Here is a 72,089-nt window from a genome sequence, read left to right as displayed (position 1 = left end):
AAAATTGTACTGTGACTTTGGGATATCTTTTATAAGTATGTATTCTTCATAAAATCTATGACTTCATTAGTATAGGTAGCTCCTGTCAAGCAACTTCCCATACCAATATAAATTAACAACTTTTTGTGTGATATAGAGTCATAGAGAGTTACTTAAGGCAATGAGACTGACTCTGGGAAAGTCATACAAAAAGTATTTTGAGGAGAGTTGAGTCCAAATCTTCCTTACTCTGAAGTTTCCTCTCCACTATGACATTCTTCCTCTCAATAAAAATTTATAGTAAAATACAAATTTTTATAAAACAGGACTAATTTGGGGCAGAGCCAAGCTGGCGGAGAAGATACACACTACTCTGTGAACGTCCTTACTCCCTCACAAGCAATTAGATAAATCAGCCTCAGAAATAGCACTGGACTGATAGAATCCACAAGGACTGGAAGCACGACTTACCAGCTGAAGAGAATCTGGAGTTTCAACAGAAAAGGTCATTTGCCAGGGGAGGAAGAAGAGAGGCCAGCACAGATGGTTCGGTGCTGGCACACTGCACCAATCACGCTGGGGAGGGCTCTGGGATCAGAGAAGCCACTGAGATAGAAGAATCTGGCACAGGTTGTTAGCTCTTCTCTGCTTACAAAACAGCAGTTCAGAAGAGAAATCTAAGCCACTTTAAAAAGCCAGATTGGATCTTCCCCAATCCCGGAGGTGACTCAGCAGATCTCGGCACTGTGGGTGTGGCCCCTAGCTTTCACCTGTGAGTAGTTAAGAGATTGAGAAGTGGGCGGATACAGCCCAAGGAAACACATACTGCCTGGCTCAGCTGGAGGATGTGGAAATCAGCCCCAGGGAAGTCCCAGAGAAGCTGAATCTTTGAACTAGGGACCACGGTTTCAGGGCAGACACTTCCAGTTTGAGTGCAGGGGCTTTTCACGTCACCTGCTGCTGACATCTACGCCCCACCGGGACGCACAGGCTGGGCTTTGTGTCGCCTTTGCTGTTCAGTCTCAAACCTCAGGAAAGCTGCTAGAACACAGCGCCCTCAAAGCACAGCAGTGCTAGTCACCTGTGAGGCACTTCCAGGGAGGGGGAGAGGAACTCTTTCTCAGAGCTCTCTCTTAGCTCAGGCGCAGGAGCCGCTGCATCCATCCAGTCTGGGAGGAAGCTGGTAAAGAAATAAATAAATAATTTCCTACCCCAGGGACAGACCCCAAAAGATTTTTTAAGTATGAGTAAGAAGCCAAAAAGAACCATTGACTCATTCTACACAGAGAAAGAGCGGGTATCCAACCCCGAGGAAGTTATCAGCAGAGAGTCAGCAGATAACGAACTAAAGGGGAACAATACCTGCCCCCCATCACATAACTCTCTCCTTCAAGAGACTATTAAAAAGCTAAGAGAGTTTGAAGAAAAATGGGGAAAGGAAAGGGAAGCTATGATAGAGAATAACAACGTTCTGAAATTGGAGTTGGAAAAAATAAAAATTCACAGGAGATGCAGGGAAACAAAATTTGTGAGTTAGAAAAGGTTAAAAAATCACAGGAAAGTAGGATTTCTGAATTGGAAAAGATAAAAACGTCTCGAGAAAATAGAATTTCTGAATTAGAAAAAGAAAATAATTCTCAAAAAAAATTAGGGAAATGGAAAAAAATTCAATAGAGCAAAATAATTCATTTAAAAACGAAATTGGGCATTTACAAAAAGAACTAAAAACTATGAAAGAAGAATATAACTCCTTAAAATTCAGGATGGAAGAAATAGAAATGAATGATTCACAGAGAACCCAAGAAACAAAACAAAAAAATGAAAAGCTGGAGAATAACGTCAAATACTTACTGGGAAAATCTATAGACCTGGAAAATAGATCTAGGAGAGATAATCTACAGATAATTAGACTTCCCAAAAACTACGACCAAAAAAAGAGCCTAGATTCTATTTTACAGGAACTTATCAAAGAGAACTGTCCAGAGATAATAGAAACAGAAGAGAAAGTAGATGTGGAAAGAATTCATCGAACTCCTTCTGAAATAGACCCTAAAAAAAGAACACTATGGAATATTGTGGCTAAGCTGCAGAATTACCACACAAAGGAGAAAATCTTGCAAGCAGCTAGAAAAAAACAATTTAAATACCAAGGTGCCACAATAAGGGTCACTTAATATCTGGCTGCCTCCACATTAAAAGATAGAAGGGCGTAGAACCTGATATTCCATAAGGCAAAAGATCAAGGACTGCAACCAAGAATGAACTACCCAGCTAAGTTTAGCATCTTTTTCCATGGAAGAAGATGGTCATTCAATGAAATAGAGGAATTCTATATGTTTCTAAGAAAAAAAACAGACTTAAACAAAAAATTTGATCTACATCCACAAGACTGAAGAGAAACAGAAAAAGGTACACAGAACCCTTGAGAACTGTAACTCTGTTGTGGGTATATAAAAAGTACTCATGGATAATTTGATTTTACTGATATAAAAGAAAAAAAGGGGGGGTGTAGTAAAGGGAAGGAGGTCGTTTCAGAAAAAGGGGAAGGAATGATAAAAAGAGGGAAACTACCTCCCAGGAAGAGACATAGAAAATACACCATATCTGAGGGAATTTAGTGAGGGGGAGAATCATTGTGTGAATCTTACTCTTATCAGAAGAGGCTCAAAGAGTAAATAATTGACATATTTGTTTTTCAGAGAATTCTCTCTCACCTCACTAAAAGGGGGAGAGGAAAAGGGAAAAGGAAAAGGAGAATATGTGAAGGGACTTGGAGGGAGGGGGGAAGGATACTAAAAAAAGGGAGGGCTGCACGTCACAAGGAAGGTCTATAAATTAAATATCAGGGAAGGGGAACAGGGGGGTCAAGGGAAAAAGCATAATATGGGGATAATATGATGGCAGGAAATACAGAATTAGTAACTTTAACTGTAAATGTAAATGGGATGAACGCTCCCATCAAATGGAGACGGATAGCAGATTGGATCAAAAATCAGAACCCTACAATATGTTGTCTACAGGAAACACACTTAAAGCAGGGAGATACATACAGAGTAAAGGTAAAAGGTTGGAGCAGAGCCTATTATGCTTCAGGTAAAGCCAAAAAAGCAGGGGTAGCTATCCTTATCTCAGATCAAGCAAAAGCAGAAGTTGATTTAGTTAAAAAAGATAAGGAAGGAAACTATATCCTGCTGAAAGGTAGCATAGCATAAATAATGAAGCCATATCGATACTAAACATATATGCACCAAGTGATATAGCATCTAACTTTCTAAAGGAAAAGTTAAGAGAATTGCAAGAAGAAATAGACAGTAAAACTATAATAGTGGGAGATCTCAACCTTGCACTCTCAGATTTAGACAAATCAAACCACAAAACAAATAAGAAAGAAATTTAAAAAGTAAATAGAACATTAGAAAAACTAGGTATGATAGACCTTTGGAGAAAACTGAATGGCAATAGAAAGGAATATACTTTCTTCTAAGCAGTTCATGGATCCTATACAAAAATTGACCATATATTAGGACATAAAGATCTCAAAATTAAATGTCGGAAGGCAGAAATAATAAATGCCTTCTTCTCAGATCACAATGCAATAAAAGCTACATTCAGTAAAAAGTTAGGGGTAAATAGACCAAAAAGTAATTGGAAAATGAACAATCTCATCTTAAAGAATGACTGGGTGAAACAGCAAATTATAGAAACAATTAATAATTTCACCCAAGATAATGACAATGATGAGACATCATACCAAAATCTGTGGGATGCAGCTAAAGCGGTAATAAGGTGAAATTTTATATCTTTAGAGGCTTATTTGAAGAAAATAGAGAAAGAGAAGATTAACGAATTGGGCTTGCAACTTAAAAAGCTAGAAAAAGACCAAATTAAAATCCCCCAACAAAAAATTAAACTTGAAATACAAAAATTAAAAGGAGAAATCAAAAATATTGAAAGTAAAAAAACTATTGAATTAATAAATAAACCAAGAGTTGGTTTTATGAAAAAGCCAATAAAATAGATAAACCTTTGGTAAATTTAATCAGAAAAAAGAAAGAGGAAAATCAAATTGTTAGTCTTACAAATGAAAAGGGGGATCTTTCCACCAATGAAGAGGAAATTAGAGAAATAATAAGGAGTTACTTTGCCCAACTTTATGCCAATAAATTTGATAACTTAAGTGAAATGGATGACTTCCTCCAAAAATATAGGCTCCCTAGATTAACAGAGGAGGAGATAAATTGCTTAAATAGTCCCATTTCAGAAAAAGAAATAGAACAAGCTATTAATCAACTCCCCAGGAAAAAATCCCCAGGACCAGATGGATTTACATGTGAATTCTACCAAACATTTAAAGAACAATTAGCCCCACTGTTATGTAAATTATTTGAAAAAATAGGGATTGAAGGAGTCCTACCAAACTCCTTTTATGACACAGACATGGTACTGATACCTAAACCAGGTAGATCGAAAACTGAGAAAGAAAATTATAGCCCAATTTCCTTAATGAATATTGATGCTAAAATCTTAAAAAAGATATTAGCAAAAAGACTTCAGAAAATCATCTCCAGGATAATACACTATGATCAAGTAGGATTTATTCCAGGAATGCAGGGTTGGTTTAATATTAGGAAAACTATTAATATAATTGACAATATTAATAATCAAATTAATAAAAACCATGTGATCATCTCAATAGATGCAGAAAAAGCATTTGACAAAATCCAACATCCATTCCTACTAAAAACTCTTGAGAGTATAGGAATAAATGGACTATTCCTTAGAATAATCAGGAGCATATATTTAAGACCATCAGTAAGCATAATATGCAATAGAAATAAACTGCAACCTTTCCCAGTAAGATCAGGAGTGAAACAAGGTTGCCCACTATCACCATTACTATTCAATATAGTACTAGAAACCCTAGCCTGGGCAATAAGAGCCGAGAAAGAGATTCAAGGAATTAGAGTAGGAAATGAGGAAATCAAACTATCACTCTTTGAAGATGACATGATGGTATACTTAGAGAACCCCAAAGACTCTGCTAAAAAGCTATTAGAAATAATTCAAAATTTTAGCAAAGTGGCAGGATACAAAATAAATCCACATAAATCCTCAGCATTTTTATATATCACCAACAAAATGCAACAGCAAGAGATACAAAGAGAAATTCCATTCCAAACAAATGTTGAGAGTATAAAGTATTTGGGAATCCATCTTCCAAAGAAAAGTCAGGAATTATATGAGAAAAATTACAAAACACTTGCCACAAAAATAAAGTCAGATTTAAATAATTGGAAAGACATTCAGTGCTCTTGGATAGGCCGAGTGAATATAATAAAGATGACAATACTCCCCATACTAATCTATTTATTTAGTGCTGTACCAATCAGACTCCCCAGAAACTATTTTAATGACCTAGAAAAAATAACAACAAAATTCATATGGAAGAATAAAAGGTCGAGAATTGCAAGGGAACTAATGAAAAAAAAAGTCAGAGGAAGGTGGTCTAAGTGTACCTGATCTAAAGCTATATTATATAGCAGCAGTCACCAAAGCCATTTGGTATTGGCTAAGAAATAGACCAGTAGATCACTGGAACAGATTAGATACAAAGGACAAAAAAGGGTACATCTATAACAACCTAATCTTTGACAAACCCAAAGATACCAACATTAGGGATAAAAATTCATTATTTGGAAAAAACTGTTGGGAAAACTGAAAATTAATATGGCAGAAATTAGATATGGATCCACACTTAACACCATATACCAAGATAAGCTCAAAATGGGTCCACGATTTAGGCATAAAGAATGAGATAATAAATAGATTAGAAGAACAGAGGATAGTCTACCTCTCAGACTTGTGGAGGAGGAAGGAATTTATGACCAGAGGAGAACTAGAGATCATTATTGATCACAAAATAGAAGATTTTGATTACATCAAACTAAAAAGTTTCTGTACAAACAATACTAATGCAAACAAGATTAGAAGGGAAGTAACAAATTGGGAAAATATTTTTAAAAGTAAAGGTTCTGACAAAGGTCTCATTTCCAAAATATATGGGGAACTGACCCTAATTTATAAGAAACCGAACCATTCTCCAATTGATAAATGGTCAAAGGATATGAACAGACAATTCTCAGATGATGAAATTGAAACTATATCCACTCATATGAAAGAGTGTTCCAAATCACTACTGATCAGAGAAATGCAAATTAAGACAACTCTGAGATACCACTACACACCTGTCAGATTGGCTAAGATGACAGGAACAAATAATGATGAATGTTGGAGGGGATGTGGGAAAACTGGGACACTAATACATTGCTGGTGGAGTTGTGAAAGAATCCAGCCATTCTGGAGAGCAATTTGGAACTATGCCCAAAAAGTTATCAAACTGTGCATACCCTTTGACCCAGTAGTACTACTACTGGGCTTATATCCCAAAGAAATACTAAAGAGTGGAAAGAGACCTGTGTGTGCCAAAATGTTTATAGCAGCTCTATTTGTTGTAGCTAGAAACTGGAAGATGAATGGATGCCCATCAGTTGGAGAATGGTTGGGTAAATTATGGTGTATGAAGGTTATGGAATATTATTGCTCTGTAAGAAATGACCAGCAGGAGGAATACAGAGAGGCTTGGAGAGACTTACATCAACTGATGCTGAGTGAAATGAGCAGAACCAGAAGATCACTATACAGTTCAACAACAATACTGTATGAGGATATATTCTGATGGAAGTGGAAATCTTCAACATAAAGAAGATCCAACTCACTTCCAGTTGATCAATGATGGACAGAGGTAGCTACTCCCAGAGAAGGAAAACTGGGAAGTGAATGTAAATTGTTAGCACTAATATCTGTCTGCCCAGATTACATGTACCTTTGGAATCTAATGCTTATTGTGCAACAAGAAAATGGTATTTATGGGGCAGCTAGGTGGCGCAGTGGATAGAACACCAGCCTTGAATTCAGGAGGACTGGAGTTCAAATCTAGTCTTAGACACTTAACATTTCCTAGCTGTGTGACCCTGGGCAAGTCACTTAACCCCAGCCTCAAAAAAAAAAAAAAAAAAAAAAAAATGGTATTTACACACATGTATTGTTTCTAGGTTATATTGTAACACATGTAGAATGTATGGGATTGCCTGTCATTGGGGAGGGAGGGAGTAAAGGGAGGGGGGGATAATTTGGAAAAATGAATACAAGGGATAATACTATAAAAAATATATAATAAAAAATAAGTTGTAACAGAATAAGTGGGGGTGCATAAAGTTATTAAGATACTTAAAAGAGAAGTTACTCTCTCAACTTTCTTAATTTCCTAAGGTTTTGTATTGAAGAATACCAAATCCTTGCTATTTATTTCCTCCTCAGTCTGAGTTGCTATATATGATGTCAACTTTAATGAAATCAGAGTATGCACTTTTTAATAATGTTGCTAAGTATAGGAAGATTTTGAATAAAATAAAAAACTTTTTGAGACTGAAAAAAAACAGGACTAATTTTACTATTTACTTGTACTTGAATTTCAGAGGTATGTTGTTTTCATTTCTATTTAATCATCAGTTGCTAATGGGCTGACAGTTGTAGCAACAAGAAAAAGCAAAATGTGTGTTTTGAGAGCAAATACTCTAAATTATAAGATCTTGGTTTCTCACCACTGTGCTCCTTATTACCTGGACAACAAGTCCTTTATAAGTCCCAACAAGTTATCATATCTTGGTTTCCTCATTCATAAAACAAGGAAGTTTAGACCAGATTGCTAAGCTTCTTTCCAGACCTAAATCCTATAATATCGCCCATTAAGGAAAATGTTATTTCTAGCTATGTACACTATTATCCCTTCTATGACTTGGCAAATAAAACCAGTATGGCTTTCAGCCCAGAAATTATATCGGCATTTGCTCTCCAAGAATGTTTTTCCCAAAATTAATATATATATATATATATATATATATATATATATATATATATATATATATATATATAGCTGGTAAGCCTTATAACAGGTTTCCCAAAATCTGACTTTCTAAGGAGGAAGGAATCTTTTAGTCCAAATATCTCATTTATATATTAAAAAACTGAGTCATTAGAGATTGTACATTCCTTGAGTTCAAGGACTTTTTTTTTTGCTTCTTTTTTTGTTATTCTAGTGCATAACACAACACCTGGTCATTAATATTGATTGATTGATTGATTGATTGACTGACTGAATCCACATACAGAAAATGTCTTGCTTTGGTTTGCTCAATGAGTTGACATGTTATCTAGTACAATGGAAAGAATGATGGCTCTGAAGTAAAAGAACCTGGATCAGATTCTACATTTAGTTCTTCCAATATGTGTGACCATCAGCAAATTATTTAGCTTTTCTAGGCCTTAACTTCCTCATCTTTAGATTAAGGGAGATGGAGTTCTAATAAGTGGCCTCTCAAGTTCCTTCCAATCTATATCTATGATTTCTTGAGTTAATAATAGAACAGAATTCAATAATGCTCTGATCTCCTGTCCAGGATTTTTTCCCTCACTACACCATGTTTTGCAAGAAGCTATTTGCCTCTAACTACAGAATGTCAATATCAGATGACAAATAGAAGGCAAAGAACATCTATTCCTGAGCCCAGGAGCCCAGGGCAAAGGAGCTTGCTGCAGGGGAGAAGATGAGGGCAGGTAGGGCTTAATGACTGTAATAATTCATCTTCCCTTAAAGAAGAAGCTAGGGAAGAAAAAAGAATCACCATAGCTTGATTGTCCAATCCCAACTTACTCTCAGATTCCTTCTCCCTCATCTATTTTAACAGCAGCACAATTTGGAGGGATTTATAACAGCTATAAACTGCTGTCTTTGAATTACAGCTTGGCCTATTGGTTTACAAGAGGTGAGGGGAAAATGTTTCCTTATCTGAACTGTCAGCTTTTCTTAAGTTTTCTCTTTAAATACACAAACACACCACACACACACACACACACACACACACAGAGAGAGAGAGAGAGAGAGAGAGAGAGAAACATACAGGTATGTTATTACTATATATATATATAAAAAGTCACTTGAAAAATAATACCAAGATTCACTATGATCTATTCACTTTTTGAGAAATTAACAACCAAAATAAACAATTCTATCCAAAGCATAAAGGGACTGATAGAGGGAAATGACTTGTTACTTTATTATTGCTAAGAAGGTTTGCTCAGTTAAAGTCAGAAAAGCCTGAGTTTGAATCCAGTCCTTGTTAGTTATCACAATAGTTTCTGCAACTGTGACCCACTAGTATTTAATTTTAATTGCTCTTACCCCTGAAGTAAGACAATAATTTCTGCCATTAGTCCAAATGTAACTTCAGATACTATACAGTATCCCTGTAATTGTGGGATACAGGGGCAAAAGGAAATGGATTCATAGCCAAAGGATATAGTTCAAATCTATCTTTGCCCACAACTTCTGTGATCATGGACAAATCATTTAATATCTCCAGGAGTTCAGTTTCTTTAATTGCAAAATAAAAAGAGAATTGACTAAAATACATATAATTATCTAATGCTATGATCCTATGGCTCGTTTTTTTTTTTTTAGCCCAAGAATACCTTAGCATGTAATCATTACTAAGATAAGATCCTGCATCACCACCAGTTAGCCAACTTGTTGTTTCCCCTCAAGCAAATAATGCTCTCTGAGATCCCAAAGCACACCACCAATCAGCATCCTGGAAACCAGCAAAAAAGAGTACCTCTTTAATATATATTAATGGTGAGACTTCTATAATTCAGAAAAAGAAACTTAAGAAGCCATCTTGAAAGAAACCCAAGAACATTACATTCTCACAACCTGGACATATATTTAGAGGGTCACAGCATGATCTTCAAGAGAATGTGAATTATTTTCTCTGATAAAACTCTTTAAGACACAGATCCTTATGAATAGGCCTCCTTTTTTAAAATTACAGCTTTTTATTGATAGAGCATATGCATGGCTAATTTTTACAACATTGTCCCTTGCACTCACTTCTGTTCCAACTTTTCCCTTCCCTCCCTCCAACCCCTCCCCTAGATGGCAGGCAGTCTTATACACGTTAAACATGTTAAAGTATATTTTAGATACAATATATATGTGTGGATCCGAACAGTTCTCTTGTTGTACAAGAAAAGTTGTATTTTGAAGGTAAAAATAACCTGAGAAGAAAAACAAAAATGCAGGTAGTCCACATTCATTTCCCAGTATTTCTTTTTTCTGGATGTAGCTGATTTTGTCCATCATTGATTAATTGGAACTGAATCGGATCTTCTCTTTGTCAAAGATAGCCACTTCCACCAGAATTAATCCTCATATAGTGTTGTTGTTGAAGAGTATAATGATCTCCTGATTCTGCTCATTTCACTTAGCATCAGTTCATGTAAGAATCTCCAAGCTTCTCTGTATTCTTCCTGTTGGTCATTTCTTATAGAACAATAATATTCCATAACATTCATATACCACAATTTACCCAACCATTTTCCAACTGATGGGCATCCATTCAATTTCCAGTTTCTTGCCACTACAAAAAGGACTGCCCAAATATTTTGGCACATATATGTCCCTTTCCCTTCTTTAATATTTCTTTGGGATAAAAGCCCAGTAGTAGTACTGCTGGATCAAAGGGTATGCACAGTTTGATAACTTTTTGGGGCATATCCAGATTGTTCTCCAGAATGCTTGGATTCTTTCACAACTCCACAATAATGTATCAGTGTCCCAGTTTTCCCACAGCCCCTTCAACACTCATCATTATTTTTTCCTGTCATCTTAGCCAATCTGACAGGTGTGTAGTGGTATCTCAGAATTGTCTTAATTTGCATTTCTCTGATCAATAGTGTTTTGGAACACCCTTTCATATGAGTGGAAATAGTTTCAATTTCATCATCTGAGAATTGTCTGTTCATATCATTTGACCATTTATCAATTGGAGAATGGCTTGATTTCTTAGAAATTAGAGTTAATTCTCTACATATTTTAGAAATAAGGCCTTTATCAGAACCATTAACTGTAAAAATGTTTTCCCAGTTTATTGCTTCCCTTCTAATTGTGTTTGCATTAGTTTTATTTGTACAAAAGCTTTTTAATTTGATATAATCAAAATTCTCTATTTCACTCATAATCACTCATCTTGGTTAAGGAAAAAAAATATAGTAAGAAATGGATAGGAGAAAATTATCAGGTCTCTTTATGTTCAAAGCCCTCAAACTCACAAAACAGTCATCATTCCAGTTGATAAAGTGAACAATACAATTTTAATGACTACAAAATATGGATGGGCATTCTTCTGCAGTCTGTATAAACTTATGTAAAGAGAAAGGTGGGAATACTGGGGAAGACCTCTAAGAAAGAGTTAGGTGTAATGAGCCAGAACTCTGGAGAAATATTCTTGAGGCAAGGATTCTTATAACAAGGTGTTAACTCAGTGGAATTGATAATACAATGGTTATCCAGTTTAGCATAGTGATTAATAGTTCTCTAATTTAGTATGGTTCCCTAGTGATATAATGATTGGTTTATACTCAGTATGATGAATTGATTTAATTGTAACAGAATATATAAAATGGGGACAAACTCAGCCACACAAGGAAAAGACTTGACCAGCCTCATAGTGGCTCTCCTGCTTTCATCACTTCTCCACTAAGACCAAGTACTTAAGCTAGTCCGGAGATGCTCCAGAGAGTTAATCTGGATCTGGACAGTATATTTTAATCCACCCCTGTGTGGAGACTCTCAAAAGCAATGGTATGTTTTGTCACCCCAGCTTGGGAGCTCTAGAAAGCAGGACATTACATTGACATGTCCAGACTGCTGACTGGCTGATTGCTGAGACTGCTGACACAGACTGGGAGACTGAAGGAGACTTTGATTTTTATTCCTGACTATTCTCTTCATGATTATTCTGCTGAAACCAAGGCTGACCCCAAGACCTCTAGAAAGCTAACCAGAACATTACAGTTAGAAGGCAAAGCATTCCAGGAAAAATAAATAAGCAGTAGAAACCAGTCAGAAAATGGAGTGTTATATAAGAGAAGCAACAATATCAGTGATACTAAATCATAGAGTCCATAGATAGTTGTAAAATACAAGAAGATTAGAAAGGTCATAAAATTCCAGATTGTGAAGAGACAAACAAAAGAATTTATATTTGATTCTGGCAATAATGGGGAGCCAACAAGCCAATGAGCTTAATGAATAATATAGTTAGCCAGGCACTTTAAGAACATCACATTTACAAATAAGTTGAAAATGGACTGGAATAGGGAAGAGACTTGAGTCAGAGAGATCAACCAGAAAGTCATTACAATAGTCTGTCTTTGAGATGATGAGGGCCTTAAAAAGATTGACAAATTTTCAATTGATCAGGCATAAAATAAATATTTTTAGTAATACAATCATAGAAAGGGATATATAATTAACTATAAAGGAAATAGTTATGGGTGAGAAGGGGGAACTCCTGGTCAGCAAAATTCTATTCAACAATTAGTATCAATAATTACACAAATGTTTTTTTTTCTCAAAAATTAAGAAAACATGCTACAATAAGTGCTCAGTGAACCTTTGATTTATGGATGGATGAATGGAAGGAAGAATATGTTTTTAAGTGCCCTGACTGAAATTCTTCCTCACAGGGGATTATATCTATATCCATTCATTTGTGCCTTTCTTTTACCTTCTCATTATCACAAATTCAGAAAAATTAACTAGGTAGAATATAATCAAATGCTGATTGTTAGCATGGAATCTGGCTCTTTGCTGTTGTATCCACAATCTACTATGTTATATTAGATATAATTATGACAGGCTAGTCAAACCTTAACTCCATTCTAGGCAATGTTGTTTTATAGCTCTTATTCTCTTTTCTCTCTCTCTCTCTTGGTCATTGGTAGGAAGATTCTTGCCAGAGTTCTCCATAATAGGCTGACCTTACACTTAGAAGAAGATCATATACCTGAAAGTTAGCATGGCTTCAGAAGGAGCAGAGAAACATTTGATATGATGTTTGCTCCCCAACGACTCCAAGAAAAATTTCAGGAACAGAACAGAGGTCTGTATACAACTGTAGATTTGACCAAGGCCTTTGATACTGTCAGTCATGAGGTCTTATGGAAAATTATCTCAAAATTTGATTGCCCAGAGAAGTTCATCAATATAGAACATCAATTTCAGGATGGCATGCTTGCCTAAATTCTGGATAACTGGCAATACTCCCATGCTCTAGTCACCAGTAGAGTTAAACAAGATTGTGTGCTTGCTTCCATGCTTTTTAGCATGATGTTTTCACCAATGTTGTCAAATGCCTTCAGTGGAAGACATGAAATCAAAGTTAGCTTCTGCACTGATTGCAGATCTTTCAACATTAAAAACCTTTAAGCCAAAACTAATGTGGAGGGAATGTTTGGAGCATGATATTTTTATTAGCAAATGATTATGCACTTAACACAGCCTCCAAAACTGAGATGCAACAAAGTATGGATCTATACCTTGCTGCTTGTGCTAATTTTGACCTAACAGTTAACAGCAAGAAAATGCAGGTCCTAAGAAGCAAAGAAGACCACGATGGTGGAGAAGACAAACACAATCTGTTTTTAGTCTCCTCAGGGTTTGAACTCTTTTTTTTCTCTTTCAGTATAGAAGCTATCAATGGTTAGAGCCCATTTTAACTTTTTACTCATTCTGACAAAAAAAAAAACAAAAACAAAAACAAAACAAAAAAGCCTCAAAAACAATAACTAAGCTCTCCCTTACACTCAAATGACTTTTTTTTCTGAAACGGCCTTGGAATTAGTGCTTGACTTTCAAAACCCACGAATATTGGGAGTATAATACATTATCAACAGAAGATAATCTCTAAATTCACCAAAAAAGGTCTGTTTTTGCTCGTGGGAGAGGATGGTTAGGCCAGGTGCAGCATCAGGCAACTTGTCGGTGAAAGCACAGAAGGCAGCTCAGGCTGAGGAGAATGGAGTGGGGTGCAAGGTTGGGGGGGGGGGGTCTCAGCCAATGAAAAATTTGCTGGGAGAACTTTACACAGAGTCAGCTACTTTGCTTTGCCAGCAAGCCTGTAGAAAAGCAGAGAAGTTATAAACATGGGGGTAAAAACTATAACCCCAAAACACTAGAGTCTCTCTGGACCTGGCCACACCCACCATGCACCAGGAGGGACTCAGCATGATCTCAGCACAGCCACTAATCCCAGCAAAGCCATTGTTGTCCCACTACTGCTTTCCTGTTACTTCCTGTTGTTTGTGGAGGAAGCTTGGTAACACCACACTCCCCTCAAAACCTCAGTTATTGTTTTTGAGGTTTTTTTGTTTTGTTTTGTTTTGTTTTGTTTTGTTTTGTTTTGTTTTTTGTCAGAATGAGTAAAAAGTTAAAACGGGCTCTAACCATAGATAGCTTCCATACTGAAAGAGAGCAGAGTTCAAACCCTGAGGAGACTAAAAACAGATTGTCTCTAAATGAAGCCCCATATGGTGACATAACCTGGTCTCCATCACACAAGGCACTCATAGAAAAACTTAAAAAGGCTCTTAAAAGAGAGTTAGAAGAAAAATGGAGAAAGGAAAGGGAAGATTTGCAAGAGGGTCTGAATAAGTCATGTTACTCATTAAAATTTAGAGTGGATAAAGAAATCAACTCCCTGAAAAACAGAATTAGTTAATTGAAAAAGAAAATAGGTCTGTAAAAAATAAAATTGGCAAAGTGGAAAAAAATTTCCATAGAACAAAACCACTCATTTAAAAACTCAATTGGACAATTACAAAAAGAGATTTAAAATTAAATGAAGAAAATAATTCATTAAAAGTCAGAATTGAACAAAAGGAAATTAATGACGAGGAGACAATAAGAATGAGTCAAGTAAAACAAAAAAAATGAAAAAGTAGAAAAAATTGTTCAATACCTACAACAGACCTGGAAAATAGATCTAGGAGAGATAATTTGAAGATTATTGGACTTCCTGAAAATCATGGTGAAAAAAAGAGCCTACATACTATTTTTTAGGAAATCATCAAAGAGAACAGCCCAGATGTTATACAAACAGAGTAAAATAGACATTGAAAGAATTCATCGATCACCTACTGAAAGAGATTCCAAAATCAAAACTCCAAAAATATTGTGGCTAAATTCCAGAACTATCAGACCAAGGAAAAAATACTACAAACAGCTAAGAAAAAAAATTCAAATACGGAGAAGCCACAATAAGGATTTATTTAAGATATAGCAATGTCCATATTAAATGATCAAAAGGCCTGGGATCTGAAAGGCTAAGGAACTTGGTATGCAGCAAAGAATTACTTATCCAGACAAACTGAGCATTTTCTTCAGGGAAGAAGATGGACATTCAAAGAAATAGGTGAATCCCATCTATTTCTGACCAAAAAACTGGAACTAAACAAAAAGTTTGACCTCCCAATATAGGACCCAAGAGAAACATAAAAAGGTAAAAAGAAATCTTGTGAACTATATTTTTATTATGAATATACATTAAGAATACATATGTAATTTGGTTTTACATTATAATATAAAAAGAAGTTAGAGGTGGAAAGGAAAATGTACCAGAAAAAGGGAAAAGTGGAGATATTACATCTCACAAAGAGGCAAAAGAAACCTATTATGTTTGAGGGAAAGAAGGAAGGGGGATAAACATAGTGTGAATCTTACTCTCATCAGAACTGTCTCAAAGAGAAAATATTGGATATATTCGATTTACAGAGAAACCTCTCCCACCACATTGAAAAATGTGAGGGGAAAAGTGAAAAGGGAAAGAGTAAAATAAATAAAAGGGAATACAAGAATTGTAAGGGAAAGGATTAAGTAAAGAGGAAGGACTCTAAGGTGGGAAGAGGGATCCTAAAGAGGGAGGGCTATGTGGCACAAAGGGTGCTCACAAGTTTAATACTGGGAGAGGGTAAGGGGGAAAGAAAAGAGAAAAGCATAATCTGGGGTTAGCAAGATTGCAGGAAATACAGACTTAGTAATCTTAACCAAAAATGAGGGGTAAACTCCCTCAAAAATAGAAGCAGAATGTAGACTGATTAGAAGTCAGAATCCTGCAATATGTTGTTTACACAAAACACACTTTGGGTGATACATACAGAGTAAAGGTAAAAGGCTGGAGCATAATCTACTATGCTTCAGTTGAAGTCAAAAAAGCAGGGGAAGCCATCCTGATCTCAGATGAAACGAAAGCAAAACTTGATCTAATTAAAAGAGATAAGGAAGGGCACTATACCTTGCTAAAAGTTAGCATAGAAAATGAAGCAATATCAATATTAAACATATATGCACCAAGTGGTGTACTATCTAAATTCTTAAAGAAGAACTTAAGAGAGCTGCAAGAAGAAATATACAGCAAAACTATAATAGTGGGAGACTTTCACTCTCAGAAATAGAAATCAAATCACAAAATAAACAGAAAGAAGTTAAAGAGGTAAATAGAACACTGGAAAAGTTAGGTGTGATAGGTCTTTGGAGAAAAATAAATGGAGATAGAAAGGAGTATACTTTCTTTTCAGCAATTCATAGAACCTATACAAAAATTAACCATGTATTAGGACATAAAGACCTCAAATTCAAATGCAGAAAGGCAAAAATAGTAAATGCATCCTATTCAGATCATGATGAAATAAAAATTACATTCAATAAAAGTCCAGGAGAAAATAGACCAAAAATATGGAAACTAAATAACCTCATCCTAAAGAATGATTGGGTAAAATAGCAAATCATAGACACAATTAATAATTTCACCCAAGAGAATGACAATAATGAGATATTACACCAAAATGTGTGGGATGCAGTCAAAGTGATAATAAGGGGAAATTTTACATTTCTAAAGGCCTACTTGCATAAAATATAGAAAGATAAAATCAATGACTTAGGCTTGCAACTAAAATAGCTAGAAAAAGAGCAAATTAAAAACCCCCAAACACTAAACTTGAAATTCTAAAAATAAAAGAAGAGATTAATAAAATTGAAAGTAAAAAAAAATATTGAATTAATAAATAAAACTAAGAGTTGGTTCTATGAAAAAAACAACAAAATAGACACACACTTAGTAAATCTGATTTAAAAAAGGAAAGAAGAAAATCAAATTGTTTGTCTTAAAATCAAAAGGGAGAATTTGCCACTAATGAAGAGGAAATTAGAACAATAATTAGGAGATACTTTGCTCAACTTTATTTCAATAAATTCTATAACTTAAATGAAATGGAAGAATGCCTTCAAAAATATAGCTTGTCCCGATTACCAGAGGAAGAAGTAAATAGACTAAACAGTCCCATTTTAGATAAAAAAAAAAAAAAATAGAACAAGCTATTAACTAACTCCCTAAGAAAAAATCCTCAGGACCAGATGGATTTACAAATGAATTCTACCAAACATTTAAAGAACAATTAACTAAAATGCTATATAAACTATTTGAAAAAATAGGGATTGAAGGAGTCCTAACAAATTCCTTTTATGACACAGACATGGTACTGATACCTAAACCAGGTAAGTTGAAAATAGAGAAAGAAAACTATAGACCAATCTCCCTAATGAACATTGATACAAACATCTTAAATAAAATATTAGCAAGAAAATTACAGAAAATCATCCCCAAGATAATACATTATAACCAAGTAGTATTTACACCAGGAATGCAGGGTTGGTTCAATATTAGGAAAATTATAAGTATAATTGACTATATCAATAACCAAATTAACAAAAACCATATGATCATCTCAATAGATGCAGAAAAACCGTTTGATAAAATCCAACACCCATTCCTAATTAAAAACACTTGAGACTATAGGAATTAATGGACTTTTCCTTAAAATAGTCAGGAGCATTTATTTTAAAATGTCAGTAAGAATCATATGTAATGGGGAAAAACTGAACCTTTCTCAGTAAGATTAGGAGAGAAACAAGGTTGCCCCCATCACCATTATTAGTCAATATTGTGTTAGAAATGCTAGCCTTGGCAATAAGAGTCAAAGAAGAGATTAAAGAAATTAGAGTAGGTAATGAGGAAACCAAACTATCACTCTTGGCAGATGATATGATGGCATACTTAGAGAACCCCAGAGATTCTACTAAAAAGCTATTAGAAATAATTTATAACTTTAGCAAAGTTGCAGGATACAAAATAAAACCACATAAATCCTCAACATTTTTATACATCACCAACAAAATCCAACAGCAAAAAACACAAAGAGAAATTCCATTCAAAATAACTGTCAATTGCATAAAATATTTGGGAATCTATCCACCAAAGGAAAGTCAAGAATTGTATGAGCAAAATTATAAAACACTTTCCACACAAATAAAGTCAGATTTTGCAGAAAAAGCATTTGATAAAATCCAACATCCATTCCTACTAAAAACGCTTGAGAGTATAGGAATAAATGGACTATTCCTTAAAATAATAAGGAGCATATATTTAAAACCTTCAGTAAACATCATATGTAATGGTGATAAACTAGAACCTTTCCCTGTAAGATCAGGAGTGAAACAAGGTTGCCCACTATCACCATTACTATTCAATATAGTACTAGAAACTCTAGCCTTGGCAATAAGAGCCGAGAAAGAGATCCAAGGAATTAGAGTAGGAAATGAAGAAATCAAATTGTCACTTTTCGCAGCGTAACCTTCTGAATCCAATTCTTCCTGTGCAACAAAAAATTTGTCTGGACACATATATTGTATCTGGGATATACTATAACATATTTAACATGTATGGGACTGCCTGCTATCTAGAGGAGGGGATGGAGGGAAGGAGGGGAAAATTCGGAACAGAAGTGAGTGCAAGGGATAATGTTGTAAAAAAAAATTTACCCATGCATATATACTGTCAAAAAAATTTATAATTATAAAATTAATTTTAAAAATACTATACATAGATGCACCAAGTGGTATAATGCCCAAATTCCTAGAGGAGAAATTAAAAGAGCTTCAAGAAAAAATAGACAGCAAAACTATATTGCTGGGTGATTTCAGTCTTGCTCTATCAGAAATTGATAAATTGAATGACAAAATAAATAAGAAAGATGTTAAGGAGTTAAATAGAATTTTAGAAAAGTTAGGTATGATAGCCTTTTGGAAAAAATTTAATGCATACAAAAAGGAATATACTTTTTTCCTGATGGCATATGAAATCTACACAAAAATTGACCATGTATTAGGTCATAAAATCCTCAAAATCAAATGAAGAAAGGGAAAATAGTCAATGTATCTTTTTCAGATCATTCATGATGCAATAAAAATTACATATAATAAAGGACTGGCATAAAAGAGATCAAAAATTAATTGGAAACTAAATAATCTAATCCTATAAAATGAGTGGGTAAAACAATAAATCATACCATCAATAATTTCCTCCAAAAGAATGACAATAATGAGGCAATTTTCTGAAATTTATGGAATATAGTCAAAGCAGGTCTTAGGGGTAATTTTATATCTCTAGAAGTTTTCTTGAAAAAAATAGAGAGAGAAGCTTATGCTTTTCCCCTTTCCTTCCCTCTCACCCCCTACCCAGTATTAAACTTGTGAACACCACTTGCTTTTCACAGCCCTCCCTTTTTAGGATCCCTCCCCCACCTTAAAGTTCCTCCCCTTATTTTACCCCTTTTCCTCACAATTTCTGTATTCCCTTCCCCTTAGCTTACTCCTTCCCTTTCACTTTTCAATGAAGTGGAAGAAGTTTCACCATAAATCGAATATGTCTATTGATACACACTATGTTCATCTCCCTCCTTTCTTTCTCTCAGATATAATAGGTTGCCTCTTCATGAGATGTAGTACCACCACGTTACACTTTTTTATGATATAATTTCCTTTCCACCTCTAGTTTCTAGAACAAATTATACATATGTTCTTTACATATTTTATGGCAGAAGTATAGTTCTCAAGATTTCTTTTTACCTTTTTAGAAATCTCTTGAGTTCTGTATTTGAAGATCAAACCTTTTATGTAGGTCTGGTTTTTTCATCAAAAATAGATGGAATTCATTTATTTCGTTAAATGTCCATCTTCTTCCCTGGAAAATGATGCTCATTCTGGCTGGGTAAGTTATTCTTGGCTGCATACCAAGTTCCTTAGCCTTTCGGAATATCATGTTCCAGGCCCAGCATTCTTTTAATGTGGACGCTGCTAGATCCTGGGTTATCCTTATTGTGGATCCTCCATATCTGAATTGCTTTTTTCTAGCAGCTTCCAATATCTTTTCCTTTGTCTGATGGTTCTTGAACTTGGCCACTATATTTCTTGGCGTTTTGATTTTAGGGTCCCTTTTCAGTAGGTGATTGATGAATTTTTTTCAATGTCTATTTTATCCTCTGTTTCCAAAACGTCTGGGCAGTTCTCTTTGATAATTTCCTCGAAAATGGTGTCCAAGCTCTTTTTTTCCTCACATTTTTCAGGGAGTCTGATTATTCTCAAATTGTCTCTCCTGGATCTGTTTTCCAGGTCTGTTATCTTTCTAATAAGGTACTTAACATTCTTTTCAATTGTTTCATTTCTCTGGTTTTGCTTGACTACCTCTTGGTTTCTCCTTGAGTCATTCATTTCTACTTGTTCGAGTCTAATTTTCAATGATGTATTTTCTTCACTCACTTTTTTTATATCTCTTTGTAATTGTCCAATTGAGTTTTTATCTTCTATGGAATTTTTTTCCATTTTATCCATTTTATTTTTTAGAGAGCTGTTTTCTTTTTCCAGCTCACTAATCCTGTTTTCCTTGGAGTTGTTTACCTTTTCCAGCTCACTAATCTTGTTTCTCAATGACTTGATTTCTTTATCCACTCTGTCTTTAAATGCATGGGATGACTTCTCCAGGCTCTCTTGCCAAGCTTCCCTTTCCTTTTCCCATTTCTATTCCAGCTCTCTTGTGAGAGCCTTTTTGATTTCCTCTATGAGATTCTTTTGTATTGAGGAGCAGCTCATATCCCCCTTAGGGGATTCCTCTGAGGACAGTCTGTTTTTAGTCTCCTCAGTGTTTGAAGTCTGCTCTCTCTCCATACAAAAGCTGTCAATGGTTAGAGCTCTTTTGAATTTTTTTGTTCATTTTGTCAGAGTAGGAATCGAAGCAAACAAATTGACAAGAGAAACAATTGGTCTGTTTTGTGGGGGATGGGGCTGGATAGTATTAATGGGCTTCCTCTACAGACTGGGGGTAGGGCAGCAGAGAGCCACTAACAGAACAGCGATGACTGTACTGAGTCTGCGCTCTGAGGCTCTGAGAACACGCTGAGTCAGTCCAGGTGGGGGTTGGGGGTGGCCGGGTTCTGAGAGAAGATGGCTTTCCGGGGTTTTAATCTTCACCTCCTGTGTTTACACCCTCTCCGCTGATCCTAGCTTGCTGCCAAGACGGAGTATCCACACTGGGGAAAAAGTCTTTTCGCAGAAACGGCAGAGAGTGTACCCCTCCCCCTCTGGTCTGAGCTATGTGAGCTGCCTGTCTTGCTCTGGCTGCCTGCCTTCAATCTGCTCCCTGTCTGATTGACCCTCCCCCAAGCAAACACAGACCTTTTCTGGTGACTTTCAAGGATGTCTTCTCTTGGTGATTATTTGTGGGTTTCTTTCTGGGTCAAGCATTAAATCTGAGGCTTGTCATGAAGTAACTTCTGAGAGAAAATGAGGAGCTCAAGCAGCTGTCTGCCTCCACGCCGCCATCTTGGCCGGAAGTCCTCTCTACATATTTCCATAATTATCATGGTGTACAAGAAAAATCAGATCAAAAAGGAAAAAAATTAGAAAGAAAAAATGCAAGCAAACAACAACAAAAAGAGTGAAAATAGTATGTTATAATCTACAACTCAGTCCTACAACTCTTTGGTTGCAGATGGCTCTCTTCATCACAAGATCACTGGAATGATCTGAATCACCTTGATGTTGAGAATGACATCCATCAGAATTGATCATTATATAATCTTGCTGTTGCTATGTACAATGTTCTCCTGGTTCTACTCACTTAACTTATAATAAGTGCATGTAGGTTCCTCCAGGCCTCTCTGAAATCATCCTAATGATAATTTTAATAGAACAATAATATTCCATAACATTCATATTCCATAATTTATTTATCCATTCTCCAACAATTTTATATTCCATTGAGAATATTTCCAAATTGCTCTCCAGAATGGTTGGATCAGTTCACAACTCCACCAACAATGTATTACTTCCCCAGTTTTCCTACATCCTCTCCAACATTCTTCATATGTTTTCCTATCATTTTAGCCAATTTAAGAGGTGTGTAGTGATACCTCAGAATTGTCTTAATTAATGTAAAAATCTTAAATAAAATAATAGTAAAGAAATTATATCAAGTCATCCCTAAAAGAATACACTATGATCAAGTAGGATTTATACCAGGAATGTAGGGCTGGTTCATTATTAAGAAAAATTTTATCATAATTGACTATATTAATAATCAAACTAACATAAATCATATGATTAAATCAAGAGAGGCAGAAAAGGCATTTGAAAAAGTACAATGTATATTCTTATTTAAAAAACACTAAATAGCATAGGGATAAATGGAGTTTTCCTTAAAATGGTCAGTAGCATCTATCTAAAATCATCAGCAAGTATCATATGTAATGGGGATAAACTAGAAGCATTTCCAATAAGATCAGGGGTAAGACAAGACTGCCCACTTTCACCATTACTATTCGATATTGTATTTAAAAAGTTAGCTTTAAGAGGAGAAGAGAAGAAAAAGAAATTGAAGGAATTAGAGTAGGTAATGAAACAAAATTATCACAGAAAAGGAATACAAAATAAAGTAGAACAAAAGAACATTATCATGTGACCAACAGAAGATCAGAGAGGATTCAAAACATATAATAAACAACCAGATCAAAAAAGTGTGTGTGTGTGTGTGTGTGTGTGTGTGTGTATGTGTATGTATGTATGGAGAGAGGGGGAGAGAGAGAGAGAGAGAGAGAGAGAGAGAGAGAGAGAGAGAAAGGAACAGAGAGACAGAGAGAAATAGAGAGACAGAGAGAAACACACACATACACAGAGAGAGAGAGAGAGAGAGAGAGAGAGAGAGAGAGAGAGAGAGAGAGAGAGAGAGAAGAAATTATATTCATGAATGTTCATTATTTCTTTACTTCCTTGTAAGTTATTCTTTGGTTCTTTGCTACACATCTTAATAACTTTATTTTTTCCCCTTTCATCTCCCCATCACTCTCAAGAAAGCTACAGTCATGAAAGATATATTTATGTATACATATGTAGTTATATACATACATACAAACATTTACACACATGCACACCCAGATACACATGTCTTTTCTATCCCTGCTGACTCTTTGCTTAAATTCTGCTCCATAACTTGTCTTACTATTATTTAACCTCCTCCCAACCAAGGATCCCTTCTTTATCTTCTTCCCTAAGTCTTTGCTTCCCCTTCCACCCATCTCTCCCTCATTATTTCTTAATAGATTTTAGAGCGTACTAAACCTTTCATGGCATTCAATGTTGCCTATTGAACTCACTCCCCATATGAGTAGGTTTTTCAGAATGAAACTCCCATCTCTAACGCTTCTGTGCCAATTCTTCCTCTGCACCTCATTTGTATAACATGATTATTATTTTTACCTTAGTACTGCCAGTCTTTCTTTTGAGCTACCCTGTTTTGATGTGAATTTTAAACATATAGTATATATTTCCTATGTAAAAAACAAACAAACAATTTTCGATGCTTAAACAGTTTGTCCATGTTGAGTCCCTTAAAATTGATCTTTTATATTGGCTCTTATATATTAAATTTTCTGTTAAGTTCAGATTTGGTGATAGAGAATCCTGAAAATCTGTAAATTCGTTAAATATATATATATGAATCCAGGACCTACTGTCCTTTACTATAGCTGCTGATAAGTCTTGTACAATTCTAATTACAGCTCCTGTGTAATTGAATTGTTTTTTTCTTGTTTCTTGAAAAATTTTCTCTTTGATCTGGGGGTTTCACAATTTGGCATTAATATTCCTGTGTATTTTCCACAAAAGATCTCATTGAGGTAGTGATCAGTAGATTTTCTTTTCTATTTCTACATTCCCCTCATATTCTATCACTCCAGGACAATTTTCTTGGATTATTTCCTGCATTATTTTGCCAAGATTCTCTTTTTGATCACAACTTCTGGAATCCAAATATTCTTATATTTTCTATTCTAGATCTGTTCTCCAGATGTGTCATTTTTCTTATAAGATGTTTCACATTATGTTCTATTTTCTCATTCTTTATAATCTGCTTTATTATTTCTTGGTTTCTCATAGCTTTTGCTTGCCCTAGTTCTAATTTTCAAAGAATTATTTTCATCTTCTGAAGATGAGCCTTGGTCTTCCTTGTTCCCATAGTATGCTTCAATGGTTGTTTTTTTTTTTTTTGTTTTTGTTTTTTTTTTTTGCTAGTTCATTTTTTTTCAATAAGAAATATTAGTGTAAGCACCTCTGATCCTGGTGTGGGCAAATGGTGCCTCAAGATTCTCTTCAGTTCTTTCCTCTGACCAGGAACCCCAAAGAGCTCTACAATCCTGCAAATGTTCACAGTCGGTAGCATCCCTGCCCACTGCCTCTTCACTCACCAGGTACTGGTTCCTTAAAATCCAGGGCTTTGCCTCAGCAGCACAGCTGGACATGGCATTACCAATCAGCTGAGATTCACTCTGTCTTCCTGGACTCAAACCCACTTGACAAACAGTCCATGAAGTGAAAGTCTCTATTCTTATAGAGGCTCCAACCACACCTAGTTAGTATCCCCACTTGGTGTTTAAATGGAGCAAACCAGAAGATATTTGCACTTCACATTGGCCAATCCTGGCCAGGGATCTTTCTTCAGGTCTTGTTGGATTGTACCAGGAGGACACCTGCCCCAAATTTCTTGATTTTTCACCAGTCTATGTAGGCCCTGAAGTGCATGAATTTGTGGAGGAAATATGGAGACTTGAAATTTACCAACCTATGCCACCCATCTTCCCAGAATCTTCCCCCAAAATTATCATTATGATATTATTATTATATACTTAGAGAATCTAGAGAATCAACTAAAAAAATACTGTACATAATTAATAACTTTAGCCAAGTTGCAGAATACAAAATAAATCCACATAAATTATTGACATTTCTGTATGTTATTAACAAAGTCGCAGCAAGAGATTCAAAGAGAAATTCCATTTAAAATAACTACAGATAATATAAAATATTGACAAAACAACAACAGGAACTATAAGAACACAATTACAAAACACTTTCAAAATAAATAGAGATCTAAACAATTGGAAAAACATCAAATGATCATGGATAGTCTGAGCTAATATAATAAAAATATTTACATATTCAATGTTATACCAAAAAAACTGTCAAGAAATTACTTTATAGAACTAGAGAAAATAATAGCAATATCTATCTGGTAGAATAAAAGGGCAAGAATTTCTAGGGAGTTAATGGGGGAAAAAATGCAATTGAAGGTGGCCTAGCTGTATCAGATCTAAAACTATATTTTAAAGCAGTCCTTATAAAAACGATTTGGTACTGGCTAAAAAATAAAGAACTTGATCAATGGAATAAGACACAATATAGTCAATGACTGTAGTAATCTAATGTTTGATAAATCCAAAGACTCCAACTTCTATGATAAGAACTCACTATTTGACAAAAATTTCTGGGAAAATTGGAAAATAGTTATGTCAGAAATGAGGCATTGACTAACACCTTACAACCTATATCAAGAAAAGGTTGAATGGGTTCATAATTTAGACATAAAGAGTGGCAATATAAAAAAATTAGGAAAACAAGAGATAGTCTACTTCTCAGATCTATGTTGAAGGAAGGAATTTATGGTCATAAAAGAACTAGAGAATTTTATGAAAGGTGAAATGGATGATTTTGATTATATTGAATTAAAAAGGTTTTGCATTAACAAAATCAATGCAACCAAGATTTGAAGAGAAGTAGAAAACTGTTTAAAAATAAAAAAAAATGTTTTACATCCATGGATTCTGATAAAGGCCTCATTTCTAAAACCTATAGAGAATTGACTCAAATTTATAAGAATACAAGCCATTCTCCAATTGATGTGTTCAAAAGATATAAATAGATAAGTTTCAGATGAAGAAATTTTCAGTCATATAAAAAATGTTCTAAATCACTGTTGATTAGAGAAATGCAAATTAAGACAGCTACCTCATGGGTTGAATATGTCTGAGTTCATGATTTGATTATCCTCTAACCAGCAGGTGCAGGTTTGTCTTTGCATTGTGCTTTTCCAAGAAGAAAATAATCATAGCTAACTTAGTTTCTGGAGAGCTAAAGAAAACCATTTTCCAGATAGCTAATAAATCTAGAGTTTAGGACATTCATCATGAAAACTGAGAGGATATCAAGTTCAACCTGATCCCTTTCAACTTTTTTTTTTTTTTTTTTTTTTTTTGCTGAGACAATTGGGGTAATTTGCCCAGGGTCACACAGATAGGAAATGTTAAGTGTCTGAGAGTAGATTTGAATTGAGTTTCTCCTGACTTCAGACCTGATGTTTCATCTCCCCATCAAATTAAGCCTGTATAAAAGAATTATACAGTGGTCCTCAAACTTTTTAAATAGGGGGCCAGTTCACTGTCCCTCAGACTATTGGAGGGCTGGACTATAGTAAAAACAAAATCTCACACTTTGTCTCCATCCCTCAGCCCATTTGCCATAACCCTGCAGGCCTTAGCGGGCCACATCTGGCCCACGGGCCATAGTTTGAAAACCCCTGACCTATGGGGTAATATTAGGTGATCACTAAAACTAGAAAGTCCATTTCTCAATATGAGAAGTTGATCATCTGTGCTCAAGGAAAAAAACAGAAAGGCAGAGAAAAAGGAAGCCAAGGATTCAAGGTACAGACTCAAACATACCTTGGTGAGCATGTGTTACTACTGTCATATGCTTATGTGACAATCTGCCATTTTACTGAAGAATGTGCAGATCAAAGTGGGACAAGAAGGGCAGGAAAGCTCTAGAAAAATATATGTGGGACTGGTAAGTTCCTAGACACCTCAGAATCATATTTGAGGGTCTCCAGTCTCCTAGAAGCTCCCTTTTGTTTGAATCTTTTCCTGCAAGCTCCTGATCTATAAGGAAGCTTTTTTTTAAAGAAAATAAACCCAATTCCACCTAATTAAAGTACAATAACTAGCATTGGTATAATTCTTTAATGTTTTCAAAGTTTCCAAATCTTATTTAATCTTTACAGTTGAGGTAGAAGCCATTACTGTTCTCTTTTTAGAGAGAAGGAAACTGATATAAATCCACATAGCCAGTAAGATACTCAGGGAGCAGTATAACTCAAGGCTTCCTGATTCTATATTTAGCAATCAACCATATGACTACCTACTTCCATAGTTTCCAATCTGACTGAGCACTTAACTTCATCTGAAGCTTCTGCCTAGGGGCATGATCCAATGTTAAGGCAGGTTAACAGTCCCCAGCTAGGGCCCCCTCAGCCTCTAAGCAAACAATCAATAGTCTTTGGTAAGGTCGCTTAGGAGCCCAGGAAAAGTTTTAATCACAAAAATCCCAGCATCACCTAATTAAGGTTTAAACTCATTCTAGACAACAGCCTTCCCCTTGCCAAACAATCTGCCAGGTGCAGGGAGAAATGACTTGAGAGGATGCTAGAACTGGGAAGGTGGTGTGACTTATGAAATCACCTCAGCAAGAATTAATGGTCTGTAATACACAAAAGCACCTGCCTTTGTGTACCCAGGGCCGACATATCACAGTGTGTGCCCACAATCAGACTGGGCTCTTTGTTATGTGAAGAGCTGATTCAAAGGAGAGCATGCCAGAAACAGCTGCCAAATGCAAACGGTTTCCAAGACAATCGCCTTTCCTCAGCATCTCTCAGCCTCACTAAAACATCAACCACCCCCAAAATAAAACTTCCCTAGTTAGGTTTCTTAAGCATGTTGTTTCGTCATATTTGGTGCCTAAGCCGATCAACCTATCAAAAAACATTTTTTAAACCACCTAAGTGCCAGAAACATTGCAAGCCACTGAGGATTCAAAGGCAAAAATTAGATAATACCTGCCCTCAAGAACTTTTACTCTTAGATTTCCAATAAAGCACAGAGTAGTGAGGGGAAAACTGGAATAGAGTTTGGGAGATCAGAGCTCACATCTTATCTCCACCATTAACCTGCTGAATCCTCCTGACACTTAGCTTCGATTGCATCATTTTCAATGACTGTCTCCTTTGCATAGAATAGTCTTCCTCTTCATCTCTATTCTTGGCTTCCCTGATTTTCTTCAAGTTGCAGCTAAAATCCCATTTTATGCAAGATATCTTTCCTGATTCATCATAATACTAATGACTTCCTCCTGAGATGATCTCCAATGTACCTTTTATATATCTGGTTTTACATATTTATATGTTATCTTCCTTTTTAGCTTCTTTAAGGCAGGGATTATTTTTGCCTTTATTTGTAATTACTTAGGACAGTGCCTATCTGGTATTAGATGTTGCTATTCAGTCATGTCTGACTCATGACCTATTTGGACTTTTCTTGGAAATAGTACTTAAGTGCTTTGCCATTTCCTTCTGCAGTTTATTTTACAGATGAGGAAACTGAGGCAAACAGGTTTAAGTGACTTATCCAGTGTCACACAGCTAGTATATATCTGAGGCCAGATTTAAACTCAGGAAGATAAACCTTCCTGACTCAAGACTTAGAGTTCATTCCACTACTGCTTAATAAATGTTTGTTACCCTGATTTGATGAAAGGAAGCCAGAAGTAGATGCTTTCTAATATCTAGAACTTTATATCAATTTTTCACCTAAGTTCATGTCTGGGTGTCAATAGTTTTTATACATTCACCAAAATGCTGCTGAGTATCTGATTTGAAGTCAAGTCCACACAAAACTATATGCTCAATCTGGATTATGTTACTGTGTTGTATGTATGTATAGTCATTGTGAAAGGAAACACTCACTGATTGATTCACAAATGAACTTTCTAACATTTCTGAAGGACACAAATACCTATGAACTAGAGGATGGGAACAAAGGTGAAAAGTGAAAACTTTTCAATTTGTAAACTTCTAGGTTCATCAGAATAATAGAATGTTATAACTAGAACTGGATATAGAAATCACCTACTCCAGCTTTTTATGGCCAGTATATATCACTAGAACTGGCTAGTTATAAATAAGAGTCAGAACTGGTTTTTCCCAAGGAAAACTAGTATTAAGAGCAGGAAGATATTTTTCAAAAAAGCTATTCTATCTTCAGATTTCTTTGAAAGTTATATTAGAGAAGAAGCCTAAGGTCATAGGATCTAGATCTGAAAGAGACTTTAAAGATCAACTATCAAAATTCTTGATTTTTTTCATGTGAAAGTTATGTGATTTTATTACATTCACATGGGTAGAAAGATTTGAGAGTAAAACCAGAAAGCTCTGATTCTAATCCAGTATTTTCTCTTCTTTCTCCATATGAAGACCAAATTTTGTGTGTCTGTGTGTCTGTGTGTGTGTGTGTAAGAGAGAGACAGAGACAGAGACAGAGATAGACAGAGAGATAGAGTGTCTGTGTGTGTTACCAAACAGTTAAATAATGATACCTTATGAATGAAATTTGAATTTAATCAGTAAATTATAACCACCTAGATCAGGCCACAATCATTAGTTGAGCACCTATAGGACAATAAATATACTAAGCACTGGAGATACCAAAAAAAAAAAAATGTAAAAAGTTCACAGTCTAATGGGGGTGACAACAAATAAATAATTGTGTACATATAAGCCAGGGAAAATATAAATGGAAGGTTGTCTCAGAAGCAAGGCTTTAGCTGTAGAAAAAACAAGGAAAGACCTCTCTAGTAGATTGTGCCATTGAAACTGAGTCTTGAAGCCAGGTGAGAGAGATTAGGAATCAAAGCATCACTGGTATGGGGAAAGTGACAAGGAATACAATAAAGAATTGAGTGTCATATAAAAGGAATAGTAAGCAAGCCAGTGATTCTGTATCATAGAGTAGTCAGAAGATAATAAAGTAAAAAGAAGACCTGAAAGGTAGAAGGGATCAGATTGTGAAGACCTTTAAAAATTAAAATGGGAGGAGAGGCAGAGTCCAGATGAAAGAGAGAAGCAGGAATTGCCTGAGTTCTCCCCAATTTCTCTAGGAAACAATGCTAAATTAAGTTTCTAAACAGGTTCTTGAGTGACAGAACCCCCCCAAAAAATTTAAAGTGTAACAATTTTCTAGCTTATGATATCTTGGAAGGACTTTAGGAAAGGTCTGTCTCATTTGGCAAAAGGGGAATATGATCCTGAACAAGCATAGTTTAGGGAATCTAGAAGGAGACTCTTAGCCAAAGTCCAGACCAGAATGGCAGCCTCTCCATTCTTACTCAATGGGCCAGATATGAGATCTCCAACTCAAGTATAGAGGCAAACTGCAAGCCCTAACCTCCTGCACAGCAGACTAGGTCAACTCAGTATAATAGAAAAGCAAGCATCACCTCCAGCCATAGTGCAGAAAAGACAGTGATTGACTCCTTTCTCCCTGCAAAAGAACCTTAGGACAATCTCCTCTGTGCTCTAGGAGCAGAGCTCAGATTTTTAAAATGAGGAAAAAAGTAAAAAGGGCCCAAAATATAGAAAGCTACTATGATGACAAGGAAGATCAGAGCTTAAATGCAAAAAAGGTTATCATTGGCAAAAAAAAAAAAAAATAAAAAAAAAAAATAAATAAATTGCCTGTATGTGAAGCCTCAAAGGAAAATATGAATTGGTTTCAAGCTCAAAAGGTTCTCTTGGAAGAGCTCAAAAAGAATTTTAAAAATCAACTAAGAGACGTAGAAAAAGGGGGTGGAGCCAAGATGAGGGAGAACATTCACATTTTTCTGTGACAGCCTCACCTACTCTCAAACTAACAGCAGATTAAGCCTCTAAACTGGTTTTGGAGTCAGAGTCCACAAATATTTGGACTACAACACCTACCCAGAAGAAGATACCTCAAAAGAACTTCAAAACAGGTCTATTTCAAAAAGGCAGGGGGTCAGTCTGCTGAGCCCAGACCACAGCACAGAGAGACAAGGCAAGGAGCTAGGGTGGGAGTCAGAGTGTTGCAGCTTCCACACATCTGGCAATCTTCTGTGAGCTTCTTAGACTACTTTGTCCTGACTGCAAGTAAATGTTTGACAGATTTGCTACAAAAGGCAAATTGTAAATCTCTGAGCCCCAGAAGAATACAGGACTTATCCATGATTACCCAGCACTGGAAATCAATCAGCAGAACTGCCCTAGGACAGATTAAAGCAGCTATCACTCCTTTGCATTAAACAGGCCTCAAGCCTTAAAAATAAATAAAAAAAACAAAAAGAACTCTCACCATAGACAGCTTTTACAGAGAGAGAATAAACCTCATATCCCGAGGTTCCTAAAAGCAAAATAACTCCAGATAAAGCCCCCAAAACAGATATGAGCTATTTCAAATTGTTTCACTGTTCTCTCTCCTATATGTTCTAACAAACTACATGGCTTTCACTAAGGACCTGCAATGTTGCATCAAAATTTTCAGATTCAGGGAGTGAGGAAAGGTAGAGATTCAAAGACTGTCAGCAATTCCATTTCAAAATGTCAGTTAAATCTTAGAATGTTAAGAGATGAAAGGGACTTAAGAATTTCATATATCAGAATATAGAACATAAACTGTTAGGGCTAGAAGGAATAAAAGATAATATATAGATCACCAAGTTAATAATATTACAGCAACTTTTTAGTTTTGAAGTATAAATAGTTTTTAATAAGAAAAAAGGTATTTCCTTGAAAACAAGCTTCCCTTCATTCCCCCCCAAAATATTTTTTTTTATAAAATCTAAGTGGTCTATACTTGGTGGTATATAAAATCTAAGTAGTCTATAAGAGAATGCCAAAGAAATTGACAAGAAAAAGATAACACTGATAATGTTAGGGAAACCTCTTTATTTGAGTGATAAGAAAAATTAAAAAGGCATTCTTTTTACAAGATAATTTTCTATAATTATTTTTCACATATTCATATATTTTTTATCTGAGAAAAGGTTTCATTTCTGAAGTACAATTTATATTCAGGAATAGTGGCTGCCAGATTCCCATAAATATGTAGGCAGCTCAGGTGGGTAGAATGGGGAAGCTTTTAGTCTTCACCTTTTCACTGCCATTCTATGATCTATGGTATGGTCCATAAGTTAGTTTTATGTATCAAAGTATTAGGGTTGGCTCTACATGTCATTCCACCAAAAATGGGCACATTCTGGGGCTGGCCTAGGCACTACCATCAGCCATGCATAATTCGATTGCTAAGCAACACTTAGCAACATAAATTGCATATGCCATTATTTATGTCACCTAATCTATATGCTCTTTCCCTCCAAACTCCAAGTTGCACAAATAAAATAATACTGCCCTGTCCTTTGTTGTCAGATACAGAAAAGTTCCTTTCTCTACCTTGGCTTTTGATTCCCTAGATCTTTCTTATTAGAACAAAGCATTTTAACAGACCAATGCATTTACACTTGCAACTCTGGTTATTTGAAAATGGCTGTTTTCCTCCTTTGGGAATTTGTAGGATTACAAAGCACTTTCCTTATGACAACCCTAATGATGTCAATGGTACAAGTATTATTTTCCCCATTTTACAGAAAAGAAAAGTGAGCCTCAAAGAAATGAAATTACTTACTCAGTAACCCAACTAGAAAGTATCAAAACTGAGAAATGATTATGGGTCTCCTGGATCTAAGAGCTTTTTTCTGCTCTGCTAGCAGCTTTATTTGATTTCACAATATAGTGAGTACTTGAATGCAAACCACCAGGACAACATAATGGATTTCATTTTGAGAGGTATGATGGGAGAAATAAGAAAGAAAAATACCCACAGTTTCTGCTCTGGTCACACCATTTTCAAAGTCTGTATTCAGTTCTGGGTGAGATATCTTAAGTTAAACATTGAAGGATAAGGCAAGAGAGATGATTGAGAAAGGAAAAAAATCTTGTCTTATGAAGGGAATTGGAGGTGGTTTTTTTTTTGTTTGTTTTTGTTTTTGTTTTGTAGAGAAAAAACGACTTGGGGTGGAGTTTGCTTACTTGAAAAATTGGGAAAGTTGTCATGAAAAGGAAGGCTATAAATACATTTTGTTTGTCTGGCAGAGGTAAAACGTGGATCAGTGGATGGAAGTTATTACATATTCAATTAAATTGAGAAGACATTCCTAATAACTATACCTATCTGAAAATAAAATGGTTTGCTTAGGGAACTGGAAACAATTAATTGTAGGAAGAATTACCTACCTAGTGGTAATATACAGGAATCAAAGTCAGGCCAACAGAGGAAAAGGAAAAATATGGGACTGGAAGTCCAAATACCTGGATTTAATTCCCACCATAAGAAAAAGAAAAGAAAAAAAAAAAAAAAACTAGTTCAACAAAGCCATTTATTAAGCTCCTGCAATGTACAAGGCTCTGTGATAGGCAATGTATTACAAAGATAAAAATCAGTCCTACCTCAAGGAATTTACAATCTACTAGGCTAAAACTTCATGTATATGAAAAAATTTATACTAAGTAATGTCTATGGGGAAGCACTAGTCTCTGCAGGAGTGAGGAGGATTGAGAAAGGCTTCTTGTAGGAGGTGACCCTTCATTTGAACTTAAAAAAGAAGGTTAGAATTCGAAGTAGAAGTAAACTTTGCTGGATGACCTATCCCCTGTGATCACCTATATTTCTACTGTATCACGATTTAGAGGACAATGTTTTTCTTCTCAGAATATTCAATTTCCTCATCTTCAGAAAGAACCACAGATCTATTTTTAAACACTAATGGTACAATTTAATATTTTCTTCATTTTCATCACTGTATAATATGAATTTACTTTCCAACATCCTGCCAAGGGTCAAGCTCCCCCTCTTCTGTCTCAGATCTCCTTTGTCCCTTTGAAATACTCCTATTTCCTTTAGGACTTCTTCATTATATCATATTACCCAGAGAACAGAGAGGTATTCCTGAAATCCCTTAACCTTCTCCAAAGAGTGGATCAATCTACACTTGAAACACAGAAAACAGCTATTTGACTGGGACATAAAGTGAAACTTTGAAAACTCAATTCAAGGCAATTCAGTAAGCAATAACAAGTACCTACTATGTGCATAGATACTATGCTACATAATGGGGATGGAAAAAGAAGCAAAAGCAGTTCTTAACTTTAAGGAGCTTATAATAAAGTTTATAATAAAATGAAGGGGGAGAACACACAAATAACTATGTACAAGATGTAGATAGGAGAATTTTTAGAAAATCTCAATTTTCCCTACTGTCTATAATAGTTGAGATATTCAGACTACTTTTAAAATTAGTCTTGAAGAGTGATGTGACTTAGTGAAAAAGTCAATAATATAAGTAATACAGAAAGCTATATAGTATATTGGAAAGAACATTAAATTTGGAACTAGAAGATCTGGATTCAAATACTGCCTCTGTCATTTAGGAAAATCATTTGATTACTCTAGTCCTCCATTTCCTCAGCTATAATTTAGAGTTGACCTAAATGATCTCTAAGATATTTTAAGGATTATTTTACAAATACAGAATTTGGTACTAACATCAGTTAATAAATAAGCATTATTCAAGTGCCTAGTAGGTGCCACAGTGGATAGAATACTGGACTTGTAATTAGGAAAATTCATCTTCATAAATTCAAATCTGGTCTCAGATACGTGTGTTTCGTTGTGTGGTGCTGTGTGACCCTCTGCAAGTCACTCAACCCTGTTGGCCTGTGTTCCTCATGCACAAAATGATCTAGAGAAAAAAAAAAAAAGGAAAGATTGCTTTCTCAAGAAAATCCCAAAATGGAATTACAGAAAGTTAGACACAACTGAAAAACAGCAACAACAAAATGTGTCAGATACTGTGTGCTAAGTACTCAAGAAACTAAATGGGAGGAGGACAAAAAGCATCCCTCTTCTCAAGGAACTCATAGTCTACTGAAAAAGACAACATATAAATAATTATATATAACTAATATACATACATATATATATATTTGGTGTCTATTGAAACACCTAACTCTCACCTGTGGTTCCAAGAAGCTATAGCATGCACAGTGACCACATGCCAGTATGTTTAAACTAGGTTGAGCTAACCAAGGGTCTCAAATCCTATGGTGAGTGTGGGAGAGTGTGCCCCAAGCACTTAAAGACTTCCTCTACTGGAATGGCCAGATGAGAACAAGTTGTTTCAACTGCCATGAAAGCAGGTGAAGCAGGTATTATGAAGCCCTTTAGCTTGGCTAGACATTGAAGACTCAAAAGTCATCTACTACATCTTGAATCACCATCAATCATCTTGACTCTGTCCACTGGACAGTGGTGGTTTTGGGAGAGTAAGGCTGATGACTGTGCAATACTGCCTCGCTTAAATCCAATTTACATCAAAAGACACCACCCAATGTACACAGGGACTACTTGTGCCCAACCTGTGGCAGAGCTCTTCTAGCTCATATTGGTCTGATCAGACACAGTTGGACAAATTATGACTCTAACATAATGATAGTTTTGGTCCTCTTTGAGAATAAAGGACACCAAATAATCAACTAATCAACTAACAAATCAAATATGTGTGTATGTATGCATGTGTGTGTGATTATATATATATTACCTTGAAGATAATCAACAGAGGAAAGGCACTAGCATTAAGGAAGAATGGGAAAGCATTCTTGTAGAAAATGATGTTTTAACTGGATCTTATTAGAGAACAAGGAAAGACAGAAAACAGAGATGAAAAAAAGATAGTGAAAAATTTCCTCAGTCAGGATGGAAGACTGCCAGTTTTGCTAAATCAGAGTTTGTGATAGGGAACAAAGTATAAGAAGACTGGAAAGGTGGGAAAGAACCAGCTCATGAAATGCTGAAACAAAAAGAAAGAGAAACTTATATTAATATTTGATCCTGAAGATCATATCCACTAAAATGTGTTAAATTGGGTCAGAGCTGGGATTTAAGAAGATGAATTTGACAGTTAAGTGAGGGACTGACAGAAATGGGAGACATTGGAACAACAGAGACTAACCAGCAGCTTATTGCAATAATTCAGGTATGACCAATAGAGGCCTTACTCTAAGGTAACAGTGTCAGAGGAAAGAAGGGAATACATGAGAGATTTTAGAAGGTAGAATCTACAGGACTTGGCAACATATTAAATATGGAGAGAGGGGGAAATGAGGACTCAATAAATTATTTGCCTAATGTTTCCCAGATAACTTGTATCAGTCAGAGCTAGATACTTTGTCTTGCTAAACTCCTTCACTGAAAATATGAATATTTACTTTATTACATAAGGAATATAAGTGTTGAAGTGAGACCTCAAGATGAACAGATATTGCAACCTTGACTGTGTATGAAAACTAGGTTCACAAACAGTTCCTATCCTAATATGTTTTAGGTAGCGTTATGTGTGCCAGCTGGGCATGTGACCAGGAACCTGATTCCAACTGTGGCATTTAATAATACGCTAGCAGAAATGAGCCATGCATTCCTTAAAGATTGCATTATTTTTTTTCTGAAATTAGTGATTATGAGATTAGTGTTTTCAGCCTTCTGTTGAAAAGATTAGAGTCAAGCTGACATTTCCTCCTCATCCTCTTGCCACTAACGAACTCAACCCACTGGAAATAAAACTCGGAGCTTCCTTCCTGAATGTCCTCTCCTTGTCCTCTCTCCAATGTCCTATCTTTGTCATCAGTAAGATGATCTTAATGACTTAATCTAGCAATACAAGGATCCCCACTGAAACTGTTTTTCCTCCTCCAATATGTTAGTAAATTCCTGCTTCTTTCCTCTATTGATCATAAATCCATTCTCTTCAATATTTCCTGGTTCTCTTCAATTTTGCTTTCCAGCACCCACCCCCAACTCCTTATTCTCCCTTTTTTTATTTCAGTTTGATTCCAAATACTTTGACTAAGAATATTTGCCTCTCTGGATTCTATTAAAACAGTACTTGTCATTGATTACTGTGTCACTTTCTTGATTTTTTTTAAATAAAAAAGATTGATATTTGCATAGTATTTGACATATTTCATTTGAGCTGCATAGAAACCCTGTGAAATAGGTGCAAAGAATTAAATTCTCCCCATTTCACATATGAGGAGTTGAAGCCCAAAGAAGTTAAATTACTTTCTTCAGTTTATACAGATTATAAGTCCAAGGCTGTGTTTGAACCCAGGTCTTCATCACACAAAGTCCAATAATATAACTAATATATCATAATGCTTTTCTATAAACTGTCTTTATACTTGCTAATAAACTTCTGTTCTGTGAATTCTCTCATCATTATGTTTTATTGACCAAAGACAGAAGGCAGTGTGGCACTGTGAAAAGAACACTGGTTCTGCAGTCAGAGAACTCACATTCAGATCCCATCTCTAATGCTTACTGTGACTGTACTTAAATATTTTAGCCATTTGGGGAGGTAATTCTTCTTCTATTAAAAAATATTTTTGACCTGCTGAATTCTGATGTCCCTTCTACTAATAAATCCATGATCCTATAATTTAGAAGTATTCAATGGCATTGAACTTATTGCTGGGAAATATGAGTTCCAGTCCTACTTTAATTACCAAGTTGTTTTATGGTCTTGAAAAAAAATAACTACTTCTTCATACATCTTTAAAATTCATTCATGTAAGAAATGTTTTAAGTACTTGCCTTGAATAAGGATTTAACTGTGCAATCACTAAGGTATTTTGCCACTTCTAACATTCTGTGGTTCAACTCAAAATACAATCACCACATTTTTATTAAAACTTTTTATGTACTGTTTGTTCCCGGGGAAGCTTTATTTGCCTCATCTATAAAATGGGGATAATAACTGCACTTGCTCTACCTCCCAGGGTTGTTTGGAGGATCAAATGAGATTATAATCATAAAACACTTAACTCAATGCCCAGCACACAATAAGGGTTAGATAGAAGTTAACAGTTATTAATATTATTAGCTGCCTTCAGGCCAGCTCCTTTCTGTGATTGTGCCTACTACTATAAAGAAGTTGACATTGAGTAAGAAATATAATGATTCTCCTCTCCCAATGTGTACTCACATCATCCAGGTTCTAATTTTGTCACAGCAAGAACACTGGCATCAGTGGGGTAGAAAAAAGTCTGTAAAAGTGAATAGAATCAGGAGACTGAAGCCATATAAAGAGATATAAATCTATAGAAAGTCAGAGTAGATGATAATTCAGGGTAGACAAATAGAACTTATTCCAGGAATTGGACCAGAAACTTGAGGCAAAAAATTCATAGATTTAAAGATGAATGAATTTGAGTCATATAACCCTTATTTTACACATGAAGAAACTGAGGTCCACAGAGATTTAATGATCTGTATAAAATCTAAATTTTCTGCACAAAACATAACTTGAAGAATAAAATATTTATGTAATATTTCCTACAAAAGTCTTCCCCATGTACACTCAATACACATATATCCTGTGTAATTTGAAGTGCTAAAGATGGGAGTGGGAAGTAGAGAGTTGTTGAATAACCTCAGGGAATTATAATAAACAAGTTGTTATTGTTATTGTGGTTGTGGTTGAAGTTACCTAAGCATAAGCTGTAAAACTGAGAGAATTAAAAGAAATGATTGATTTTTTTTTTCTCACTCTCTCTCTGACGATACCAAATTTCAAACTTGCAATGTGTGCTTTTTCTTTGGCTTCCTATAGAACCTTCCATTCTAGCCAGAGGGGACAGATGAAATAGAGTACAATATTTTTTCTCCACTCTTCCCCATCCCTTGATTTTTTGAAAATGGAATACTGAAAGTGCCCCTTCCAAAGAATGGTGTTTCTATTAGAAAAAAAAAAAAAAAACCCTTCAGAGGAGAAGACCCTCCACTTAGGAGTTTTATAAGGACAGTGTCCTTTATTTTCATTGTCACAAAAATTTAGTTTGCTCTAAACATTAAGTATGGACAAATCAAAAAACCTGGATTCAGATTCCACTTGTGATATTCATTCCATATTTCCTTGAACAAGTAGTGTAATCTTGCTGGTTGTCAGTTGCCCCCCATCTGTAAAACAAGATTAGATTGGTTAGCCTCTGAAGTCCTGTGTGGAGTAAGATATGGTGAAGAATTTACAAATTAAGCACATATTGATCAGAGACTGCTAGCTAACATAAAATCAGGCCTATAGGCCCCAGTCACACACACACAGTAGGCTGCATTCCACTGACCAATCACAACCTATGGAGGGTGGGATTTTGGAGGTTCTTTGTCTGAAATGTATAAAAGTTGTAAACATCTTCAAGGGAGTGGCTTTCTTCTGCTGTGAATCTGGCCCACAGACCAGGATGGGGTCCGTTTCTCGAGATTTTAATAAATAATTCTGCTTTTCTATGAGTGATCTCTGAGTAATCATTTTGGGATAGGATTTTCTATCCCTCACAGTTTAGGGGCTCGGTCCGAGATGAGTCTTTGGGGGAAATGGCTGCACATCTCGAACTGGGATAGGCGCAGCCACTGAGTTTCTTTTCGTGTTCTCTGGCTCCCTCTCTTTCTGACAAAAGACTGGAGGCAGAGATACTCAGTGAAAAGCAGAATTGAAGACAAAAAGGAGAAATAGAGTCCTGATGGGCCGGCAGCTATAATCTGAAAGGAAAAACATGTGTTTCTCCAGGTGAGCTTGGAAGTCTGGAGATCTATTGGCTGGGTCGAGGGAGACCCGAGGGATTAGCCCTCCTAAAATTGTTTTGTTGGACTGCTATTGATCCCAATGAAAGGACTTTCTAAGAAAGGCTCTTAGGCTGTCTCTCTGAGGTGACTACTCAGCGTGAGGGTAACAAATGACCTCCGCTGACAATTTGGTTTGAGACCAAGTTGTAAAAATGGGATAGAAGCAGTCCAAAGAATTTGTCAAGATGGTAGCTAGGTATAAAAAGAAATGTAAAAGGTGAAAATAAGAGCTCTATTTGTGTCTGTATATCTATGTTTGTCTGCTTTGTATTGTTTTTGTCCTGTGTTAAAAGTTAGCGGGTTTGTAAGTGATAAGAGTTCAGTCTCTGTGTTTCAGGCTTAGAGAAATAGCAGGCTGAATTGCTGGGAGTTGGGATTCAGTCAGAGTAGTAATTCTTTCATAGTGGCTCAGAATGCATTGGTCTTAAATCATGGAATATCTAGGCATTCTCTGGGAAGGCAGAGAGATGTACTAAATAGGCTTGGAAGTTTAGAGAAACTCCGTTTGGATTCTGGGAGAGAAGAATGTTCAAAGTGAAACATTCTCTCCAGGGGCAGGGGTCCTGGGAAAAGCCCCTGGTCTGTTTTGCTGATTTAAAAGCCCTGTAAAGTTGTAAGAACAATGATTAAGAAATTTGGGAATTGGTTATTTGAAAATTTGCTCGTGATTTTAAATCTTTTTAACCTGATGTACTAATTTTTAAATAAATGGAACTTGGCTATTTTAAAGTGATGGGAGAGTTTTTCCCTTAAAGCAGTTTTCAGAGCCTGCTAAAGTAGAGGGCAATAAAACCTTATCTGATCGAAATGCTGGCAGAAGAGGTCATAAAAGCTGCCAGAGAGAGAGCTGCTAATACTGTCAGAAGAACACTCAGACAAAAGAAAAAGAATGAAAACTTTTAAAAGCAGCTGTATTAGTTTGATTCAGTATGTTACCTTCTGAAACATGTTGGGTAATTCGTTAACATTATTATGTTTATGGCGTTATCTAGATATTCACTGTATTATGAATTTAAAAGTTCTGAAGGGAACTGGAGAGGAGAATGCAGGAGATTTATAAAGGATTGATTTATTGGAGTAAATTGGGAACTTGAATGATATCAAGAAGGAATCAGTTGGAAAAAGAAAGGAAATTAACTGATTGCCTAAATCTTGAGAAGAATTCCTTTGTAGGAAATTGAGTGGGGGGGAGGGCAGCAGTGCCTTTGTTTCTGTTCCCACCAAACTGCTGAATTTGGGTGAGGGGGACAGGCTGCTCTCACAAGATGTTAATTGACTGAATATTTGTTTCTTTGAAACATAATGGTTTTTTTTGTTGTTGTTGTTTAAAGAATATGATCAGAAATGCGATGTTTTTAAGAACTTTTCAGGTTCTTTTATGTGAAAATAGGAAGTTTTAATTAATTGTATTGATGCCAATTATTTAAAGGGACTCCAAGTATAATAGTTTTTTGCCTTTGTCCTTTTGAAAATGTTTTTGTTATGGCAATATGTAGTTTGGGATTTTTCTATATATTGGGCATTTTAAAAGCAAAAAGATTGGTATAATGTTCAACTTATGAAACATCTACTTGAGTATGTAAGAATTGTGTGAACATTCTGGAATAGATTTGTGTCCTACACCAGGTTCAATCAATTCTGAATCAAAGGGGCGGGGAGGTGGCTAACTGATTCAAGGATTTTAAAATATGAAGCAATATAATTGGAAAGAGACCATAACTTTAATCCAGCCATGTTCTTATCTGCTTCCCCTGGGGAACATGTGTCCCTTGAACATGATTGTCCAAATGTAATTGATTACCAAATTAAGATTAGGGAAGATTTGTAGGAGGTCCCTTTTTTGAAAGTTCATAGATGGTTCCTCACGAATAGTTAATGGGAAAAGGAAAAATGGATATGCTATTGTTAATGGGGAAGATTTGACTCTGGTTCAAGCTGGATTCTTGCCAAAAGAGTGGTCAGCTCAAAATTTGTGAATTATATGCAGTAAATCAAGCCCTAAAATTGCTTGGAGGATGGATTCAAAATATGCTTGGGGAATTGTTCCTATATTTGGGAAAATATGGGAGGAAAGGGGAATAGTAAATAGCAAAGGAAAGGGATTGGCACACTTATGTTGCCTAAGAATATTGCAGTGATTCATGTGCAGGGGCACCAAAGAAGAGATTCATTTGAGATAAGGAAAAACTGCTTTGCAGATGAGGAAGTGAAATGGCCTGGAGATGAGGAATCTGTAAGTATGGAGGAGATGATGGTGCTAATTCTGGCATTTCTGCCTCAATGTCTCCACCTTCCCTTACCCCAGAAGAGAAGCAGGAAACCCAAAGCCTTGGTGCTCAGGAGGATAAAGAGGGCACTGGCTCCTCCCTGACGGCAAAGAGGTACTGACCACAGCAAGTATGAGACATGTACTCCAACATTTACATCAGGGCAGTCACTGGGGAGTCCAAAGCCTGTGTGATGTGGTGCTAAGTTTGTGGCACTGGCTTATACACAATAGCAGGCAACTGGTCAGCCGGTGTCCTGTTTGTCAAAGGATGAATAGGGCAGCCCAATGACAAGTCCAAAAAGGAGGAAGGCCCCCTGGTATTAGGCCTTTCCAAAAGCACACAGGTGAACTTTACCGAGCTGCCATCAGTGGGGTGTCTCAAATATCTGCTGGTCGTAGTGGACCATCTGACCTTATGGGTGGAGGCCTTTCCCCTTGCTTGGGCAACTGCCTCAGCAGTTGTAAAAGTACTCCTTGAGTATGAGATGGTGGAGCAGGTAGATTCAGACCAAGGCACCCATTTCATGGCTAAGATCCTCCAATCTGTGGCCCAAGCTCTAAAAATATCATGGGACTTATATACCCCATGACATCTGCCCTCATCAGATAAAGTGGAAAGGATGGATAAGGAAATTAAACAGCAACTGACTAAATTGGAATTAGAGACACAATTGCCCTGGACCAAGTGCCTTCCCCTTGCCTTATTAAAAATTAGAACAAAACCCCGAAGGGAAGTGGGATTATCACCTTATGAGTTATTGTATGGTCATCCTTAGCTAAAAGGGATTCAAAATTCCTCCTTGGATCCAATGTTTGAGATCAAGGATTTGTTTTTAGGTAAAATATGTCATGTCTTTATTGCAACATCTGAAAACTTTACACCTAAAAGGGCTTATTGCTCAGACTCCTCCCTTAGGATTCACAGTGCATGAGTTCTAGCTTGGAGACAGGGTCCTGGTTTGGACATGGAAGGAGGACAAGCTGACCCTGAGCTGGAAAGGACTGTTACAGATCCTGTTGACTTCAGATACGGCAATATGCACCAAAAAGAAAGGTTGGACACATCACACTCGAGTCAAAGGTCCCGTGGATGTGCCAAAGAAGTGGGCAGTAGGGACTGATCCAGGAACATTGGAAGGGTGGCTGAACAAAGACTAATGAATTGTGCATGTAAAATCTTTTTGACTTGTCTCATTTGGGGAACTGCCTTAGAACTTTTTCTTCTTTGTACTAGATATTACAATTTGTTGAACTGTATTGTTAAGAATTAGGGATATTATATACTAGTAAGGAGAATAGGGTGTGAACCAAACTTAAAGGGTTGGAGACTGTGCCTTGTATATGCATGTATGATTTCATGTGAGTACTGGTACCTCGAGAGCAGTGGGATATGAAAATACCTTTCAAACCCTGATCCAATCAATAGCCACTAGCTTTAAAATTGACTGGCTGTTGGATATGTGGGGGACTTGATCAACTTACACAGTGGCCCTGGGTTTATGTTCCCCTCTCTCTGGCCTGGAGCTTGAGCAACAGGTGAGTAATACACAATGGAACAGGTTTCTAGTCAGCAGAAGAGAAGCATCACTGGACCCTGACCAGTAGAGTTTTAGGGAGATATTGCCTACATCAGACTGGTACAGGACCATGAATGGGAGAAAGTGAATGTACATGGGCATTTACCTGCAGGTCAGAGAAGGGAGTTATCATACACTACAGTAGGTATGTGAATAAATGGAATCAAACCAGTATAATTTGTTATGATGAATAATAATTCATTGTATCCAAAGTTCTAATAGTAGTGAGGACCTGCCTGTTTAATCCCTGATTGAGAGGGACCCCAGATATGGACATGTATAACCTTGAATAGCATAGCACCAGGTTCAACTTACACTTCAATGGAATGAAAGTGGGAGAATAGAGAAGGCACTGTCAGGAAAATGTTTAATAGTTTCTGGAGCCGTCAGGATCTAACTGGGGAAAATGGTAGCATCTGCCAATGGGTAGTTGAAAGTCATCTTTGGAGATGTAATTCTAATACGGGGTGGGGGGGACCTGAGATGTGAGGTATTTTCCACCTTCAAATGGACCCTTCATATTTTAGTATATAAATAATCCTGCCCTGAAGGGGCATTATTGGATCTGTGGTCAGACAGCTTATACCCATTTACCCAAAAATGGGGCTGGGGTTTGTTATATAGGTATAATTGGACCTAAATTTTTCTTTCTCTCATCAAGCATTGGCAGATAATTGTGGATACAGTTATACAAAGATTTGGAAAGGGAAACACGAAGTATGGACTGCTCCCTAACCTGCATTGATTTTTCTTTGACCCAAACAAATGATGCCAATGGGTGGGGAGATGCCTGGCCTCCAGAGAGAATCATAAAAGAATACGGACTGGCAACATGGGCCCAGGATGGTAGTTGGGGGATATTGAACAGTGATATATGTGTTAAATCGGTTGATTAGGCTACAGGCAGTTCTTGAAGGTAATAATTAACCAAACTGCTCAAGCCCTTGATCTATTAGTTGATCAGGCCACCTAAACAAGGGAAGCTGTTTTATAACATAGATTAATTTTAGATTATTTGCTAGCAGAGGAAGGAGGGGTGTGTGGGAATGTGGGAAATTAAACTTGTCCACTTGTTGCATGCAAATCGATGACAATAGACAAGCGGTAAAAGAAATTACAAAAGGCATTTGCAGAATAGTTCATGTGCCTGTACAGGTGTGTAAATCCCCTTTTCCAATAGCTGGTGGTCTTGGTTTGATGGTAGCTTTTATGGTATAGATTAATTGCTATCAATGGTATTATATTGTTATCATTATGTTTACCCTGTACGATTACACTAATAACCAAAATATTATTGCATCCAGAGGATGCTGTTAAAATGATGATTCTCCAGAAAAGAAGCTGGAGGGTGTTAGAAGAGAATAATTCTGATAGTGAACTTGATAAACAATGTGTAAGCTTGTTAACTGATTTTGAGCAATGTGTAAGTTCTTCATAGAGCATGTGATAAAAATCACATATATTAGGAGTGAGGAGCTGTGTGGAGTAAGATATGGTGAAGAACTTACAGATTAAGCACATATTGATCAGAGACTGCTAGCTAACATAAAATCAGGCCTATAGGCCCCAGTCACACCCACAGTAGGCTGCATTCCATTGCCCAAATAGGGATTAACCTATATATGGCCAAAGAGGCTACAAATCACATTGTCAGCTGCATTCCACTGACCAAATATGACCAATCACAACCTATGGAGGGTGGGATTTTGGAGGTTCTTTGTCTGAAATGTATAAAAGTTATAAACATCTTCAAGGGAGTGGCTCTCTCCTGCTGTGAATCTGGCTCACAGACCAGGATGGGGTCTGCTTCTCGAGATTCTAATAAATAATTCTGCTTTTCTATGAGTGATCTCTGAGTAGTCATTTTTGAATAGGATTTTCTACCCCTCACAGTCCCATCTACACTTACCATCTATGAGCAAGTATAGGGGACAAGAAAATAAAACAGAGAACCAAAGTGGTGTGAGAGCTAAACTAGTTAATTAATTATTATTTTTGAAGAAATTGATGCACAGTTCTAGATTACATGGAAAGCTAAAATGGCACAGTGATATAAATGATAGAATGACTTGAACATATACAGTGAATGCTCAAAAACCCAAAACTGTGATAAGAATAAATGGGGTTATACCGAGGAAAGAGAAATAACTCTGAAGTCAGAGGGGACCTGAGTTGAAATGTGAACTAAGGCACTGATATTTACTGTGTGAATCTGGGCAGACTTCAACTAAATAAACAAACAAACAAATAACTCAGGACTGTGGACTCAACTTTGTGAGAAAATATAGTAAGCTTGGAGCTCCACATTATGATATGTGCTGATGCAACTATGCCAATAGCTAATCCATTAAGCACTCTTTTCTCCAGGACTGCCCTTTTTCATATAGGGGCATTAATATGAGTGAGAGTAGAATGTGTTGCCTTCTAATATTTTAGTTTTAATGAAGAAGAAGAAGTATATTTTGTGGAGGACTAGAGAGCAGAGCTAACAGAAAAAGCAAATTTGGGTTCAAAATAAGTTTCTACTCATTTGAGCTGTCTAGCAATGAAATGTATATATTTGTACAATAGAGAGGTCTCCATCACTAACAATGTTCAAGGAAAAACTATTTTGACCATCTATCAGAGAGTTTCCCATACTGGACTTATTTTTCACATACTCTTAAGTCAATTTTGGGGTAGACTGTGGGCAAGGTGTTGAAGGAGGAAAGTAATGGTCATTTTTCCCTTTTCTTCTTCCAAAAAAGCTCTCATAAGCCAATGTTTTGCACATGTTTGCCAGCTCCCTCACTTCCTTTCTACTTCATACTCCTTATTAGTAACTCATAAATGTGAGCAGATGGAAAATTATAGCAATCCAGATTTAGCAAGTACGCATTTGTGCTGAAAACAGCTTCAAAGGTTGGACTTTCAGATGCTCATGTGAGAAGTCTGCAATGTTTATGTGGCCAAGCAAGCCAGATATTGCCAACTTTTCCATTGCAGTATTCTGATAACATATCTACCCAACAAAGGTCTGAGCCTTTTTGATTACAAAAGTAGAAGTTGCTAGCAAGCTGAGAGAGGACTGTCACATTGGTCTGAAGATGGTCCTGTTGAGTATAAAGAATCTCTGTTATATGTTGCTGGAAAGGGTCATGTCTCTCTAAGAAGATAAAACATAGGCAGTTAGCTGGAAATCCACAAAGTTTAGGTGGTCTATCTTGTTTTCATAAATTTAAACTGGTGTAGCTTATAATAAGAAAAAATCTAAAGCAAAATGCGAAGATGTCCTCCCTGACAAGTTAGCCTAGCTATCCTAGATATAGAGTTTATACTACCAGGTTCACAGAAGCTTAAATCTGTAACGGATGTCAAAAATCAGCTTTCAGTTAATCTAATTCAACCAAGAAGAGATTAAGTGCCTACTATGTATGAGATGTTTAGGATGCAAAAGTAAAAATTAAACAAGAGATTCTAAGCTGCTTGGCCTCAAGAAGCTTAAATCTTATGAATAGAGACAACATTATTAGAAGACAGACAGACAGACAGATAGATAGATAAATAGATAAAGAGACGGATGGATGATTGGAGAGAGATGCAAAATGCAATTAAAACAAATATCAGATAATTAGATGGCAGAGAACACTAGCTAGGGACATAATAAGAATAAAGACAGGTTTTGTATAAAAGAGGATGCTTGAGTTTAGTGTTGAATGAAACAAGGGATTTTAAGAAGCATAGGTGAGAAGGGAGTGGGGGCATAGCCAAGATAGCAGAGACGTCACACATGACTTTCTGAGCCTCTCTTATACCCTCACTACCAATTATTAAATTCATCCTCAAAAATAGTGCTTGACTGGTAAAATTCACAAAGATTGGAAGTGCAAAAACTTACTAGATGAAGATAATCTGGAAGATCTCCAGAAAAGGTTTGTTCTGAGCAGCAGAAAAAAGACCAGCCCAAGCAGGAGATAAAAGCAGAGGCTAGCTTATAGAGAGATGAGGGCGGGGGTAGTCACTGTGGATAGAAAGTTTACAGAGAAGACTCTGCCACAGGCTGACTGCTCTGCTTTGGTTGCAAAGCAATAGACCTGCAGAGAAAATAAAGCCAAAGTTAGAGGGTACTCTAAAAAATGCCAGAACCTAAAAGGATCTGGCTATACCCACCCCAAATCGGAAGTGACTCAGCAAAGACCACAACACAGCTGTGCAGCAGAATTCTGCAGCATGGGGCTCTAGCAGGGCAGTCACAAATCTGGACAAGAAGAAGGCGCAGCCCAGGGCAGCCTCAAATCTGCACAGTGTGGGGCTCAGCCTGGGGCAATAGAACTTCCGCACCCCAACTATGTTCCCCTGGGCAGAGACACTTTCAGTGCCATGCTGGGCAACTGCTAAAACCCACAATGGGCTTTAGACTGGGGCAGTGACACTTTCACTGCTCAGCCTCTAGCCCCAGGGCAGTCACTAATCCCCACAGCAGGGCTCTTTGCAGGGCACTTCTGCAGCTCAGCCCTGATACCCAGTCCTGAGTCACTTTCAGATGGGAAACTTTTCCAACACTCCTGCACCTTTGCAGCCCATTGGTAGGACAGCTACTGTCTATATACTTATCCCTGCTCTGCAGAGGAAGCTGGTAACCTCCTTACCTTGAAGGCAGATCCTAAAGGCTTTTTTTTTTTAAATGGGTAAAAAAAAATCAAAGGGATGATGGATAGCTTCTATACAGAAATAGAGCATGTTTTCAACCCCAAGGAGACTAATAGTAGACAGTCTCCAGACAAAACCTGCAAAGGGGGATGTAACCTGGTCCCTAGAATAAATTATTAAAAATATCAAAAGAGAGCTAGGAGAAAAATGGGGAAAGGAAAGAGAAGCTATCAAAGAGAGTAACAATTTCCTGAAATGTGAATTGGAAAAGGTAAAGAACTCCCAGGAAAGTAGGATTTGTGAATTGGAAAAAACAAACAACTCCCAAGAAAGTAGGATTTCTGAATTGGAAAACATAAAGAACTCCCAAGAAAGTATGATTTCTGAATTGGAAAAAGAAAATAACTCAGTAAAAAAAAAAACAAAAAAAAAAACTAGTGAAATAGAAAAACATTCCATAGAGCAAAACAACTCATTTAAAAACTCAATTGGACATATGCAAAAAGAAGCAAAAAAGCTAATGAAAATAACTCATTAAAAATCAGAACTGAACAAATAGAAACAAATGATTCATTGAGACACCAAAAATCAGTCAAACAAAACCCAAAAATAAAAAAATAAAAATAAAAAAATTAGGAAAAAACACTAATTATCTACTTGTAAAAGTGACAGATCTGGAAAATAGATCTAGGAGAGATAATCTAAGGATTATTGGACTTCCTGAAAATTATGATGAAAAAAAGAGCCTAGATACTATTTTACAGGAAATCATCAAAGAAAACTGCCCAGATGCAATAGAATCAAAAGGTAAAATAGGCATTGAAAGAATTCATCAAACACCTTCCGAAAAAAGACCCTAAAATAAAAACTCCAAGGAATATTGTGGCTAAATTTCAGACTCAGGAAAAAGTATTACGAGCAGCCAGAAAAAAAAATCAAATACAGAGGTGCCACAATAAAGATCACTCAAGATCTGGATGCTTCCAAATAAAAGGATCAAAGGGCTAGGAATCTGATATTTTGAAAGGCAAATGAACTTAGATGCAGCCAATAATAAACTGCCCAGCTAAGCTGAGTATTTTCTTCCATGGAACAAGATGGACATTTAATGAAATAGATGAATTTCATTTGTTTCTAAGGAAAAAAAAACAGATCTAAACAAGCAAACAAATAAAAAAACAAACAAAAAAAATTGATCTCCAATGATAGGACTCAAGAGAATCATAAAAAGGTAAAAAGAAAGCTTAAGAACTGTATATCTGATGTATATATACATAAAGACCATATGTATAATTTGATTTTATTGATATAGCATAAAAAAGGGGAAGTAGAAATGGAAAGGGGATAGTGTCAGAAAAAGGGTAAAGGGGAGATAAAAACAGGGACAGTACTTCCCCCAAAGAGGCAAAGGAAACCTATCATATCTGAGAGAATTTAAAGAGGGAGGGAAACATTGTGTAAATCTTACTCTCATCAGAGGTGGCTCAAAGAGAAAATAATTGACATTTGTTTTACAAAGAAATTTCTCTCACCTCATTAAAAAGTGGGAGAGGAAAAGAGAAAAGGAAAAGAGTAATAAGGGAAGGGTAAAAGAAAGGGGAAGGGATTCAAAGTGGGTGGGAGGGATCCTAAAGAGGCAGAGCTGTGTGACACAAATGGTGCCCATAAGTTTAATACTGGGAAAGGGGGAAAAGAGGACAAGAAAAAGAAAAGCATAATCTGGGGATAATAAGATGGCAGGAAATACAGAATTAGTGATTGTAACCATTAAGTGTGAATGGAAGGAACTCTCCCATAAAGCAGAGATGGATAGCAGACTGGATCAAAAGTCAGAATGCTACAATATTCTGTTAAGAGGAAACACATTTAAAGCAGGGAGATACAGACAAAGTAAAGGTAAAAGGCTGGAGCATAATCTATTATGCTTCAGGTGAAGTCAAAAAATCAGGGATAGTCATCCTTATCTCAGATCTAGCAAAAGCAAAAATTGATCTAATTAAAAGAGATAAGGAAGGAAACTATATCTTGCTAAAGTGTAGCATAGACAATGAAACAATGTCAATACTAAACATATATGCACCAAGTGGTATAGCATCTAACTTCATAAAGGAGAAGTTAAGAGAGTTGAAAGAATAAATAGACAGCAAAACAATAGACTAGAAGATCAGTACAATAGGTTAGGTTCAAAGGACAAAATAGTCAATAACTTTAATAATCTAGTGTTTGACAAACCGAAATACCCCAGCTTTGGGGATAAAAACTCACTGTTTGGTAAAAATTACTGGGAAAATTGGAAATTGGTATGGAAGAAACTAGCCATTAACCCACATTTAACACCATACACCAAGATAAGGTCAAAATGGGTTCATGACCTAGGCATAAAGAATGAGAGTATAAATAAATTAGAAGAACATAGAGTAGTTTACCTCTCAGACCTGTGGAAGAGGAAGGAAATGATGACCAAAGAAGAACCAGAAATCATTTTTGATCACAAAATAGAAGATTATGATAATATCAAATTGAAAAGTTTTTGAACAAACAAAACTAATGCAGACAAGATTAGAAGAAAAGCAATAAACTGGGAAAACATTTTTACAGTCAAAGCTTCTGATAAAGGCCTCATTTCCAAAATATATAGAGAATTGATTCTAATTTATAAGAAATCAAGCTATTCTCCAGTTGATAAATGGTCAAAGGATATGAACAGACAATTTTCAGATGAAGAAATTGAAACTATTTCTATTCATGTGAAAAAATGCTCCAAGTCATAATTAATCAGAGAAATGCAAATTAAGACAACTCTGAGATACCACTACACACCTGTCAAATTGGCTAGAATGACTGGGAAAGATAATGCAGAATGTTGGAGGTGATGTGGGAAAACTGGGACACTGATACATTGTTGGTGGAATTGTGAATACATCCAGCCATTCTGGAGAAGGATTTGAAACTATGCTCAAAAAGTTATCAAAGTGTGTATACCCTTTGATCCAGCAGTGCTACTAGTGGGCTTATATCCTAAAGAGATTTTAAAGAAGGGAAAGGGACCTGTATGTGCAAGAATGTTTGTGGCAGCCCTCTTTGTAGTGGCCAGAAACTGGAAACTGAGTAGATGCCCATTAATTAGAGAATGGCTGGATAAATTGTGGTATATGAATATTATGGAATATTATTGTTCTGTAAGAAATGACCATCAGGATGATTTCAGAAAGGACTGGAGTGACTTACACAAACTTATTATCATTATATGCTTCAACAACAATATTATATGATGATCAATTCTGATGGACCTGGGCCTTTTCAATAATGAGATGAACCAAATCAGTTCCAATATAGCAATAATGAATTGAACCAGCTGCACCCAGCAAAAGAACTCTGGGAGATGACTATAAACCACTACACAGAATTCCCAATCCCTCTATTTTTGTCCACTTGCATTTTTTATTTCCTTCACAGGCTAATTGTACACTATTTCAAAGTCTGATTCTTTTTTACAGAAAAATTACTATATGCAAGTTAACCTATCTGGTCCCTTTCATTCACCACTTTCTGGGTCTCTCACATCACCTGGCGATTATCTAAAGACAGTGGAGCTGCTCACACTGGACACTGCCCTTCCAGTGGGTATAAAACCTGTCTGCCAGAGTCAGTACATCTTTGCCAAAAATCAAGAAGTTAATAGTATAAGGAGCTAGATTTAGAAGTTTTCTAGGGTTACCTGTGGCTCCCCCTTTCTTTTGTTTTTGGAGGAGCATCTTAATGTCTCTGTTTCTCCTTTCTACTATTGCCTAACCTTGAGGATTAAAAGGTATTCCAGTAGTGTGTAAAATTTTACACTGTGCACAAGTGTGTAAAATATTTAGAAGTATATGCAGGTCCATTGTCTGTTTTTATTGCTTGTGGCACAACCATAATTGCAAATGCTTGAATAAAGAATTCAATAACCACTCGGCTGTCTCTTTTGCTGCTGGTATTGCAAAAGCGAATCCTGAAAAGATGTCTACCACAACATGGATAAAAGACAGATGACCAAAAAATTTATAATGGGTCACATTAATTTGCCAAATTTCATTAGGTCTCAAACCACGAGGGTTCTTCCCTGGAGGGAGAGTAGATGTGTAGAAAGGAATGAAAGCTGTACAGGCTTTTACTATGCCCCTAGCTTCCTCTCTTGTTACTCCAAATTGTAAACATAAAGCTCAAGCAGCCTGATGATATCTAAAATGAGATTCTTGGGCTTCTTGAAACAAAGGAGTATTATTGGTCAATAGCATTAGAAGGCTATCTGACTTTGAATTACCATCAAAAATAGGACCTGAAAGTCCATTATGAGAGTGGACATGCAAGATATAAATCAATTGACACTTCTAATGACTGTACTATCTGCACCAGTGTCTACCAATCCTTCTAATGGTATGCCATTTATATAGATAGTGAGCATAGGTTGGTCAGCTATCAAAGCTGCTGTCCAGTATATTCCTGGATTTTGGTTCTTGGAGTTAGAATCTGGGTGACTATTTGGACTCTGTATCAGTAAACCTGATGCTACTACTTCTCCTGTTGATAAGTCAAACATTGTCTACCTGTATTAGTGACTGGGATATTATCTATACATTTTCCAGTTTCCCACATCAGTGTATATATGGACACTGTTTTTTGTAAACATACTCAGGAGGTAAAATGGTCAATTCTACTGTGTTTGGAGGCAAGAGATCCATAAGCTGGAGAGGAAAATATTTCACCTCTCCAGGGGGTATCTCAGTTGTCCCAGCTGCATACAACTCTATTCTCCCCAATTGTAACCCCTTTCTCCCAATAGGTTGCTTCCTGGTTGATTGATTGTGTAATTCCTTTCTCCCATCAGATGGCTTTCTGAATGATTGGTCATGTCTGGGTACTGAACTTCTAGACACTCTCTGAGTGTAGCATCAGCTGCCATCATGCCCCAAGTATTTTTTGCCTTGGGCCCTGGGGCTGAGTCCCTCATCCTATTTCCCTGAATCAGTCTACATTCTGATGGCCAATGGAAGCCTCTATTGCATTTTGGACATAGGGTATTGGGTCTTGTTCTCCCACCCTGTTTTCTCATTCTATCTTTATGCCAACATTGAGCTTTCAGATGCCCTACTTTACCACATCAAGAGCATTGACGAGTCTCTCTAGAAGTCCCTTGCAAAAAGGGACCCTGTCTTCTCATGTTGGGATCTTGGGAAATCTGCATCATAGCCTGGCTATAAAAGGTATTTGTGCCCACTGTGGCGCAGTGTCTTATGATCTCCTTTAAAGGAGCATCCTTGTGTTGTCCTAGTATAATCCTTCTACAAACTTCATTAGCATTTCCTTTACCAAGTTGCCTTATCATAATGTCTGTTACTGCATTTTCACCATTAGTTGGTATGATAGCAAACATCCCATAAAATCAGCAAAGGGTTCATTTGGCCCTTGTGCAGTTTTGTGAAGGCTTCACTCTTATCATTTTTACTGGGTAGAAAAGCCCATGCTTTGATAGCAGCAGCAGCAATTTGCTCATATGCTGCTAAGGGGTAATTAATCTGTACTGAAATGTCTGCATAAGAACTTACACCTGTTAGTTGGCCATAGATGATTGGAAGATTAACTCCACTATGACTATTTTGTTGGGCTTGTATCCTACAGAGCTCACTATATACAGAAAGCCACAACAAGTTTTGTCCAGGTTCTAAGCATATCCTTGCTATAGATTTTTAGTCCCTAGGGGTTAAGACTTCATAAGCCAAATTTTGTAATAACATCTTGACATAAGCTGATATAGCCCCATAAAGAGAGCAAGCCTTTTTCAGGTCTTTGAGGATTTCTATATCAAAAAGAGTGTATCTTCTACTTTCTTTACCTGAAGAGTTAAACTGTTGAATCACAGGATACATTCAGATTTTCAAATCAGCTAAATCCTGGCCTTCTTCTATGGCTTTAAGTAGTGTCTTTTGCAGTCTAGTCATAGGAGGGGGTGATTTCTGGGGGGAAGGTGCTGGTGATACCACTGCCCCTCCCACTACTCCTCCTCCCTCCATCCCGGAAGGTGAAGTTGATGGGGGCATGTCAAGAACCAGTTCTTGTTTAGGTGGGGTTGAAGCTGCCTGGTCAGAGGGAGAATCACAATGCCCTTCACAATGCCCTTCACCACACCCTTCATCCTCACTTAACTCCATATGCCCTCTAGTGATATTGCTATTAATCCATTCATTGTCTTACTCTTTTTCCTCCCACTTCCTCATCTGGCTGTTCTTAATTTTTTTTCTTTTTTCTATTACTTGCAGGATTCTTTAAGGCCAATTGTATTATGTTGTATGTATAGAATGTTTCTTTGAAAATTGAATCAGAACCATTATCATTATAATATTCAGAAAGTTGATCTACTAGTTTCCAATTATATAGCCCTTTTTCTCCCTCACTGAAGAACCAAGGGGAAGTGTGTTCTAATATATCCACGAATCCATCAATCTGCTCCCAAGTCATAATTCAACCCTGTCTCTTTATCAGTCTGAGTATGCTTTCTGTAGATCTCCTTAGATGTGGGGTTGGGGGTGGGGGTAGGGGAGAATCTTTTCCTAATATCTGCCCCATTTCAGCTAGAAAAGATTACTAGTTTAGCCCTTAATAAAGTGAATTCCTTGTTTGTCTATTAAAATACTCACCCTATTCCCTGGTTCCCAAGAGCTTCTTCAGTGAAATTAGGCTCCTTGGATCTGAGTTGGCCACCAAATGCCTTAGAATCAGCCGGAGTCAGGATTAGCAAAAGTCTTTATTCTGGGTCTTTAGCAATAGAAATGAAGAGAGAGTAGATGCATAGGATTTCTGGGACCTCACCACTTTGTCTCTCTTGCAGAAATGACCCTGCTAGTCTCACTGTACCTCTTAGTCCCTCCCACAATTCTCTGTATACACCAAATGATTGGGCCAGCACAGGATAGTGAGAAGGACTATTTTCCAAGCTTATTCTTATAGCGTGTTGTCCAATAAGTAATTATCCTCAAGTGCTCGATTGTCTGACCCCAGTGCATTGGCTCAAGAGTTTCAGCCCTATACATAGGCTAAGATTGAATTACATCAAGAAGAGTAGGCTAGATTGCATTTAAGAGATTTCCTAGATTTTTAGTGACACTCCAAGTTTCTGACTGAAGCAAAGACCTAACTTTTTAATGTAATTAGTCATTACAACTCCTACTTCATGATAGCAACAAGGTGACTTTGAATTTTGAAGGTCATGCAAAGGGAATGCATCTTCTATCATATTTAAAAGACCTCGTATATAGTTTCAGCAAAGCATATTATCTGCTTTTTGAAAAATCAGCCTAGCTATCAATTTTTGCTTTCTTTTGTTTAGTTGTAGGTACTCTGCTTATGTTTTTAAGTTTATATTTCCATATGAAGGTTATGAAATGACCTTCTCTAATAGAAAGAAAGTTCCTTGACCATAAGGATTATAACATTTTTTTATCTTTGTATCCCCAGAGTTTAGCATAAGCAGGTACAGAGTAGGCATTTTAAAAATGATTATAGATTAATTAATTCCACAAATTTACAAAAGAATATCTGTCCAAACTGACAGAGGACTTATTCTATATTCCTTGACTTTGAAGATATGTCAATGAAGCATTAGGATCATCCAACAGTCATTTTTCTTTCTTACTACATAACCATCTCATCTTTTTCGTATTGATCATTTTGCAAATTATAATAATTTCCCAAGATGTGGAATCTATTCCTACATCCACTTCCAAATTTTTAAAGTCATTATTTTCTTTAAACAGGTCTTGTCGAGCTTATTTAAATTGTATATAATTTTTTGTTTTGTTGTTTCTTGATTTGCTATAAAAAGCAGTTCAACCGACTCACTTGTTTTGCAAAGAAATATCTATGAGTCATACTTCCACTTAGCTGCAGCTTCCTTTTGTACTACATGTGGAGTTAAAATGTTAAGATTAATGAAATTTAGTTTCTTAAATTATATTTGCCATTAGACATAAGTCTTATACTTAGAATGCTTATCGTAAATTAATATATATCCATGATCAGAAACTTATGCTTAGACCTCTGTGGATTCTATTACCATCACATGAGATGTAGAAGAAATATGTACAGGATTGATTCCCATTTATGTTTTCCTCTGTTTCATAAACTTCCATAGCTTAAAAATAGGATTAAATGAGCAAAATATTGAAGATTATCCTCTTCCTACTTACTATGGAGGACCTAGGGTATATTCTAGATATGAAGGATGGCCAATACAAAACAAAATAGTAATCAATTAGAAGGAGAACAAGAAGAGGAAAATGAAAGAGAGACAGAGACAGAGAAGAGAAAGATAAAAAGAGAGAGACAGAAAAAGACAAGAGACAGAAAAACAGAGACAGAGAGAGAGAGAGAGAGAGAGAGAGAGAGAGAGAGAGAGAGAGAGACAAAGACAGAGAGAGAGACAAAGACAGAGACAGAGAGAGAGAGACAAAGACAGAGACAGAGAGAGAGAGACAGGGACACACAGAAAGAAAATATAGAAGAGGAAGATCAATATTATCAAATGCAGCCAACTGGTCAAGAAAAATGAGAACAGAGAAAAAATCAGCAGATTTGGCCATTAAAAGATCATTCATAACTTCACAGAAAACCATTTTAAATGAATGATCTCAGAAGTGAGATCATTACCTCAAAAGTAAGCTCATGGTGAAAGTATAGACATTGAAGGCCACAAATGTAGACAACCTTTTCTGGGAGTCTGACTATGAAAGAGTCCACAAATATAGGAAATAACTTTAGAAGAAGAAGGGGATAATGAAAGATTTTTTAAAATGATGTAGTTGCCATAGATATGTTTGCAAGTAGAGAAAGAATAAATAACAAAGGACTAAAAATTAGAGAGGATGATTGAGGTAAGGACATAGACAAGAGTTATGCTGTTAGCCTAAATAAAAAATTTATTCTATTTTTAAAGTCAGGAAATGATTTATTACTGATGTGGAAATCATTATTAAATTGGCTTTGGAGAGAAATAATTACTTACATAGATTAGATTATATTAAGGTATTAAAATAATCTTATTATTATGCTACTATATGACAACAAAATACGCATCACCAGATTATCATAGGAACATAGATTTAGAGCTGGAAGGGACATTAAAGGATATCTAAAAGAAAATATCTTAATCTTAAAAGCAAATAAATTAAAACCTATGAGTTTAAGAAACTTTCTCAAAGTCACAGATATACTAAGTGGCAAAGATAGGATTTAGATTCAGATCTTCTACATGCAACATTAATATTCTTTCCACTACAAGCTTATCACCTCCCTACAGTAGAATAGGAAAATTAAAATTTCAAGGTCATATAAATGCAATACAGATACATGATTAGTAGGCTATAGTATATCAACAAAAAGTTACAAAAGTTAAAAAAGCTATGTAATTATGAAATCATAGATGAGCTCCCTCCAAGAGCATTGATTATAACCCAGCTATGTCTTCATTGTGAGAAACTTATTTTTCATATTTTTCCTTAAATCTCTAACGGAGACTCTATCTTCCATCCTTTAACATCCTTACATCTCAAGGAATTTCCTATAAAATAATATTGTTGTGAGGATCAAATGAGCTGATGAGCTAGGTAGCATGATATTTAAAACAAATAAATATTCAACAAAAACAATAAGAATGCTGAGCCTAGAGTTGTGCAAAATACTGTGTTAAGGGGAGGGGCCTAAGCCAAGATGGCAAAGAGCAGACACAACTTTCTGTGACCTCCTCTGACCTTCTCTCAAACCAACAGCAGATGAAGCTATAAACTGGTTTTGGAGTGACAGAACCTACAAATATTTGAAGTACAACATATTTTCAGAAGAATATACCTTGGAAAAACTTCATAACAGGTCAGTTTCAAATGTGCTGGGGGAAGTCTGCCCAATCCAGACAGCAGCACAGGGAGCACAATGCAAGGAGCTAGAGAAGAGTCAGAGCATTGTAGCTTCCATCCACCAGGGAATCTTCTGTGAGCCTCATAGGCTATTCTGTCCTGGTTGCAAGCAGGTGGTTTGGCAGATTTGCTACAAAAGGCAAATTGTAAACCACTGAGCCCTGGAAGAACACTGGGCCCAGCCATCAAAAGGCGAGCAGATCTGCCCCAGGGAAAACTAAAGCTTTTTCCCACCTTTGAGTTAAGAACAGACCTCAATCCTTTAAAAAATGAGAAAAAAAAAAAAAAGTACCCTCACCGTAGACAGCTTTTATGGAGAGAGAGAACAGAACTCAAGTCCCAAGGTTACTAAAGGCAAATCAACTTCAAACAAAGCGCCAAAGGGAGATATGAACTGGTCCTCATTTCATAAGGCTTTCTTGGAAGATGTCAAAAAAGATATTAAAAGAGAGTTAGAGGAAAAATGGAGAAAGGAAATGAGATCTTTGCAAAAGAGTATGGGAAAAGAAAAAGAGAAATTATCTGAAGAAAGCTCCTTAAAAATAGATTTGATGAAACAACTTTATGCCAATAAATTTGATAACTTAAGTGAAATGGATGACTTCCTCCAAAAATATAGGCTCCCTAGATTAACAAAGGAGGAGATAAATTGTTTAAATAGTCCCATTTCAGAAAAAGAAATAGAACAAGCTATTAATCAACTCCCCAGGAAAAAATCCCCAGGACCAGATGGATTCACATGTGAATTCTACCAAACATTTAAAGAACAATTAGCCCCAATGTTATATAAATTATTTGAAAAAATAGGGGATGAAGGAGTCCTACCAAACTCCTTTTATGACACAGACATGGTACTGATACCTAAACCAGGTCGATCGAAAACTGAGAAAGAAAATTATAGACCAATTTCCTTAATGAATATTGATGCTAAAATCTTAAATAAGATATTAGCAAAAAGACTTCAGAAAATCATCTCTGTTAGGATTACTAAGTGAGAACTGAGGTTGTCTGGATAGTGACAAGGTGAGAATTCAGGTTTTCTGGACAATTACAAGGTGAGAACTCAGGTTGACTTGATAGAGGGGGCAAGCTCATTGGCTGGGGTGGTTCTTCCCAGAAGCCCTTGCATTATCCCCCGCCCATTCTCTGGGAGGATAAAAGAGACAGCACTGGGTGCAGAGAGCAGATCGGCCTGGAGAAGGATAAGAGCTGGAGGAGATTCAGAGCCAGGATTCAAGAGAAAGACTCTGCATTGCATCAGGCTTGACGGGGCTCTCTGCAGGAAGGGAAGTCTCTTCTAAGGACAAGAGTTAACAGCAACTGCCTGGAGACAACGGTTCGTTACAGGAAGAAGAATCTGTCTGAGAGATTTGAGTAGACACAGCAGATCTCTTCCCAGAGAGCGATCCAGCAGCTTCTGGAGACGATAGCTCTTATCCTTCTCCAGGCCGATCTGCTCTCTGCACCCAGTGCTGTCTCTTTTATCCTCCCAGAGAATGGGCGTGGGATAATGCAAGGGCTTCTGGGAAGAACCACCCCAGCCAATGAGCTTGCCCCCTCTATCAAGTCAACCTGAGTTCTCACCTTGTAATTGTCCAGAAAACCTGAATTCTCACCTTGTCACTATCCAGACAACCTCAGTTCTCACTTAGTAATCCTAACATCTCCCCCTTTCTTTTGATTTAGAACATAGGACAGTCATGACCTTGAAACATAAATCCATCAATATGGGAAGTATTACAGATAATTACATAAATTACATAAGCACATAGTAACATAGTAACATAACACATGCTAGAAGTATATAACATAATCATAATCAAATAATCATAAATTGAAAATTTATAAATGTCCATAAGTCCATTGTCCATTAGTCTCATCTTGTGTGAGGAAGTCCAATGATTCCTGCTGGTTTTTAAAGTTCTTTAACAGTCTTCTTATTATCCATGCTCTTTCAGTGTCAGATGTTTCTTAGATCTTCTCCTTTATTTTGAGGTTTTTCTCTTTTTCTGTCTCTCTCTGATGGACAAGGCGAATATGACTCGTTGGCACCCATCTGATTCCTTCTCCTGCTGAGGAAATACAAGCAAACCCTCTCTCCCAGGCATTTAACCTATCTAATTACCTTCTATTTACCACTTTCTAAATCTCTTCTCATCATCTGGCAATTACATTGGAATTGTTTGCACTGGACACAGCCCTGTTGGTTTAAAAGGCCTGTATTCTCCCCAAGTGTAATCCATTTTTGCAATCTGATTGCCTTTTGACTCACTTATCAGGTAATCCCTTTCTGCCATGTGATTGCTTCTCTGCTGATTGATTAAATCAGAGTCCTGGCCTTCTAAAGGTTCTTTGGGTGTAACATCAGCTGCCATCATACCCCAAGTCTTTTTTGCCTGGGGCCCTGGACCTGGGCCCCTCATCCCATTTCCCTGAATTATTCTACACTCTGATGCCCAATGGAGTCCTCTGTTGCATTTTGGACATGGGGTTTTAGGTCTTCTCTCACCCTGTCTTCTCACTGTATCTCCATACCTACACTGAGCTCTTAGATGCCCAATTTTTCCACATTGAAAACATCTCCGAGTTTCTCTAGAAGTCCCTTGCCAGAAGGGACCCTGTCTCTCCATGTTCATCATTGTCCGGGTGTAAAAAGCATTTGTTCCCACTGTAGCACAGAGTCTTATGATCTCCTCTAAAGGAGCATCTTTGTCTAATCCCCATATAATTCTTTTGCAAATCTCATTGGCATTTTCCTTAGCCAGATGTCTGGTCATTATTTCTGTAGCTGAATTTTCTCCAATAGTTCTTTTGACAGCAGTTTGCAAACGTCCCACAAAATCTGCAAAAGGTTCATTGGGACCTTGCTGTATTTTAGTGAAAGCCTCTCCGCGATCTTTCTGTCCAGGGAGGACACCCCAAGCTTTTATTGCAGCCTTAGCAATTTGTTCATATATTGTCATGGTATAATCAGTCTGTTCTGAATTCTCTCCATACCGACCTTCACCAGCCAAGTGCTCAAAAGTGAATTGTGTGTTAACTCCTATTTCCAAATTGCATCTGACTTGAATTCTACATAATTCATGAAATTCCGAAAGCCATAATAAATTTTCTCCAGGTTCCAAGCATATCCTTGCTATGGATTTCCAATCATTTGGGGTTAGGACTTCATAAGACAAACCATCTAGTAACATTTTGACATAAGCTGATGTAGCCCCATAAAGGGTACAACCTTTTTTCAAATCCTTAATTTTATTCAAATCTAAAGGTGCATATCTTCTCCTTTTATGACCTACAGAATAAATATTTTCAATCACAGGATATGCATGTATAAAATCACTTATATCCTGTCCTTCTTTCTTAGCTTTAACCAATGCTTTTTCTAATCTTGTCATAGGCTTAGACTGCTTCACAGACAATTCTGTTTGTGTTTCTGCCTCTTCCTCTCCTCCTTCTTGCTCCACCCCTGAAGGGTTAATTGAGGGAGGAGATGGGAGGTGCTCCTGTTGCTGTTGCTCAGAATTGTACTTAACTTCATTGTTATCTGATTCATCCTTTTCACCTAGTTTAGTTGACACCTCCCCATTTTGCTCTTTCATCTCTTCCTTTAGAATAACATTTTTTAAAGCCATTTGGATTAAATTGTAGGTATGAATTGTATCTTTGGAAACTGAGTTTGGTCTGGAACCAAAGGGTAAAATGTCACAAAGACAATTGTAGTGTTCACCTAATTGCTCTCCTACTAATTTCCACTCATCTGGATCCAATTCTTTTTCCAGAGAGAAACAAGGACATATAACCTTCACAGTTCTTAAAAGTTCAGTAATCTCTTCCAAAATTATAATCAATCCTTGGCTTTTCATAACCTTGATGATGCTCTCTAAACATTTTCCTTGAACAGAAGGTGTTTGCCCCATTTCACTATAAGAGATTCCTGGTTTAGCCCTTAACAAGTTAAGTTCCTTATTTATCTATTAGCACGCTCACTTAATCTTTAACAAAGTTTCCTCGTTACTCACGGTTCTGGGTTAGAGAGACTGAGATCTAGATCGGAAGATTTTCCACTGGAATCAGGACTGTGTCTGTCCCTGTTCAGGCGCCAAATTGCGAAGGTCTGGTCTAGCTCTTCTTGTCAGGATAAGCAAATGTCCTTGCCCCACGTGTGGACGCCAATTGTAGCGAGCTATCGTCTCCAGAAGCTGCTGGATCGCTCTCTGGGAAGAGATCTGCTGTGTCTACTCAAATCTCTCAGACAGATTCTTCTTCCTGTAACGAACCGTTGTCTCCAGGCAGTTGCTGTTAACTCTTGTCCTTAGAAGAGACTTCCCTTCCTGCAGAGAGCCCCGTCAAGCCTGATGCAATGCAGAGTCTTTCTCTTGAATCCTGGCTCTGAATCTCCTCCAGCTCTTATCCTTCTCCAGGCCGATCTGCTCTCTGCACCCAGTGCTGTCTCTTTTATCCTCCCAGAGAATGGGCGTGGGATAATGCAAGGGCTTCTGGGAAGAACCACCCCAGCCAATGAGCTTGCCCCCTCTATCAAGTCAACCTGAGTTCTCACCTTGTAATTGTCCAGAAAACCTGAATTCTCACCTTGTCACTATCCAGACAACCTCAGTTCTCACTTAGTAATCCTAACAATCTCCAGGATAATACACTATGATCAAGTAGGATTTATTCCAGGAATGCAGGGCTGGTTTAATATTAGGAAAACTATTAATATAATTGACCATATTAATAATCAAATTAATAAGAACCATATGATCATCTCAATAGATGCAGAAAAAGCATTTGACAAAATCCAACATCCATTCCTACTACAAACTCTTGAGAGTATAGGAATAAATGGACTATTCCTTAGAATAATCAGGAGCATATATTTAAGACCGTCAGTAAGCATAATATGCAATAGAAATAAACTGCAACCTTTCCCAGTAAGATCAGGAGTGAAACAAGGTTGCCCACTATCACCATTACTATTCAATATACTACTAGAAATCCTAGCCTCGGCAATAAGAGCCGAGAAAGAGATTCAAGGAATTAGAGTAGGAAATGAGGAAATTAAACTATCACTTTTTGCAGATGACATGATGGTATACTTAGAGAACCCCAAAGGCTCTGCTAAAAAGCTGTTAGAAATAATTCAAAATTTCAGCAAAGTGGCAGGATACAAAATAAATCCACATAAATCCTCAGTATTTTTATATATCACCAACAAAATGCAACAGCAAGAGATACAAAGAGAAATTCCATTCCAAACAAATGTTGAGAGTATAAAGTATTTGGGAATCCATCTACCAAAGAATAGTCAGGATTTATATGAGAAAAATTACAAAACACTTGCCACAAAAATAAAGTCAGATTTAAATAATTGGAAAGACATTCAGTGCTCTTGGATAGGCCGAGCGAATATAATAAAGATGACAATACTCCCCAAACTAATCTATTTATTTAGTACTATACCAATCAGACTCCCAGGAAACTATTTCAATGACCTAGAAAAAATAACAACAAAATTCATATGGAAGAATAAAAGGTCGAGAATTGCAAGGGAACTAATGAAAAAAAAAACTCAGAGGAAGGTGGTCTAAGTGTACCTGATCTAAAGCTATATTATATAGCAGCAGTCACCAAAACCATTTGGTATTGGCTAAGAAATAGACCCGTAGATCAGTGGAACAGATTAGATACAAAGGGCAAAAAAGGGTATATCTATAGCAATCTAATCTTTGACAAACCCAAAGATACCAACATTAGGGATAAAAATTCATTATTTGGAAAAAACTGTTGGGAAAACTGGAAATTAATATGGCAGAAATTAGATATGGATCCACACTTAACACCATATACCAAGATAAGATCAAAATGAGTCCATGATTTAGGCATAAAGAGGGAGATAATAAATAGATTAGAGGAACAGAGGATAGTCTACCTCTCAGACTTGTGGAGGAGGAAGGAATTTATGACCAGAGGAGAACTAGAGATCATTATTGATCACAAAATAGAAGATTTTGATTACATCAAACTAAAAAGTTTCTGTACAAACAATACTAATGCAAACAAGATTAGAAGGGAAGTAACAAATTGGGAAAATATTTTTAAAAGCAAAGGTTCTGACAAAGGTCTCATTTCCAAAATATATGGGGAACTGACCCTAATTTATAAGAAACCGAACCATTCTCCAATTGATAAATGGTCAAAGGATATGAACAGACAATTCTCAGATAAAGAAATTGAAACTATATCCACTCATATGAAAGAGTGTTCCAAATCACTACTGATCAGAGAAATGCAAATTAAGACAACTCTGAGATACCACTACACACCTGTCAGATTGGCTAAGATGACAGGAACAAATAATGATGAATGTTGGAGGGGATGTGGGAAAACTGGGACATTAATACATTGCTGGTGGAGTTGTGAAAGAATCCAGCCATTCTGGAGAGCAATTTGGAACTATGCCCAGAAGGTTATCAAACTGTGCATACCCTTTGACCCAGCAGTACTACTACTGGGCTTATATCCCAAAGAAATACTAAAGAGCGGAAAGAGACCTGTGTGTGACAAAATGTTTGTGGCAGCTCTTTTTGTTGTAGCTAGAAACTGGAAGATGAATGGATGTCCATCGGTTGGAGAATGGTTGGGTAAATTATGGTATATGAAGGTTATGGAATATTATTGCTCTGTAAGAAATGACCAGCAGGAGGAATGCAGAGAGACTTACATCAACTGATGCTGAGTGAAACGAGCAGAACCAGAAGATCACTGTACACTGTAACAACAATACTGTATGGGGATGTATTCTGATGGAAGTGGAAGCCTTCAACATAAAGAAGAGCCAACTCACTTCCAGTTGATCAATGATGGACAGAGGTAGCTACTCCCAGAGAAGGAACACTGGGAAGTGAATGTAAATTGTTAGCACTAATATCTGTCTGCTCAGGTTGCATGTACCTTCAGAATCTAATGCTTATTGTGCAACAAGAAAATGGTATTTACACACATGTATTGTATCTTGGTTATATTGTAACACATGTAGAATGTATGGGATTGCCTGTCATCAGGGGGAGGGAATGAAGGGAGGGGGGGATAATTTGGAAAAATGAATAAAAAAATTAGATTTGATGAAATAAGAAAAGCATATAACTCCTTACAAAATTGATATGAAAAAGATATCAATTCATTGAAAAACAGAATTTGTGAAATGGGAAAAAATGCAATGAACAAAACAATTTGATTTGACAAATACAAAAAGAACTAAAAAAAAAAGGTAACTGAAGAAAATAATGCACTAAAAATTACAACTGAACAAATGGAAGTGAATGATTCAATAAGATTTCAAGAATTAGTCAAACAAAACCAAAAAAAAAAAAAATGAAAAATAGAAGACAATATGAAATACTTTTTAGGAAAAACAACTGATCTAGAAAATAGATCCAGGAGAGAAAATCTAAGGATTATTGGTCATCCTGAAAGCCAGGATGAAAAAAAGAAACTAGACATTATCTTACAGGAAATCATAAAGAAAAACTGCCCAGATTCCTAGAATTAAAAGATAAAATAGCCATTGAAAGAATTCACCTATCATCTTCTGAAAGAGACCCCAAAATGAAACTCCATGGAATATCATGGCTAAATTTCAGAATTAATGGACCAAAGGGGAAAAAAAATATTGCAAGCAGACAGAAAGAAACAATTTAAATATTGAGGAACCACAATCAAGATTACCAGAAACACCTAGCAGCTTCCACCTTAAAAGAGTGAAGGGGCTGGAATCTCATATTTCAAAAGGCAAAGGAACTTGGATTACAGCTAAGAATAAGCTATCCAGCTTAAATGAGCATTATCTTTCGGGGAAGAACATGGACATTCAATGACAGAAGTGAGTTTCATCTATTTCTGATGAAAAGACCAGAGCTGAACAAGATGTGATCTCCAAACACATAACTCAAGAGAAGCATAGAAAGATAAAATGGAAGAACTCTTGAGAAATATATTTCCGTTATTGGTATACTTAGAGAGTGAGGGTACAATTTCATTTTATTATGATAATATGAAAAAGAAACTAGGGGTAGAAAGGGGATTGTATTGGAAAAGGAGGAAAAAGGAGATAAAATAAGGGAAATTACATGTCACAAAGAAGCAAAGACCTATTATAATTAAGGGAAAGAAGGGAGGGTGATGAGCATTGTGTAAATCTTACTCTCATCAGATTTGGTTCAAAGACAAAATGTTAAACATTTCTTTTCACAGAGAAACTTGTCTCACATTATGGGAAAGTGAAAGGGGAAAGTGGGAAAATGCTAATAAATGGGAAAACAGAAGTAGAAGGGCTTTCAGGGAAGAGGGATGTATGAGAGAGGTGGTGAACAGAAGCAAAATATTGGAGAGGAGTAAAGGGGGGAAGGAAAGAGAAAACATAACTAGGGGTAAATAAGATGACAGAGAATACAGAATTAATTATTTTAATGTGAAGGTGAATGGGTTGAATTCTCTCATAAAATGGAAGCATATAACAGACTGGATTAAAAGCCAGAATTCTACAATATGTCATTTACAAGAAACACACTTAAAGCAGAGGGATACATACAGAGTAAAAGTAAAGGCTGGAGCAGAATTGATTATGCTTCAAGTGAAGTAAAAAAAAAAAAAAATCAGGGGTAGTGATCCTGATCTCAGATCAAGCAAAAGCAAAAATAGAACTAATTAAAAAAGATAAGGAAGAAAACTATATCTAGCTAAAGGGTAACATAGGTAATGAAGCAATATTAATATTAAACATATATGCACCAATTGGTATAGCACATAAATTCATAGAGGAGAAGTTAAGAGAACTGCAAGAAGAAATAAACAACAAAACTATAGTAGTGAGGGATCACAACCTTGCTCTCTCAGAACTAGATAAATACCACATAGATAGAATAACAAAATAAATAAGAAACAAGTTAGGAGATAAGCAGAGTGGCAGAAAAGTTAGGTATGATAGATCTCTGGAAAAAAAATTGAATGGAGACAAGAATTCCACTTTTTTATCAGCAGTCATAGAACCTATACAAAAATTGACCATGTCTAAGTGCATAAAAACTCAAAGTCAAATGAATAAGGCAAAAAGAGTAGATGCATTTTTTCAGATCACGAAACAATAAAAACTGCATCCAATAAAAGGCCAGGGAAGAATAGACCAAAAAGTAATTGAAAAGTGAATCATCTCATCCTAAAGAATGAATGGGTGAAACAGCAAATCATAGACACAATTAATAATTTCAACCAAGAGAATGACAATTATGAGACAACATATCAAAATTTGTGTTATGTAACCAAAGCGGTAATAAGGAGATATGTTATATCTTTACAGGCTTACTTGAATAAAATAGAGAAAAAGAAGATCAATAAATTGGCCTTGTAATTTAAAAAAGCTAGAAAAAGACCAAATTAAAATCCCTCAATCAAATATTAAACTTGAAATTCTAAAATTAAAAGGAGAAATTAATAATATTGAAAGTAAAAAAAATTATTGAATTAATAAATAAAACTAAGAGTTGGTTTTATGAAAAAACAATAGATAAACCTCTGGTAAATCTAATTAGAAAAAGGAAAATCAAATTGTTAGTCTTAAAAATGAAAAGAGGGATCTTTCCACCAATGAAGAGGAAATTAGAGTAATAATAAGGAGTTACTTTGCCTAACTTTATCCCCAACTTATATAAATTTGATAACCAAAGTGAAATAGAGGAAAACCTACAAAACTATAGATTGCATAAATAAATTACTTAAATAATCCCATTTTAGAAAACTAAATAAAATAAGCTATCAATCAACTCCCTAAAAAACAATCCCCAGGACCAGATGGATTTACATGTGAATTCCACCAAACATTTAAAAAGCAATTAAATCCAATAGTATATAAACCATTGGAAAAAATATGGAAAGAAGTAATCCTACCAGATTCTTTTTTATGACACAGATATTTAGCTGATAGCTAAACCATGCAAAGTGAATCAATTTCCCAAATCAATATTCATGCAAAAATCTTAAATAAAATGTTAGCAATGAGATCTCAGAAAGTTGTCCCCAAGATAATACACTATGACCAAGTAGAATTTACACCAGGAATGCAGGGTTGGTTCAATATTAAAAAAAACTATCAACATACCTGACTATATCAATAACCAAACTAACAAAAATCATATTATTATCTCAATAGATGCAGAAAAAGCATTTTATAAAATGCAACACCCATTCCTATTAAAAACACTGGAGAACACAGGAATAAATGGAGTTTTCTTCTAAATGATCAGTAACATCTATTTAAAACTACTAGCAAGCATCATATATAATGGGGAAAACTGGAACCATTCCCAATAAGATAAGAGGTGGCACAAGGTTATCCACTATCACCATTACTATTCAACATTGTATTAGAAATTATAGATTTGGTAATAAGAGAGGATAAAAGAGATTAAAGGAATTAGAGTAGGTAAGGAGGAATCTAAATTATCACTCTTTATAGATGATATGATGATATATTTAAAGAACTCTAGAGAATCAACTGAAAAACTTTTACAAATAATCCACAGCATTAGCAAAGTTGCAGGATAAAAATAAACCCACATTAATCATCAGCATTTTATACATCACTAATAATCCAACAGCAAGACATGCAAAGAGAAATTCCATTTAAAATAACTGTAGATAATATAAAATATTTGAGAATCTATCTGCCAAGGGAAAGGCAGGGACTATAGGAACAAAACTACAAAATACTTTCCACACAAATAAAGTCAAATCTAAACAATTGGAAAAATATCAAGTGCTCTTGGATAGGTCCAATGAATTTAATAAAGATGACAATACTGCCTAAACTAATCTATTTATTTAGTGCTATACCAATCACACTCACAAGAAACTATCTTACTGATCTAGATAAAAATAACAACAAAGTTCATCTGGAAGAATAAAAGGTCAAGAATTTCAAGGGAATTAAAGAAAATAAAATGCAGATGTCCTAGCTGTTTTAAAGCAGCAGTCATCAAAACCATTTGATACTGGCTAAGAAATAGATTAGTATATCTGTGGAATAGGTTAGGTTCACAGGACAAAATAGTAAATGATTTTAGTAAACTAATGTTTGACAAATCCAAAGACCCTAGCTTTTAGGATAAGAATTCACTATTTGACAAAAACTGCTGGGAAAATTGAGAACTAATATGGAAGAAATTAGGCATTGACCCACACCTAACACCATATACCAAGATAAGTTAAAAACGGGTACGTGCTATAGACATAAAGAATGATATTATAAACAAATTAGAAGAACATAGGATAGTTTACCTCTCAGACCTGTGGAGGAGGAAGGAATTAGTGACCAAAACTAGAGAGAATTACTGATTAGATAACTTTTATTATATTAAGTTAAAAAGGTTTTGTACAAACAAAACTAATGTAGACAAGATTAAAAGGGAACCAATAAACAGGGAAAATATTTTTATACTCAAAGATTCTGATAAAGGCCTCATTTCTAAAATATATAGAGAAATGACTCAAATTTATAAGAAATAAAGCCATTCTCTAATTGATAAATGGTCAAAGGATATGAACAGACAATTTTCAGATGAAGAAATTATAACTATTTCTAGTCATATAAAAAGATGCACCAAATCATTACTGAGCAGAGAAATGCAAATTAAGACTACTCTTGTGCAATCAGATAACTATATAAATATGTGTACATATATTGGAGATATATATATATATATATATATATATATATATATATATATATATATGTATTTGATTTAACATATAGTTGAACATATTTAACATGTATTGGAATACTTGCCATCTAGAGAAAGGAGTGGAGGGGAAGGAGGGGAAAATTTGGAACAGAAGGTTTTGCAAGGGTCGATGTTGAAAAACTACTCATGTATATATTTTGTAAATAAAAAAGCTTTAATAATTTTTAATTGCACTCGTTTAAGCTGTATTGGATTGCTTGGTCTCTGGAAGAGGGGAAAGAGGGAAAAAATTTGGAACACCAAGTTTTGCAAAAGTGAATGTTGAAAAATATGTTTGCATGTATTTGGAAAAATAAATTACTGTTAATAAATAAATAAAATACAACACCTACTTCCTAGGTTGTTGTGAGGATCAAGTGAGATAACATTTGTAAAACAGTATAGTGTCTGGCACATTGTAGGGACTAAATAAATTCTTGTTTGTTTGGTTTTTTTTGTTTGTTTGTTTTGTTTTGTTTTACTTATTCAAACATCTGAGCAGTAGTATGTGAAAGAATAATCAGATTTGTTCATTGCCATGCCAAAAAGCAAAAAAAAAAAAGGAGAAATGAGTAATTTAGAAGAGACCACATGAATCTTCCAAACTATTCTGTAACATAGAATGGGCACTGGTTTAGGATCAACTCCCAATTCTGCTACTACTTTCATGACTCCAATTATGCTACTTCCTTCATGACTTTTGATAAGTCATTTGATTCTCACTCCTTTTTCATAAAATGAACAATAGGGACTAGACCAGATGATTAGTATATATCTCTTTCAGCTCTAACCCCATGATTTTTGATTATAGAGAAACAAATTTCAGCTCAGATTATGGAAGAATTTTCCTATAATCAAGCTGCCCTAAAAGAGAAGAAGCTGTTAGGTTACATTATGAGCTCCCAATCATTCCAAGGCAACAATTTTTAATTTGGGGTCAGTGAATTTTAAAAAATATACATATATATGTATGTATATATATGCATATACATATAACTGTATTTTTAATAAATTCAAAACCATTCCTGAGGTATGAGGTATTTGTTGCCTTCACTATACTGGCAGAGGACTCTATCACACAAACACATCACACACACAGACACACACAGACACACACAGACACACATACACACACACACTCCAAGAGTCCCTATTTTAAGTCTTGAAGGCAGGATTGTGTAAGGAAAAAAAGAACTGAATTTGAAGGAAATCTGAGTTGTGAATCCTAAATATAACTTTTACTATATACCGTAAGTTCTTTGATGCTCAATCTTTAGTCTCTAAAGTGAAGACAACCCCTGCCTTACAGAACTATACTTTGGAAAGTATTTTGTCAACCCTGAAATGGTTTAAATGTAAGAAAACATCAAGGATGTTCTTGAGGAGTTCATGACTTGGGTATAATACTGGACCTGCTGACCTCAGATTCCGTCTAACCTATGACTCCATTTTTCTATAAATGTTGAGATGATTTTTTTTACTTTATCCCTCCAAAATACCCATAGCCTAATTTTTAATCTCTTAGATTCCTTCCCATGTTTTAGCCATGAATTATGATTGAAACCTCATTTGTACTATCTGAATGCCAGAGTACTTCCCTTTCCCTATCACTATCTATGCTAGGACCAGAGATAGGTACTATAGGGGATGGGGATGGAGTAAGGGGAGAGAACTCTTGTCCTTCATGATTTTATGAGGAGCTGGGTCTATGACTGAACCATAGATGAAAGAACATTGCTATTCAGAGTACCTTACAATCACAATCTTAAAGCTAGAAGGAAAAAGGGAGATCATCTAATCCAGCTCCCTCAGTTTATGGATAATTTTATAGCTGTTTGCAATTCTAACTGAATGTAACTTTGGAAGGCTATTTTTTTAAACTTTCAGTCTCAGACTTTTGTCTGATTTTTGTTAAAATATCCAGTTTAACAAGAGATGGCCTTATTTGCATTCTGTGAGTTGGGAGCTATGACAATGCTAGGACCAAAGAGTCAAATGGAAATTAAAGGAAAGAAATCCCAAAAAAGACACAATACTTAGAAATAGAAGCAAGACTTTACACAGTACCCAGTAGACAAGGTAGTTGATGTAAAAATATAAGGATCTTTCAAAAAAGGCAATCAGAAATTATCCTGCAGAGGAGGAATTACTAAGTCTGGGTAAACCAAGATGG

The sequence above is a fragment of the Sminthopsis crassicaudata genome, chromosome 1, assembly GCF_048593235.1.
Source record: "Sminthopsis crassicaudata isolate SCR6 chromosome 1, ASM4859323v1, whole genome shotgun sequence".
In the NCBI taxonomy this organism is placed as follows: domain Eukaryota; kingdom Metazoa; phylum Chordata; class Mammalia; order Dasyuromorphia; family Dasyuridae; genus Sminthopsis; species Sminthopsis crassicaudata.
Note: the sequence above shows the minus strand (reverse complement) of the source record.